Consider the following 72089-nt stretch of genomic DNA (forward strand, 5'->3'; position numbering starts at 1 on the left):
TTGTTTACGAGATGCTCCCACAACCCAGAGACGGGTGGATGTCGAGCAAGCGCTGCCCTGCAGGGATCGAAATTTATTCAAGCCAGGTTACACCCATTGGCAACAAACAACTAGACTCCTCTCTCCTTCGTTCTCACACGCAGACACACACACACGCATGTCTGGTGCTTCAACGCATACCTACAGCAGTGTTGCGACATATGTATGCGCGCGCCAGGTGTGGCGGGTCGCTGTTGTGTCTCTTTAACGTTCCCGTATCATGATCACCATCTTTAATCTCCTGCTGTGTGAGGGCCTGCGCGCTAACACGCTGCTGGATTACTACCTTTACTGATCACACATGCCAGCACGGCACACAGCAGCCAGCCCTTTTCTCTGTTGTCTGCCTGGATTGCGTTGCAATTATGTGTACACTACCGTTCAACAGTTTGGGGTCACTTAGAAATTTCCTTATTTTTCAAAGAAAATCACTGAAGATAACATTGAATGAACGGGGCACTAGAGGGGTCTCTGGAGGGGAACGGGGTACTAGAGGGGAACGGGACACTAGAGGGGAACCTGTAGGGGATGGGGACAGCTGCCGGGCGGCAGCGGGGGCTCTTGATGGCTGCAGGGCGGCAGCGGGGGCTCTTGATGGCTGCAGGGCGGCAGCCGGGGGCTCTTGACGGCTGCAGGGCGGCAGCCGGGGGCTCTTGACGGCTGCAGGGCGGCAGCCGGGGGCTCTTGACGGCTGCAGGGCGGCAGCCGGGGGCTCTTGTCTCTGGGACGCCGGGGGCTCTTGTCTCTGGGACGCCGGGAACGGGTCGGGGCACCAACAGGACCCGGGGGGCCAGAATAGGCCAAGGGCCGGCAGGACCCGGGGGGCCAGAATAGGCAGGACCCGGGCGGCCGGCACAGGCAGGATCCAGGGCGCCAGCACAGGCAGGATCCGTGGGGCCGGCACAGGCAGGATCCGGGGGGCCGGCACAGGCAGGATCCGGGGCGCCGGCACGATCCGGGGGTCCGGCAGGACCCGGGCTGGCAGCGGCGCACTGGAGGCAGGTTTGAATGAGAAAAATCCAGAACGTGCTTTACTTAGCAAAAACTCCAAAACAAAGTACTTGCTCAGGGTGGCACATGTCATGAACCACACAGGCACAACGGAACAAAGACAATCTGACAAAGGGACTTAAGACAAACAGGGTTTAAATACAAGAGGAGGGTAACGAGGAACAGCTGGAAACACTGAGGGCAGCACAGGTGAAAGGAATGCACAATCAGGGAACAGGGCAGACAAACAATCACGGACAATCACAAGGGAGGAAGTGCAGGAACACAGAGGACACACAAGACAAGGACTTCACAATAAGACAGGACACCAGACAAACCAACATCGTGACACGAATGGTACATTGTGTTTGCTCATCGCATAGAAGACTAATGGATGATTAGAAAACCCTTGTGCAATTGTGTTAGCACAACTTAAAACAGTTATTCTAGTGAGAGAAGCTATAAAACTGGCCTTCCTTTGAGCTAGTTGAGTATCTGGAGCATCACATTTGTAGGTTCGATTATACCGTAAAAGTCGGGTTATACGCCGCTACTACCTTCGGTCATTGTCCCCATTTGCACCCCGCTGTAGCCAGCTGGCGCTCATGCTAGTTCCACGCTAACTTCCTCTAGCTCTCAGCTAACTTCCGCTAGCTCTCCACTAGCTCCCCGACAACCACCAACGGTAGGGACCAGCCCCGGCTCTACACCCGACTTGGGCAGAGGGGACTCGGACAGTAGCAGCAGCAGCGGGGAGCTAGTAGCAGCGCTAGCTAGCGCTGCTCCTAGCTTGCTACAGCGGGACACTAACTGGAGGTAGTAGCGGCGTACAACCCGACTTTTACGGTACTCTCAAAATGGCCAGAAAAAGAGAACTTTCATGTGAAACTCGGCAGGCTATTTCATGCGAGAAATTGCGAAAAAACTGAAAATGTTTCTGGGTGACCCCAAACTTTTTGTAACGTCCATGTATGTAGTAGTACATAGAAGTGTGTCATTTGCTCACTTTTCCTTTATGTTTTGCCGCATTCTCAGACAACTAAATACACCATCACCGCAAACAACCTGGACATAACGTCTTGAAACTGCACAAATACACTGTGTTCACATGCGTGCATGCAAACGCATACAAGCCTAGCGTTTCTTTTCATCTTTCGCCTCCTTGTCGCTCGCTGCGCTGCATAAAAGAGCATGGCGAGACACAGAGGGATCAGACGCCGGAGTGCTTCACAACGCGCCCGACTAAATCTATTCCCGCTGGTACAACAGGAGGGCCGGTGGCTGTGTAATTTACACTGCTGTCCAGGATAAGTCAGCGCTCTCCGCCAGGGTGTCGTCATCCTGCCCCTGTTCTCCCACTGCGTGTAATGAATCCAGTGTGTCTGAGCTCTGGCATGCACAAATGATTAACTGGTGGCAAAGAGAACTGATTAAGGAGATAAAGCTTGGCACACAATGGCCTCGGTGCTACACGTGTACCTGCACAACCAGAGCTTCCTCACGCAAGGGAATTATTCATGTCTGCTGATCATTCTGTTCATTCTGACACCCGCTGTGCACACGTTTTTTTGGATGCACGAGACAAGGGAAGGTGTATCAATCCGTTATGGGTTTTCAGATTTGCGTGTGGAGTCCTTTCCGCATGCGATTGTTTATCCCAGAATCTGATGAGAGCGTTAAACAGCGGGACTACTGTCGGTTGCAATTTAGGGGAAGAGTTTGGGTCACGTTGATGGGAAAACAAAACCATTGAAAGCGACTGAAGGGTGCAGGAAGATAAGTGGAATTCTTAGCAAAATAAAACCAGCAAAAAGCGATGATAGTTCTGCGCTGTGATACACAACACATGCACAAGTATGATAGACCTAGCAGGAAGTAGCTATAGAAATGTGCAATAAGGTGCAATGTGTAGATGGAGGACGTGGCAGCGCACTTTTAGGAGGTTTGCGGCTGGAGATGGATGGGACACCCACTGGCCAAATGGAAGCGAGGTGGGCCGAGAAAGAATCCATTATCATCATTATCAGTTGCTGGTAATAATCACTGATATTCACATGGTGCCCTTAAACAGCAGCGCTCTATCCACCGTGAAACAGTGGCTTTTTTGGTTCCAGAGGGGCCGTATTTTTTCAGACCAGCCGAGGAAATCTTTTTCTTTCATTATCATCGTGAGGAGTCCCGAGCGTGTCGATATGCGGCAGCACAAACACAACGGTGGTTATTACAGCTCGCTGGTGGTGGAGCAAGATTTAATGAAGGTAACCACAGTGGATCTTGCATGCATGATTGCACTTTGCACATGATCAAGTAAACTGAAATGGGAAGCCATTGTATACATGCAAACTGGCGGGTACTGCTTACTGGTATCATTTCCACAAACGGAATAGAACTATTCTTTTGCTGTGCATTTAAAAAATTGTCACCAAATTAAACCGTCTCTCATGAAAGTAAAACAGACAAACAGAATATAGATGAAGGGGGTTCATTGGATTTTGGAAAAGTATGTGTTGGTGTGGCTCTAACAAAATGACAAAATAGAGCACAAACGAATAAACGACACACAAAAGTACAGATATTTCACGTCAAATCTATTCATACCGGCAGAGATGCGAATAGTTGCAACACTTTTTGAATTTATAGGTTGGAATAGATCCTATTGGTAAAACTGTTGTGTAGCCAAATATACGGTCAGCTGTTTTATTGAGTTTCCTTTCAGCGAGATGCACTGACTGAATTTGGGGTTCCCTCTGGAAAACGGTCGTGTATGTCTTGGGCTTTTATTGTGAAAGGTAAGACAGAAGAGCGTCTGCTCTGCGTTGGCCTTTGTCAAGGTTGAAAAAAGCAATAAAGTTAGTAGATCCCTTCTGGTCCCAGCTAATGCCTTTATAACGTTTTGAATATGTCCGTTCGGCACAATGCGATTGGTTGCTGAGTTAAAATTGCGAAATTTAAAAAAAACTTGAACTCGCTCCTAAAAAAAAAGTATGACTGTACGTTTTTTTTTTACCACATTCTGTGAGAACGTACTCGTGACAAACATGTGTCTTGTGAGGCCACAGTGACCTTTGACGACCTTGAGGAGGTGTACCATCCGAACGTACAGACAGACGGACAACCCCAAAAACACCATGCCTCCGGCCACGAATGTTCCCGGCGCTGATGCATAAATATCAGCTATAGATATGAGCCGCTTCTCCCATTTCGGCACAAAGCAAGACACCTGAAAAGCATTGGCGGGAACAACCTTTTCGGGGGTGTTGCTCCTCGTACATCCCCGCTGGTCTCCTGGGAGAGAGGGGGGCGTTCCAATATCTCGGTCCAACCAGACATTTGAGGCGTCATCATCTTTTTGCTGCACATGGAGAGGAGCAAGGAAGAGGGAACAGCTTTGCCTCCACGGTGGGCTCTTCCGTTTTATTCTCATTCAGCAGAGCGACAGGAGTCAGTTAAGACTTCTTCAACACGAGCGGACGTCCCGGGAGGAAGATATTCACTAAAAGTTTTCATTTCAGCAGCGTCTTCTCTTCCTTATTAAAGAACATTTTGGCAACAGTTTTGTTGGCCCAATATCAACAGCCGTTATATCAACAGCCGTTATATCCACGCTCACGGCAGCATCCCACCCAATACTGTACACTGTACATGATTTGAACCCGATCCAGGTTTTTTGATCATATGCATCAGCGCACGCAGCTTTTTTGTTTTCTTTTTCGCGTGCAGCCAGTCAGTCGTTTCTGTTCCCTTGGACGGTTGAGGGTTGAGGAGAAAGTGTGTTTTCTGGCCTCCTGAATACTGTATTCACCACAACTGCTATATTTGGCTTCACCTGATTACATGTTTAGTTTTTTTCCCTCCTAACTGCTGCTGCAGTAATTAGGCCGGAGGACACGTAGATAGCAGACAGTGATCACAAACCTGGATAAGCACGCTTCCTGATTGCTCCACAGGGGAAACCCCAGTGTTCTGTGGTTTGGGGTTTTTGTGTAAAGGTATAAAAAAAAAATGACAGCATCAGCACTTTAAACACTTAATATTAAAAAAAAAAAGCTGCAGATGGATGAACTCTGTGTTTGACTTTGATGAGGGACACTAGGGGTTTGTGTCCTCTCTCACTACCAACAGTCAACGTTAGTTTGCTTACCTGTTTCCACCACTAACCGATCAGAGCGGTGACAAACTTATTCTGTCCTGTGAGGAGCTGAAGCGTGTAGAGAGGCTTCCACTTGTTCCCTACAATGTGTTTTAATAGTGTTTCCTGTATACCCAGGAAAAGTACATGCATTGGGAGTCCCAACTGTTTCCCTCGCGGGTATACCAGCCTGCAAATGCGCAGTTGGCCTGCGCAAGCATAACTGCACACTCTTTTTTTTTTTGGTCTTTCTTTTTTTTTTTTACACACACAACTTAGCGTGCTGTCTAAAAAAACGGTCGATGATTGTTTTGATAGAAAAGGGTGAGCGATACCTCCCTCAGCTCTTTCTGTACACAACCTCCCGACCCTTGGCTCTGTCCGAGCAAACACAGTCTGCACGCAATGCGCAATGATTAACCCGCAGATCGTCTATTGGGGGAGGACTCACTCTGTAAGCGCATGATAACAAATAAAGAAAATGGCCGAGTATTTCCGTTTACAAGTCTTGTTTGTTTTTCTTTTTTTCTTGTTGTTGTCTCTACTAAAGGAAAACACTTTCCAACCAGAAAAGTACCCTTTTAAAGTTCTGGGTACCATGGATGTTTCCTTGTAAAAAATAAAATAAAAAGCCTAAAAATACAGTTAAAATGTGACATTAACACAAGTCAGTGCAGCCAATGTTAAATACATACTTTTATCACCAAGCTACCTATACAGCCTAATAATGAGAAATAAAACACGTTTATTAAATTAAACAGGTTTCACAGTGTTAATGCACACCAATTGTGTGTTATCTACAACTACTGGTTATTCTAATTTAAATTCCCCTATTGATGCTGCAAGCTGCACACCAGGGCGCATTCCTTATGGGCGCCAGAAAAAGGGTCTGAGTGAGACCTCTTTACTGGCATCATTCTGTGTGGATTACCCGGCAGATGACAGGCTGGTTGACGGCCCCTTTGGTTTGCAGAGAGAAGGTTTAAGTGCACGTGCGTGCGCGCGTGCGTGTGTGTGTGTGTGTGTAGGGGGCAGAAGAGGTTAATTTGTATCATGCATGACTTGTTTTGCGTGACAAGCTTATCCATATCTTATTTCCCTATAGAAAAAAAAGGGATTGGCTTCCAGAACAAATGCCACAGAGAAACTAGACTCAGCCACCATATAGATAGAGGCTAAGTGGGCAAGTAATGACCAGTATATTGAATTGACCATATCATGAGATCAGAAGTGAAATCATTTGCATACGGTGGTAATATTCACCAAGATAAAAATTACAAGGTTATATTTCAGATGCAAATAGCCCGTTGTCAGCAGAAGGGAACTTGAAATTATTGCCAATTTTCAAGTTTTTGTTTTGATTGCATTCTCTTTTTTTGCACTTCAAATCAGCTGTTTAAAAGCTACAACACACATTGGGCCACAGCTGACACAGTCTGATAAATTATCGCTTCTTTAGCTGTGGGACTTTTATCACCATCTAACTTAAGTTGCACACTTTTTGTTTTGTTTAAAAACAGCTGATGGTGAAGAGAATCAAGACACAAACCCCAAAAAGATCATCTTAACAATGTGTGTTTCTTTCAGCCTTCCGATCGCACACAGCCATCATTCAACGTTAAAACATATTGATTGATGGAGATTTAAATACTTTCCTGGGACATATTGTCTTCAACATTGTTTTACTACCGTGGCGCCAGCATGATGCCGTCATGGCCAGACAGTTAATTAGGGTCATGACCTCGATTCACTCATTTACTCTGGATGGTGTGTGACGCTGCCTGCAGTCAGGATACACACACCAGAGACCATGTTTTTAATATCGGATAAGGAACTGTTTTTCCTCCTTTTGGAAAAAAAGGAAAAAAAGAAAAGAAATATTTAAAATATTTTAGGAATAATCCAAAATTCCTGTTTTAAGAAGATTAGTAACTTCTAATTTGGTTTTGTGGTTCTTTAAACATTGTATACAGGTATTTTATGGGCTTTTCAATATACTTTCAAAATGTTTTTCCTTATTTTAATGATAAATGTCAAACTCTATTCTCTATGTGACCGCCAGTGATGGAAATTGTATTCTTGATCATTTTATTGGATTATGCAGACATGAACACTATTTGTGTTTGGGAATGAAAGAATGTTGTGAAAACCGCGGCATGAACAAACATGCACAAAATCTGTTGTATGACATATTCTTCTTACTTTAGTTTGACTTAAGTTATGCTGATGTGCTCCATGCTCTGGTTATTGTAAGTAACAACATTCTTTGATGACTCAAAGTGAATCTTAATTCCATTTAGTTTTGTTATTCTTAAAAACATAAAATAACTAATTAATCTTAATAATGCTTCGTAATGTATCACTTCCGATCAGATAACAAATCCCATTGTAAAACCAAGCGGTGATGTAATTAAGCTGTGATCCATTCTGCTGCCTTCCACTGGAGATTCAACCAAATATCCTCACACGCACAGTTCGCTGCGCGGGTCATGACTCTCCTCAGACACGCAACTTAACGGGGCTTCCCATTATGGCCTCGCCTTCCTTTTGCCCTGCGTATCACGATCGGTTATGACACCTTCGTGCTCCGCGCGAGAGGGAGAGGTGACAGAAAGATGGATGACCGAGATATTCCCGCACGCAACTATTGTTATTGCCGCGGAGCGCAAATACCGGCTTGCATGAGGACGGAGGGCTGCGAGAGGGGGGGGAACATTTAGCTCAGTTACTAATCTGGTATCCACGCCTGGTCAGGAAGGGAAGGTGATCCAGTGCCCGCACGCACGCACGCACGCACGCACGCACGCAATAAGTGAAAAAGTATGTCCCTCTCAGGGACGCTTCATCGTGTTGGTGCTGAGTTCAGGGTTGCCCGTGAAAAAGCACATCAGCATCAGGCGGATTTTTTTGTGGTTATTTGTGTGTTATTTGTGTGTGTTGCAACTCCCCGACCCTTGTTATCTATCATTGCTTCTGTTTTGAACCTGAGCCATCTACTCTGTCCTCTAAACAGTGCGGCCACTGCTGCACCAGCAGCCATTGGGCTTTAAAAATATATATAGACCACTTTCTTATCGCGGCTCATTAATCCTGAGATAAATCGGGAAGTGAACATCATGGGTGGGGGCTTAAAGGTCACATATCTGCTCATTTCCAGTATCATACTTGTGTTTTGGGTTTCTACCAGAACATGCTTACCTGCTTTTTCATTATGAATCAAGTTCATGTGCGATGTGAATGCTGGGACAGTATCAAGACCCTCGATCCATTAGAAATTCACACAGTTTTCAGAAACTGTGCCTTTAAAGAAGCCATCAGGAATAAATAATAATTAATAATGCAACTTTACCACATTTAGACCATGTCACAGTTTTGAACATAGATATTCTAAATGTGTCCCAGTTTATTTCCGTGTGTGTAAATTACCTCAGCGGACAGGAAGTAAAAACGGAGAATGATATTTCAGATATTTCACCGGACAACATGAGAAAAATACAGAGTTTCTTTTTAACGTTAAAGCCTGAACTTGGAAATGAGGACGACTTCTACATTAGCTTGATTCTGATTATAGCTTTAATAAAGCCTCATGTTGGGTTCCCTTTAGTGTCATCTCAACTTGAAGCTATGAGAGAATAAAGGACAAATTCACAACATCAAGTTTTTCAAGCATCAGCGGCTCAACATCTTGATATCGAGGCAGCACGAAATGTGGTGTGTCACGCTCAGGTGAAAAAAACAACAAAGGTGTATTGTGTGCGTGTGTGCGTGCGTGTGCGCGGGCGTGTGTGTGTGTGTGTTAATATTCAATAGATTCTGCAGTGAGTCGAAACTGGAAGGTGGTTTCCCTTTTCCTCCGGTGATAAAAAGTAACACTGTCGTTTCGTGCCTTATTACAGGAAAACTATTTTCCAGGTCGTGAGCGTCCCACCAGTTCCACACTGAGCGGTGGAAATGAGCTGACTTGTCTGTGACGGCCTGCTGACTGAACTTGACAACAGTCCATTCCAACGGTGGACAGCATAACTATCACTCTTGTACTTTCCTTTCTATGTGTTAGTTTACATTTTGAACAGCTATAGTTACGTTCAGATTAATATGCAATACACGTCTACGTCTTTTATATTAAAGTACACGATGATATAAGCACGTACAACGTGGACGTTTTGAGTCAATATTATAATGACATGACACTCTTAGGGACCATTCTGGGGCAAAAACTAAAAGTACATGTTGTTGCCAACACTTTACTTTACTTGTAAATTCACATGTTTTATGGACAATCACACGGGAACGTCTTTACAGGAATGGCACGGTAAAACTAAAAAGGGACAGATTTTGAGAAAATGAACCATATCAATACAGCGAATAAACCATGTACAATCAACAGTACTGTGTACTGTACATGTGTGTATCACTCAACAGACGGTCAGCGCTGGCGAGTCGGAGTGACGCGCTATAAGTTGTGACCACAGCCCAGCGAAACAGAAACTCACTGTTTCGCTGTCAGATCGAGCACTTTGACCCCATAACATGCACTGGAAGTGGAAAACATTGAATAACGTGTACTGGAAAATGTCGAATGCAGTTTAGTGAAACTCGAGGCAGATGTGTAAAAAACGTTTTGAGCATCAGACGTGATCGCGCCCAGTATTTTTGAGCTCTCCTTATTAATTTCTTGCTGTGAACGGGATCCGCTGTGAGTGCGCATTAGGTCATAGACGGCGTCATGACCTGCAGTCCAAAATAATCCTATTACGGTTTGCCCGACCGGGCACACGCACACACGCAGGAGCCCGTTCGCTAACGTCCTCCTGGTCAGCCATTGTTCTCTTTGATAGCGGAGCAGCGGTAGCGGGTTAGCATTAAGTATTAAAGGGGCACTGCACCAACTTTATGCATGAAGTTCAGTTTCCTGCTCATGCTCATAGCATGTCCTCTGTGGTTGTGGCGGGAGCTTTGCAAAGTTTTTGAGGAAGTAGCCCTGGTGGTGAGGCAGGGAGGGCCTCGTGAGAGACGCTTCTGAGAGGAATTATGGGAAATGTAGGCCCCAAAAGCTTTACATTTTGACAATTATTTTTGATCTGTCCTCTCGAGAGCAATGGCGGGCGGTAATGGGATTACAAATGGAAAAGAGCTGATGTCAGTTTGTTAGCTCTGCGTTGGAGGGGACGTTGTGTGTCCTTAGCTGGTTTGCTAATATTAGCTATATGGCGCCTAAACGTGCAGAGTCACCTCGTCCTGTTCACAGTTTGAGGGTGCACGAGTTTGTCGGTTTCTGTTTCGGAATGCGTGAAACATAAAAGACGCCCCCCAATGTTATGGAAATATGATACTGATTTGCAGAGCAACCCTTTTACGTCATCAAAGTTGCAGGTTACAAACAGTAATGACCGATAAAGCCTCAGTGTTCTGCCCATATTTGATATTTGGTAAAATAAAAATAATAAAAAAAGTTAAATATGAAAGAGAATTATTAGACATGTATACATGTGTAACTTTGCGAAAGACGCCTGTTGTTGTTATTATTTAAGAACCCCTCCACCGCCATTGATTTTAAAGCAGGGGTATTCCATTTTGAGATGCAGGTTTCAGGAGTACATGCTGTCTCATTTGCTATACAAAAGCCAAATAAACCGGTGTTATTAGGTGCACTGGTAAAAATGCTAGAAAATGCAATATTTGCATGATCATTACTTGTGTCTCTACGTGTCTTGAAAGGGTCCAGTGGCTTCGTGATAGTTAGAGAGCGCAACACAAGGAAAGAAAAAAAACAACCAGCGGCGGTATGCAAAGACACTGACACGATGAAACGGAGGCACACACCTGCTCTGGTGGTGTGTGCGTGACAGCCTCTGCGTGAGGAGAAACTAACAACCTTCACATGTCATTACACCTGCTTTTATGTCCAAGAATTTAGGAGATATGGCTGAGGGCAAAACTTTTTGTTTTGTTTTTTTCTTCCTCCCCACGAACAGAGGAAACTAACACCGCACACCTCCAGCTCTGCATTCCAGCTCATCCTGACATGACCCGCCGCTGCTCTGGCATGTGGTCAACTCGGCACACAGTAGTGTGCGGCTCCTCATAGTAGCCCGTAATCTCTTTAATCTCTCGTCTCTTTAGTCTCCCCACTGACTCACCTCCTTCCACCTCTGCTCTTTTCTCTCCCACACTCACTTCGGCTGCAGATATCAAAAGCCAGAGGGCCATAAAATGTGAATTTGAACGGGGGAGGGGGGAGTGCAAGTGTTTTTGTTTTTTTAGCACCTTTGTGTGACATTTACAGTCGCCCAATTTCCAGCTATGGATGCTGCTTCACCTGCTGGGATCTGACACACACTCCTGCAGCCTGAGCGCCCGTTGAGAATGCAGCCGGCCCTCACCTGCAGGCGGTCCGCCGTGGTGGTGCACGTTCATCTTTAATTAGGTTCACTTTCATCCCCCTCCGTGCAACGCAATCGCACTCCGGCGTCGCTCTCGGCTTCAAGTGCATTGAGGTTGTAGTTCACCCCTGTTCTGATCAATGTGCACTGCTGGCTTTCTGTAGATAACATGCACACGCATTGTGTCCGTTAGAGGCCCACAGACAGCACTGTGTTGGTGTTTAGGCCGTGTGGCATATTGCTGCTTTAGGGGGTGCAGAGAAGAGTAGAGAGTAACTACTAGTAGTGTGTATTATAAAGGCCTACATAGCATGTGGTTTATTTGGAAAACATGCTGGGGTTTCTCTCTAATTGCATTGTTCTCAAACTGTTCATATCAAGTTCCCTTACTTTTTTATCAATGTGTATATTTACTTATTTATTTGTTTATTTTTGGATGTATTATTATGATTCATTCTTATTTTGTATAACTGCTTCTGTAAAAGCTGTGAGAATTAAATCACTGCTCAAAATAAACGTCTCCTTCATTGTAATGTTCTCACTGCGCCCTGACTTACAAGTTCAACATCCAGCCATACGGCTCCTGCGTGGGACCCGCTGCGTGTGAGAGAGGGTGACTAACAGTTCACCGTGTTTTAGAAGTTACTTCACTCGTTTGGCCGTCTGGCCCTCGCCGTGTGCGGCTGCTCAGGCCGGCCCCACGCACCGCGTTGCATGACTGCAGCCAATGAAGCCTGAGTGGCAGATTGCATGACTCCAAAGCCCCAAGATCCTCGCATTTACAGAAGCTATAGCGCGCAAATATGTGCACCTTCGTGCCCGAGCAGAGAGAGAGAGAGAGAGAGAGAGAGAGAGAGAGAGAGAGAGAGAGAGAGTCTCGCGTCCTGCGCTCTTTGTTCTGCGGGTTTAAGACCCTTGTGTCTTTTCCAGAGGCTGCCGCCTTCGCGTGACTTGACCGAGCAGATTTAGGATTGTCCAGAAGACCGGGACCCTCCCCTCTGGACGGCAGCTCCGCTTCTCACGCAACCTGCAGCACCAGAGGCGCAGTCCCGCGGCGCACGGCGGAGAGTCCCCGGAGAGTTTACACACACACACATACACGCGCGCGCGGGCGCGCAAACACACCACACACGCACACGCACACACACACACACACACACACGGGAGGATTAGGACAATGCTGAGCCGCGCGGATTGCGCTAAATACGCAAACCAAACTTTTACCTGCCGGACTTTTCCCTGAATCCAAATTCTTCCCCGGATTTCATAGCTCTACTTTTTTGGAGGGGTCGCAGTGTTCTGCGATGGTTTGACATGAGATGTGTGTGCACTGCAGGGCTATTTCTAAACACAAACAAGTCACTCCGAGTTCAAATACACTGCGGTCTCGTCTGCGCCTCATAATAACCCATAATGTGCCAACAGTGGAATTGTTTTTAAAGCTATACCACGCTGTCGTTACTTTATCATTAAACAATTCCTCCTCTGAAGGTGAAGACATGTTGGACACGCTTATGATAACCAGAATAGGGAACTGGATGCCCACAGACACACTTTAATGGATACACTTAGGCTGTGAAGCAGCTTTTTCTTTCCTTTTTTATATGTATATATTTTTTTATTGTATGTCTGATTTCAGGGGACAACAGGATGTTTATTCCAATGCCATTCGGAATAATTAGAACATGATTTAAGACAGCAAACAATCATAAAATACCTCCAAATTATAACATGTTTTTTTTTACATCATCATAGATTATGTAGCATATCAAATAAAAGAAACACGTGTGTTTGGGGAGTTTTGTTCCAAAAAATGTGAGTCTTTGTGTAGCAGTCACTGATGATGGTCTCAGTTCCCTTTTAAATATATTAGAGTGTGAGTGGTTTAGTCCCTTATCCATCCATTGATTCCTCCATACAATGTGTTATTGGTGATAAAGTAGATTATGTTGAAAATCCTGTAAATGAATGAGTTTGTATTCGCTCTACTAAACTGTAAGCACAGAGACAAAGCAGATCAATAAGCCTTACACTCTGATAGCTGTTGAGGGCCAGCTTTAAATCTGTCTCCATCACGGACTGGCACAGGTCACAGGTGTTCCTTTCACACCTGTTGCGCAATGAGGCGGGCAGAGTGACCACGTGACCGCGGTGGGGATAGCCGCAGATGCACTTAGCCGAACATATTGAACGTCGAAAACAAATTAGTAAGGGTTTATAAATCTCGTTTCCCAGCTCATCTAGAATGAAGTCATCAGATAGTCTTTTCTTTTCCTTTTCTTTTTAATACCCCAAAAGGACCAGAGCCTCTTGGAAAAAGCTCTAACAGGTTTGCAAAGGAGACAGAGGAATGGTATTGCACTCATCTACCCTTGCACTCCAGCTGCCTCCCCTAACCTCTCCCCTCCCATCCTCCTCCTCCTCCTCCTCCTCCTCAAAGGGGAGGTGAGGGTTTGATCACTGCGCTCTCACGCAACTGGTCAATCTTTAACTCCAGCGGAGAACTAACAGGTACAAGCACGATATGGCATGTGGCTGTTGTATCAGGACTTAGAGCCGCCTGGGTGGTATAGCTGCGTGTGCAAGTTGTCGCAAAACTCCTATTTCTCACGCACCAAAACCTTGATGGTGTCACTGCGGGGCAAACAGCTGACTTTAGGAGTCACAAAAGCCAACTCACTGAAACATAATTATAATAAAATAGAAGATCCTGACATTTATTTACTATATAATTGCCTTTAATGTATGTGTGATAGACCTGTTTTTCTTGCATAAGACAAATTATTCGTCTGTCCCCTGATTCAAGTCAAGTTAAACATCCCAATACACGCGTCACCTGGTCGAAGCGGCAATATATTTATGCATCGACCTGCCATCATAACTCACCTGTGTGAGATATTGATAGCCGAGGAGATTTTATTAAAAAAATAATTAGGATTACAAGTTAGATGAATAAGGTTTATGCATCAGCTGGCTGGCACAGATGAGATCAAAGCGCAGGTATTTTATTGGCATTCAAATTATAACGTATATTATAGTCAATATATTGAGAGAAAAAAAGGATTATAATAATTGATTGAATCTTTCAAAATAAATAAATAAAAGCTTTCTTTCAACAACTGTCAAATGTGCAACTTCTTCAATGACATAAAGTCTCGCACGCACACATACAAACACACACACACACACACCCCTTTTCTCGGTACTAAACTTCATTCATGACAAACAGAGAGCGCGAGGGAGGAGGGGGGGGGGGGGGGTGATTACGTCATGAAGAGCAGCCAATGAAGCTGTGGAGCGCACTATAAGAGCAAGAGCCCATTCTCTGCTTTGGAGACATTAAGAGAGTAAACTCGAGCATTACCTCTACCAAACAATATATATATACATATATATATACATATATATATATGTATATATATATATACATATACATATATTCTATTTTTTTTCTCCTCCCTATCTCTCACAGCTGCTGCGTTGCTGCTCCACCAAGGTAAGACTTTTACTCACATGAGGACACATTGGTTTCCAACTGAGCAGACAGTGTCAGATTGATAAGAGCAAAGTGTTGAGTGCATATTATTTTTTTGCCAGCATTGTTGTTAATAAGTGTGCGTGTGTCTTTGCAGTTGCACCTTTTTAAAGTGCACTCTTTCTTTTGAATCACTGTGTTGTATTATTGGGCTCACTGCTGTGAGTCATAATATGGCGGTAGTAAACTTGCATATTAAAACATGTTGTTTTTGTGCAGAAAGTGAACTTATACAGTCTAATTAATAACAACCACATGCTACTGCAGTTACTGCATTTACTCCACACTTTATGGCGCATGCAGTCAACATGTTGCACAACACTTCTCCTCCTCCCTGCCCTCACTACTCTAATGCTCCTCCTATTTAATTCCCAGGTTGTGCAGGAGCCAGTTTTAAAAAGAAAAGAAAAAAAGAAGAAGTCGTCATCATGGTGCTCATGATACTACCGTTCATCGGCGCGATCTCTGTCTCCGAGAGTCTGGTTGCCATGACAACGCTGTGCGTGGTCTACCTGATCTACAAGTTTTTCCACACCGAGATCCCAGAGGGCCTCCGGCGGCTGCCCGGGCCGAAGCCCCTGCCCATCATCGGGAACGTGCTGGAGGTCGGCAGCAGGCCCTACCTGAGCCTCACCGCCATGAGCAAGCGCTACGGAGACGTCTTCCAGATCCAGATCGGCATGCGGCCCGTGGTCGTGCTGAGTGGCAGCGACACGCTGCGCCAGGCCCTCGTCAAGCAAGGGGACGACTTCGCCGGCCGGCCCGACCTGTACAGCTTCCGGCTCGTCAACGACGGCAAGAGCCTGGCCTTCAGCTCGGACCGGGCTGGCGTGTGGCGCACCCGCAGGAAGCTGGCCTACAGCGCGCTGCGCTCCTTCTCCACCCTGCAGGGCACGACCCCGGAGTACTCGTGCATGCTGGAGGAGCACGTGTGCAAGGAGGGCGACTACCTGATCAAGCAGTTCAACGCCGTCATGGCGGCCGACGGCAGCTTCGACCCCTTCCGCCACATCGTGGTCTCCGTCGCCAACGTGATCTGCGGCATGTGCTTCGGCCGCCGCTACAGCCACGACGACCAGGAGCTGCTGAACCTGGTGAACCTCAGCGACGAGTTCAGCCAGGTGGTGGGGAGCGGCAACCCCGCGGACTTCATCCCGGCCCTACGGTTCCTGCCCAACACCATAATGAAGAAGTTCAAGATCATCAACGAGCGCTTCAGCGCGTTCGTGCAGAAGATCGTCAGCGAGCACTACACCACATATGACAAGGTATGGGTCTCTTCCAAGCTTTTCTTTTTCATTTTCATTTTCTCCAATCGCTGTATATGAACGTGCGATCATCTTCTTTCAGGACCACATTCGTGACATCACAGACTCCCTCATCGATCACTGCGAGGACCGGAAGCTGGATGAGAACTCAAACGTCCAGGTGTCCGACGAGAAGATTGTGGGAATTGTCAATGACCTGTTTGGAGCTGGTAGGTCGAATGTCTTCACGTGTTGAACGATCTGATCATGAAGTGACCGTGAATCATTCAAAATGAATAAGTGTCCTTACAAAGGTTGTGTTTCTCTTCCAGGTTTTGACACCATCTCCACTACCATGTCTTGGGCAGTGATGTACTTGGTGGCTTACCCAGAGATACAGGAGAGGCTTCATCAAGAGCTGAGTAAGTACAGCCATTTTCTTTGAGACACTTCCTCGAATATTCCATTCATATCACAAAATGGGTACCATAACCAGTGATGCAGGAAAGCTCATTTTGATCCCTTTTCTTTTTTCCAGAGGACAACGTGGGTCTGGATCGCACTCCTCGTCTCTCCGACAAACCCAACTTGCCCTTTCTGGAGGCCTTCATCCTGGAGCTCCTTCGGCATTCTTCGTTCCTGCCCTTCACCATCCCTCACTGGTGAGGTTCATTCCCATATTTTAAGATGCATGAGAGTGCCACCCGTGCCGGTAGAAATTGGTGCGTTGACGACGTGCTGAACTCTCACGGGACCAGGACGGCACGCAAACCTCTAAATACACAGCGGACTAACACTCTGTCCTTTCTTTTTTTTACAGCACCACAAAAGACACGTCTCTGAATGGCTACTTCATTCCCAAAGACACCTGCATCTTCATCAATCAGTGGCAGGTCAACCAAGATCCGTAAGTTTCTTCATTTTAACACGACTGACGCGGCTGCCCCAGCGCAAACCAGTTTTTCTATTGTGCAGCGCATCTTCATCATTCCTCATCCTCATCCTCTGCACTTTTCAGCGAGTTGTGGAAAGACCCGTCCACCTTCAACCCGGACCGCTTCCTGAGCGCCGACGGCACCGAGGTCAACAAGATGGAGGGGGAGCGGGTGATGGCCTTCGGCATGGGGAAGCGGCGCTGCATCGGCGAGGTCATCGCGCGGAATGAGGTCTACCTCTTTCTGGCGATCATCGTCCAAAAGCTGCTCTTCCTTGCGATGCCCGGAGAGCCGCTGGACATGACCCCAGAGTACGGCCTCACGATGAAGCACAAGCGCTGCCACCTGAGAGCGACGATGCGAGCGAGGAGTGAGCAGTGAAGGCATTTACAATGTGTGTGTGACTCTGTATGACACTGTATGGGGTTCGCTGTTATCTTTCTCAGAATGTAAGGCTTTGGATGCTGAATTTGATCTACAGAGCTGCGGGCATTGAATCAGATGAGTGATATGTGCTTATTGCAGATTGTCAGAGATGTCTGTGTTTGTGTGAACATATCTTTCTCTATGAGATAGTCCTGCACATGGTTGGTGCTTCTCAGTGAAGTATAAGGAGATTCCTGCTTCTCCTGTGTGTGTTTTAACTAAAACTGCTCCCGTTAAGAAGTTGTAAAACACTCTTTGGGACACACGGTTTGTTTTACCGGATGGGCATTACTGTTGCAGTTGTTTTCGTCTGTGACATGGGACTGGTGTCACTCTGAATTGAGCAGATATTGCATGATCATGAAACAATTTACACATGTAAGCAATTTTTTTTGTATTCCATTATAACGTGGATGTAAGACACTGAAGCTATATTTGTATCCCAAAATGTGATTTTGTTTGTATATCAAGCTATTTTGTATTTTATAAAGTCGTTTCTTTATGTGCCTGAGTAATTGTTTTGAGGTGAAATAGTTTTGCTGTGCATCTATTTGAAATATAGGCGATACAATTTTGTATTTTGTATCTCTAATGTATTGATGATTGTATAGCATGTAAGGACATGTGATCCTTTAATCAGCCACACAATAAACTGTTATGATCATCTTGTTCCTATTGCTTGCTTGGTTTGAAAAAAAATTAAATTCTCTCAGATAGTAATGGTCATCACATAAGGATGGATATAGTCACTGTGAAACCATCTCAGATTATATCAGAGCTCTCGAGTGAGCAGATTGAAACCCTAAAGAGAACACAACAAAATCACAACAAACCCACGTGGGAGATAACGGAAGTGACGTCGCGCATCGAACCGGAAACCGGGACAAACAACAGCTGGAGCTTTGGCTTTCCTTGTCACCTCGCTACAGATTTATCGACAAGGTATATCTGTTTGTTCCAGACTGAATAGACGCGGGTTGAGTATTCAAGAGAAGTAAAACACTCGTCAAGTTTACAGCAGTCGGCTTGGATAAAAAGCCAACAGCGGAGCGAAGCTAATGTTAGCCGTCCAGCTAGTTAGCACAGTTTACCGCTTCAATATAGTTAGTGTCGGGATTTCTCGTATATTTATCTAAACACTGCCCTCGAATGGGTGTTATTTTTAATTATTTCCCCTGTCCCAAGTTGTTTAATAGTCAATTCTACCTCAGACACACGCGGGAAACCTTTTTTAATGAACTCTAACGTCAAGCTAGCTTTCGCGAAAAGCTCGCTAACGGCTCGTAAATGAACTCCCTTAAACACGCCGAGCATCCCGCTACACTACGCTGCCTATCAGCTGTCAGCTATGCCGGGTAAAGTCCCATTTAACTGTCGTTTAATTATCATTTGGTCCTCTCTTCGCCGGTGGAAGTAACATTACCTCACAAATGAGCGTGGACCTAATTATGACCAGAGGCGCTGCAACGTTAGTGGTCCGAGTTTACGAGCAAATATGACGTCTTTGTTTACAGCCAGATGATCAAGCCTCAAATAAATGGCATATAGCTGTGATTTAGGAAATACTGTGGTGCATTAAGTCCAAGTTCCCCCCCCCCAAAAAAAACCCTAATGTATAAAGAACATGTCTAAAATGCCTAAATCAGCCTGTAAAATGTCTTTGTGTGTTTTAAAACTGCCAAATATGAGTCGTTTAATATCGTTTAATATCCTCATTGCAACAAAGGGCCGGGCTGAACTAGACATGGTTGCTATTGGTTGATTTTCTCTCGTTTATGTCTCTAGAATCACAGCGAGCAGAATGGCCACAGACTGGTTGGGCAGTGTTGTGTCTATTAACTGCGGGCTGACGTTGGGCGTTTATCAGGGAGAGGTGTCGTCTGTCGATCACGGCAGCCAGACCGTCTCGCTGAGACAGCCCTATCACAACGGGGTCAGATGCCCGCTTCCCGAGGTCACGTTCAGGTAAGAAAAGAAGAAGGATGCGCACATTTTTGTCTTGATTCGTGCGTCAACAGGACACACACAGATTCAATCAATCCACCTTCGTTGAAGGCTTCACTCACAAACCTCTAATGTTTGCGTTCAGTCTTGAGTCGGATTTATAAATATTACCGCCACCAAGGAGATTATATTTTAGTATCAAATGTCGTTAAAAGGTCTAAATGACACTTGGAATAAAGGGCCGATGAACAAATGATCCTTTTTAATGCACGTTCGATATAGTAAAACAACTTATTATCATTACAAGACTGCTTTTTTGACCATTTCCTTTTTTTACTTAGAATTCTTCTTGGATGAAAACAGATCTCCCACTTCTATTTCACTATTTGTACTTTTTGATTCATGTCCAGCTCTAGATGTTGATTTAGATACCAATTTATTTTTGCCAAACTTTCAGGATTGTGCAGCTTTGGTGGAGGTATCTTCAATGAAATCCTTTTTTCTATGCGAGTGCCCTTTTCCACCCAATGAGCTCCACGAGCCGTGTCTGATTGTTGTATGCTGACTGAAAATTGAATTGCAGTTTGAGCTCGGAGTGATCTCACAGTCATGTTGTCTTCTTTAGTGCCATTGATATCAAGGAGTTGAAGTTCCTAGATGTCCAGAATACTGTCAACAAGCCCAGCACCGGCCAGGGAGCTGCAACAGAATCCAGCGCCATACCTTCAGCACGCCATGGTCAGAGTAACAGAGTCCCTCATGTGACGAGCAGCGGCTCCCACTCCAGCACTGCACCCATCACCATCCTCCGTAGAGGTAGGCAGATGGGTGAGCCTGGCTTCCATCACCCTTCATGGTCTTTGATAGAAAATACTGCCATTTAGAGTTTTATAGTGCTGAATGATTAGTGGCAGTGTAGAATGCTACATGCAGAAAAACCTCGTTCATCGGTAATCACTTTAATTTCAACCAAGACAATTTAATTGTTTGACATCTCGCATGTAATGTTTTGTCGTTCTAATGAGTAATGGACACACAAAGTTGGCTAACAGCATCATCGGGAGGTAACAGAATCAGGTGTTGTCCCGAAGCCCGCAACACGGCAGGTGCTAATCAAGCTAGAACAAGTATGCACTGTCATAGTAGAGCATGATTGTGCAGTGGAATACGAGATGGAAAGCTATTTTTAGAAACTGTTCCAAAATATTAAGACAGTTTGACACACCTAGGTAAGGAAAACCCCGTTTATTTAAAGATTTTACTTATTCACCGTGTAGCTGCATTTTCTAGTTCTTAAATCACAGTTCTATTGTTGCAAAGTTCTTAATAGGGAGTTGTGTGTTGTGTGCAGGAATTTACCGCAGGGATGGCCAAACGGAACATAGATATTGTTCATTGACAGAAGGAAATGTGACGCACAGCAGTGTCACAATTTACACAACTCCTTTTAGAAATTTCAGAACGTTGCAAGCGAAGACGGGCTGAAAATGCAAAGTCACTCCACGTCGATCTTTTTGATTATCCAACAGACGTGCGTGGTGTTTTCTAGTCCCCAATGGGAAGGAAGTAAATTTTCCCAGACAGATCGGATGATTTTTGAGACGTCAGATGATTACGCTGAAAGGTTATAAACAACTCTCACGATTCATACTCCAGTGCCACTAAAACAGGGATGATTGTAAATCTCAGAAAACGATTAAAACCAACAGGACAGCGGTTTGATTCTACGTACTTTTTGACTTCCCCAGCGACTATAAATGTGGCGGCCAGCTGCCCAAGATCCTGAGTTGCTTCTGAAGAAATGCATCTTTAAAAATGGATCACAAATATGTGATTTCATCACATTACTTTTCGGTTATTTTCTAAAATAAGTAGGAACTGTAGATTTTTAAAAAGAGTTCTGAAAACAAGGGTAAATTATGATCTGTATGGGGATATTTTCCCGCCTCCGATTCTGTGCGATAGTACAAAATTATATTCCGTGTTCATGTTAATAAAGGAACATGTCACACAGTGCAACATTGTGGCTCATTGATGTGTTAAAAACTATTTTTCGGGAAGTGTTACAGAATGAATGGTTGAATTATAATTGTTGCACATAGGAAACATTGATATTGAACAGTTTAATTAATATTGCACATACTTGAATTGTCAGTTTTTGGTAATTGCGAGTGATGGTAGCAGGAAGGAAGGACCTCCCGCCACACAGTGCGAGTGAAGCATCCTGTCCCTGAAGGAGCTGTTTATATAACCTGCATGAAAGTAAAATCACAACGAGATGAGTTATTGGTCAACTAATATATTTCCTCGTTTTTGACAAAACGGCTTTAATGTCAAAATGAAAATCAATGGTTGATGAATAAATCAGATGCGTAATATAATCTCTGCTTTCATGTGTTTTTATGTTCTTTATCTTTAATCCTTAATGTTTATGAGTAAATGTAATTTGCCAGGCTTGAACACCCATGTGCCGTCCACTTTGTTTGCTTCCACTGGTAACCCCGTCTTTAACGTCATGTTTCTATGAATTGTGGGTAATTCCCTTTTACGGAAAGGGCTCATAAAGTGCTCAAAATGTCTGTGCCCTCAAACACTTAACGAGTTGACAGTGGGACAGAGCTAAACCCTCACGGACTTTGCGGGCATGTGCTTCAAAGTCTGTGAGTGTGGAGATTGGGTCATAGTTGTTTTTGTTTTTTTACTTTTCAACCGCAGCCAAGCAATGTCGTGCAACACAGCGGCCCTAGCCAAAACATTTTGCCATTGTGAAGCTTATATTATTGTTGATATTGGAGCTTGGACTGTCGCAAAGGGGTTGATTCTTCTCCGTAGTAATGGTTGTGGTTTGTCGTGTTGACAAGCTGGTTTCTTGTCTTTAGTCATTAGTGGTGATGAGGGTCATGTGACCGCTGTTCCTCCTCTGGTTGAGTCATTTGAGAATGTAAAACGATCTGTAGCTGTCTTTGTCATAATGACTCTTTAATTTCTAAATTAAGAGGCTGTATCCTGTCATGCTTTTTGATATTTTGTTGCCAGATATTTTTGTTGTATTCCAACTGTGAGAAAAAAGTTGTTATATCTTCAATTTAACATAGTTTTGCTATTATTATGGCAGCGATTTGTTTTGGTTAAGTTGATAGAAATCCACCTCTAAATAACCTTTAAGATAAACGGCGTGGACCGCTCTGCCGTCACAAAGTGATACAGAAAATGCTCATCTGCATTGTCCCCGTCCACACAGTTGTACATGTGCGCTGTAAACATCAGAATGTGTTGCTGAACCTCCCTGATTTAGATAAAGCCTAAAAACAGCATTTTCTTCTCGTCAGCAGGAAGTCTGTTTGTACAGCGCCGTGGCCTCTGCCAGAATCCGTTAAAGCCAGTTCGCTTTCCCACTCGGGATCACCAAACAATGGAGGGGTCAGAGGTCAATAGCATTGGCTATAATAGACGCTGCGTAATGTTCTTTAGCCGGGTTGTAAAAATGACCTCTGCCTCGTTTCCTGTGCATGGAAGACAGAGCTAGCACAAAAGAAAGAGCTTTTTTTCTTTTTCTTTTTATTTGTTTGTTTTCTATGAAAATAAATATTGCACTATTGTTTGTTTGACTTGTTTGTTTGATAGCTATTGACTCTCTGCGTGCCACTCGTTGCAATACAGAAGCTTGAGCATGGGACCAAACGCCCCCCCCTCTCCTCCTCCTCAGATTCCCATAGCGTGCTAACGGCTCGTACCAAAGTTCCTCTTTACAATATGTGTGTGACTAAGATCAATAAACATTCCCCCTCCCGACCCGTGTCTGCGCCTAAAGAGGAGGTTATGCAAAAGTCAGGGCTTCGTGCCTCGGCTCTCTCTCTCTCTCTCTCTCTCTCTCTCTCTCTTTCTCTCTCCCTCTCCCTCTCTCTCTCTATCCCTCTCTCTCTCGCTCTCCACCGGAAACCCCCCCCTCTCCCTGACAGGAAGCCATGTTGTCCCAGTGATTTTGGAAGGCAAAGAAAAGCGATACCAATTGTGGAAGAAATGTTTACCTTTTTTGTGTGTTATTTTAATCTCCAGCTCTCAGGCTGGTGGCAGGGGAGCTAATGCCCAAATTGCATGGGGCCAAAGGGCTGAGTGGCCTGGGCAGGGCCGGTCCTTTCACACGCAATGCCATGCTCCTAAGAAGCCCCCCGGCCAGCCACATAAAAGGGAAAGCAGGGAGGGAGCGTTGCTTATCCAAGATCGCGGATTCCAGAAATGGTTCTCTGAATATCTGCCGTTTATCTTTCTGGGAGAGTGGGATGGGAATTTAGAAACCGCTTTTGTGAATGAGGTGGAGTGGAATTCCAATCAGACCCAAGCAGATCTCATTTAAAAAAGGGCATTTTGGAAGAGGACCATAACCAGTATTCTACCTCCTATATATGGAGTGAAATTCTGTGCAGATTAGTGTTTTTTTTTCCTATAAATCACTGCTTCAGATTTCTTATAAACCATTATGGTATATATATATATATGTGTGTTTGTTAGAAAGTTTTGGTCTGCAACCATTTTTTATTCAGCTTCACACTCATGCGACTACACACTCCACACTAAGAGCTTCCCAGTATGCGAACAGACCTCCACCATTAAGCTCAGAGCAACTCTCCTCCCACTGCCATCTCTGACTGGATGGTAATCAGACGCATAGTTGTTATCCCCAGAAGCCCCTTTGGTCTGGCATTTGCATGCATTTACCCTCCTTTAGCCTGTAGCTGTGACTCACTCGGCAGTCTCATTGGTCTTTCATATGCAAACCCGTATTGGCTGATTTTCTCTTTTCTTGATGGTTACTTCAAATCCACAGTGACATCACAGGACTGAGTGGTGCGTTTTCTAGTCCTGGAGCTGCTGTGAATAAGGACTGTAATCGAAATTTAAATGTCAAATGTCGAGTGACCAGTTGGGAGATGGCTTTGAGACGGCCCCTAAGTTGAGTCCTGTGTTTTCAAAGTGTATGTATTTAACGGTTCAGTGTCACCAAAGCCCACCGTCTGAAATATTCCTGGCTGTGTGGACCTGTGTACTAATTTGTGGTGGCAAGTTTGTCGAAAACGGAAATCCGCGAACTTCACTTTCCGTCTCCCCGCTTGTTATTCATTAGCCTGTTTGACTTGGAGCTCTGCCCGGTTCATTCAGATTTTCAGATTTGTAGCCTGACAAAACACTTCCTTGTAAATAAAGACATTGTTAGCGTGTGCTAATAAAGCCGCTGGCTTTCATCCCTGTTCACACAGGTGAACGCACCAACCCACCACCCTTCTTCTCTCGCTCAGTAAATCACTTCTGAATACCAGTGCACTTGTATTTAGAGGGGAGTGAAACGCTTTAATTACTGTTTTTGGAAGGAAAAACAAATCAGTGCTGTCTGCATTGGTGGTTGGAAGGCCTCATGATATTGAGTCGGTTAGTGGCTTAGTGTCGATACCAGTGTACTGTGACTGAGCCTCCCAGTAGCTTGCGTGAGAGAGTCCAAAGTACCTTAGCTGTCACAGTGACAGTAGCGTGAGACTGTGCCTCTTTGTCTCCCGGTTAGCGTGAGAGCTCGGCGTGGTTGGGGTTGAAGGCCAGGTTTTTCCAGTTTTTCTTTTCATTTTTTTTTTTTTTTGTTCTCTGTTCATTTAAGATTTTTTTTTGTTGTTTTTGTTTGCGCATACATGTATGTAAACTTTATTGTATGTTTTGTGCGCCTGCTGTGTTTTTTGTTCTCGGCTGGTTAAAGAAACCAACCGAGAGAAGATAAGAAAGTTACCAGACCGAGCTACGTAAAAACAAAAGGCGCGGCGAGCAATCGAGCCGGAGTTTGATAGCGCTGAGCGTTGGAACGTATTGTGTGTGTGTGTGTGTGTGTGTGTGTGTGGATCAGGACGTGTGCACCACGCTGATGTACAGCGTATAGCTCCTTTCAGAAGCGACTAGAATATGAGCAGAGCTGATATATAGAGCAGAGATATGGGAGGATGTCTGGGTTATCTGTGTATTTGGGGTTTGAGATTAAATCCAAACTGGGCCCTTGTTAGCCTGGAGCAACGCCTCCAGCTGGAGTGTTCTTACCATGTCTCTTTTTTTCTAAGGTGTCTGTTTTCTGACAAATGCATCTTAAACTCAGGGATATATTGAAAATGCTACTTTTCTTTTAAATTATACAAGCATTTTATAAAGGGTTTACAACATACATTTATGTAGCTTTACTAACTAATAACTTCTCCAATAAAGACACATTTTATATAATGTGTTTTACTATATTGTCTATAATTAAGTTTATACACTAGCCTCCATTTATGGGTGCCCACAGGGAGTTATAGTAATTGACAAACGCATTACTCCGCTATATTGCTACCATATTCCTATGTTTATATGCTAAATAGGGGGACTTTAAGTAAGGTGTTGCCAAAATGTCTCCTTACATTTTTGGGCATCAATTCAACCCGTCTCTTTGTATAATAGCAAACCGTAAACTTCAGTTACTGCTGGTTATCGTAGATAACTTGTAGGTTAACATTTCATCCAGTAATTATAAGCAACATTTTATTAATTGGAATTAAATGCAATAATGTTCATGTAAAAAAAGTAATACATTTTTCTAAAAAGTTGAATTAAGCAGACTTATTCAATAAACATTCAGCATTCAAATTAAGCAGACCATAAGGGTTTTTGCTGACACCAGAGGTTCTCCATTTATTAATTTATTTAAGCGCGTCAGTGCAATGTCAAATCATTGCACATCGAGTCGGATGTGAGTATTTGTTCACTTGGATCCCGTCCAGTACCCCGGGACGGGATCCAAGTGAATCTATTATTTTTGTTTTCTTTGTTTGCAAAGCATGACAAAACACAGGTGATTTGATAGAGGTGAGCAAAACAAACATCGAGACGAATATTACATTACAAAGTGTAAAGCGGGTTGATGACTGACTCGTGTCTCTTCGCTTCCATCTTCACATGTCCAGCCCCCGCAGGTTCCTCTAACAGCAGAGGGGCGGCGCAGGCCGCACAGAAGAAGAACAGCGTGAGGAACGGAGGCCCGGCGAGGACGAGGGACGACGAGTGCTTCGGAGGCGGGACCGACGACAACATGGACGCGGACTTCGACTTTGAGGGAAACCTGGCTCTGTTCGACAAAGCCGCCGTCTTCTCCCAGATCGACGGGACCGGCGGCCACAGCAACCGGGCGCCGCATCACAACGCGCAGGGCGACCAGAAGCCTCTGTCCTACCGGCATGACGAGAATATCCTGGAGGCGAAGCCCGTCATATACCGGCAGATAACGGTGCCCCAGCAAGGGGGCAAAGAGTACTGCACCGGTGAGAACAAAGCGCATGTGCACACACGGACACACAGTTTATGTACTCGAGGCTCTTCATTCCTTTAGTTCAGTCAATATGGCAGCAACAGATATTGAACCTGTTCCACAGACAGATGTTGAATCAGGTTTTAGGGCTGCAGGCTTTCAGCTCAAACGGCCATGTTCACTTTGCCTCACCAGTTCTGTGGTTGTTCCTGATATGACCCATGACAGATAAGGGTGTGCAAAACATTGTTAGATAAACAAAAAGAAAGAACTCAAGTGATATTTTACATATTTCTTATTATAAGCACGAGTTGATTTAACCGTCTTCCAGTGTTAAATACTCACTGGGGCACCAACAAATGCATCTTTTACCCCTGTTTGCATAACGTTTGCATAACCTTTGCAATTAAATACAGTGCCAGTCTGTTTAAAAAAAACTTTTTCTTTTTTGCAGAATTACATTTTTTTTTTACCCTTTTTTCCTTATTAGATGTTTGTTTTTTATGATGGGTTTGCGATTGAATGTAACAGACGGGGTAGGGAACAGAAAGCACTGAGAGGCGGACCAACACACTTTTAGTTAATATTAAAAACGGAAACAACAACCTGCTGTTATTGACTTAATGGCCGATTATTTTATTTTTTTATCAGTAACAATGCTAGTGTCTAAAAACAAGGTGTGTGCCGAGAAGTGTTTGTCCTTTTGTGGTTTTGTATATATGATATGAAGAAAGAGACAGAATAAAAGTTGGCTGTTGTTCAGAGCGGGTCTTAAGGTTTTTATGGAGCCACGGACATTGTATCAGGGAGCATGCCAGCTTTGTGAACACTGTGTTTGTTTTGGAAGGACTGTTTTATTTTCCCCCTGTGTTTAATCTTTGACCAAACACCGTTTGGAAGCACAGTTGCCGCTTTTGCCAAAAGTAGACTTAACATTTTTACAGACAATACTGTAAAGCGCTTACTGAGGAATGTGCCGTAGCTTCTCATTCTGCTGAACACAATGAGGAAAAACAACACGCACGATGAAGGGGGCGGGGGTCTCCGTGGCCAGAGAAAGGTCACCTTGGGGCAGGATGACTGGAATCACAACCTCCTGACTTCTGACTCCACCCCGGTCCCCCTGTAATAGGCCGGCAGAGACGATGAACCCGTCCTTTATTACACTTCTGCTCACTCTAGGAACTTTGAGCGTTGCATAACTGGTTCACACACGCATAAGATAAGTTAATGGCATGCTAACACAGGCCCCGGCCGTAGGAACAGTGGAGGGTGGTGTCGGGAAGAAAAGGGCTGAGTCGTACAGTGTGTGAGTGAGTGTCGTACAACGGCTAGAGGGATCCAACTCCACCGGTGTCTGGTCTCTAGATAAGGAAGGGTGCATGGCCACGGTGGAGTGACTTAGGGAAGTTATTTCTCCGGTGAAATCTCTCTCAAAAGTTCTATGTGCAGTATCTCTCTCTCTTTCCCCCGAACAATAATAGAAGGATGACGGGAAACGAGTGTCGCCAGGCTGTCCGTCCGCCCGCGTGACACCGACCCGAGCTGCTGTCCGCCATTCTGCAGACGGCCTCCTCTTCTTACCGAGCAGGCAGATCTGCTTCCCAGGGCTGTCATCATAATCCCCGTCCTCTGCACTCTGTAATTAGCGTGCCGCCGCACATCCTTACATAAACAGCACCTCTGAAGCAGGAAGAAACCGCAGCGCTCTTGACCCGGGAATCTTTGCCAGTAAACAGATAAGTCAACCGTATGAGAACAGAGAAAGAACAACAAAGTGCCCGTCTGTGTGCGAGGGTTGCCATAGCGCGCTGGCATGGGTGTTTGACAGGCCTGTTTCTGTAGACTATTGTTAATTGTGTCAAGAATCTTTGCAGCCTGTGTAAGTTTAGTTCCGCTATTGTCTTGCTGTGTGATTGACTCCAGCTGTGCGGTGAAACCTCGCCTGAGCAAAACAAGCCAGGCACAAACTGCAATCAAGCCTGTCATCTGGTTTTTCCTCGTTTTCTGTTATTTATTTATTTATATATGTCGTATCGCTTTGGAGAAAGCAGGATGCAAAAGAATTGCGTGTCATCACGACCCAGTGACCTTGGGCTGGATGTGAGCGTTGATCTTCTCCTGAAACCTGCATGCTGTCGGGGAAAGAGAAGGCGAGCGTTGGGACGTGATGCGTTTTAACTTTCAAGCTGCAGTTTAGACGTTCTGACACGCAGACCTTCATATTCATTTTGACCCCAAGTCGGGCCTCGCTCGCTACAAATTTCTTAAAATCCAGAGATCGACAGTGTGCAGGATTTTCAAACGATGACGGCCTAAAACGTCATTTAATAAAGTAAGTCATGATTTGCATTATATTTAGCTGACGCTTTCCACCATGTGGTTGCAACCTCTGATCTGCAAGAATGATGCAAGTACATCCACTCCAAACAGTATTTTCTTTATTTTTTTGATCAACATGCAGATGCAGCGTGTTGCACGGTGTAATTGATAAGTGCTTTGAGCAAACCCACCCCCAACAGTGAGCACTGATATGACCAAAATGGGGAAGAAAATGAAAAGGAATCTCACAGATTACCACATTAAGCTGCTTTTCTGTGACCTTCATCTCGCGACGTCCTCCTCAGAGTGCAGGTCAACATAGTTCAACTCTGAGAGGAATGGAACGGCCTCGTCTAACCCGCCCTCACCCAGCGCGGGCCTCAGTCACACATGGCCCGCATCCAGCCGGCGTGTATTGCTTTCAGTGCCGTCAGTTCCTTTGTCATGCTTGAAGGATTGCTTCCAGCTCAGTTTATTTCAGTGCTGCCGCATACTCGCGGCTACCCGGTTCAGCTAGTTGACTGGTGAGTTTTTGTTTTTGCACCACATCGAGAGTGGGTGTGTGTGTGTGTGTGTGAGAGGGAGGAGGAGGAGGAGATGGCGTGCGTATGCTGAAGGCTTTTGGTAGCTGCAACTTCAGCGAGAGAGTTATTACCTGGCGGGACGGTTGAAAAGCAATCGGTGCGTACGAGTGCAACTCCCACTTCCTCGGAGCGCTGCACTCGAGGCAGCGGTTTGCATGACAAGAAGCTGTTGAGTGTTCCTTATCGCTCGCGTGAGGATCGGCATTTCTGTCATGTATTAGCAGTCTTTGTGCGGTATCAATAAAAGAATAGTGGGAGGGGAGCCGGGCCGACCTGAAGATATGCAAGAATGAACGGCAGGCACGACATGGGTCTCTGTATTTCTAAGTAATTATTGTGTGTGTGTGTGTGTGTGTGTGTGTGTGTGTGTGTGTGTGTGTGTGTGTGTGTGTGTCACTCGCTGCATGCCGGGGTGAAACGTTGCCTCGTTCGGTAAACATTCGTGCACGCCGACGAGGCCACCGCGTTCTCAGCTACCAGGCCAGAGATCCGTAGGAGGCCAATAAGGACTTAACTGCCTCCCAGCCGCTTCATTTATCAAAGGGATCCTGAGCCCTGCAGCCCCCCGCAGCTTGACTTTCATTACCCTTCTGATCTGCCACGGGCAATAGGCAGCCAGGGATTAGCAAAAAGGCTCTTTTTAAAGGTTTCCGCACACTTCAGTTTGTACAGTGATAAAAGGCGGAGTCGTGGTTCTCTAGTACAGTAGTTTAAAAAATAATAATAACAATAAATAAATAAAAGTGCACAGGTGAGTTAGGTTAAGTTTTTTTTCCGCAAAAGAAAGATGGTTGCTATAAGAGCCAGGTGAAAAACGAGCTTAAGGTGGCCAATCGTTCCTCTGTCACTGTCATTTCGCCAGTGAGCACTCATGAGCCACCACCGCCCTGCGGCCAATAGCAAGGCTTACGTTGCACGTGTACAACTAAAGAGTAGTTTTCTCAGTGTTTTTAAAGTGGCGTGTGTTTGTGTGTTGTCATGTTTGTCGGGCATGGATAACTCTGAAACGAACGTGATCGCCGTAGTGGAAGCCTTGCTCCCCCATTGCCAAATGGACTCCATCAAACTCTCCAAACCATCCATATGTGCTCTTACCAGGTATTCTGAAGGATGAACCCACTTGATCATATGTTGGAGGCCGTTTATCTGCATAGGTTACGCTCCCTAAATGCAGTATAAGAACAGTTGGACTTAGGGCTGGGCGGTATGGCCAAAAATTCATATCACGGTATTTTGTAAGATGCTGGTGGTTTCACGGTACATCACGGTATTTTTTTTTCCAAATAAACACATTAATTTATTGACACCGAAAAGGACCGCCACCGCCATCGTTATTCACCACTCGCTCGCAACTGGCCAGCAGCTGTTTTGATTGGTACATAGGGAGCTAAACTGGAGGGAATTAGGACCCAGGGGAATCCCTTAATACTAGTGGCGCATGCGCGGCCGTAACGACTATTGTCATTCTTCGGCCGGCAGCAACATTTAATGTTTACAGTCACAGATACGTGTGCAGCGGTCTGAGCTACTTACGTCTCACGGAGAGAAGTTGACTCATGGTGTGCAAGAAATGACATCGCCAAAAGGCATGATGTTTACCCATCTTTGCTGCACAGGAAAAGACTTCTTCCTGCACAAGAAAAGTCTTCCTGTGTGGGCGGTGTCATTTACCCATCATGCATTTTGGCGATGTAATTTCTTGCACACCATGAGTCAGGTGAGTTGACATGAGACATAAGTAGCTCGGTCCGCTGCTCCTTCAGCTTCAAGCTGTGAACATTAAATGTTGTTGCCTGCCAAAGAGCGGGGACCGGTATGTGAAAAATTCATACCGTACGGAAAACTGAAACCGGTATACCGGTTCAACCAAAAAAAAAAAGAAATCCCTGTTGGAAGAAGAGCCTCTGCAGCACTGCCATTGAGGTTCTGTTAAAGTAAAGATGAGATTTTCTAAAGGGTCAGTGCCGGTGTTACAGGGAAATCAAAAAGCATGAGCGAGCAGTATATAAGCTCTTCAGAAGCCGAACAAAGGCCTTATTATCCAAGGGTTTGTGTCTTAATTGTACCAATAGAATTATTATTACAAAAAATGGGTATGTTTTAAATTAATAATGTCCTTGAGTTGGACATACAATTTCTCGACCACCATTCAATTTTGCGAGGAAAAGCAAAAATATACAAAATCATGTTACCGCCATATGTTTAGTCCCCATCTCTCACCACGAGCTGTTGGGATACAGGTGCAGGTGTTCACACACACACACACACACACACACGATGTGTGTCCCCTTTGCTGTCACGCCAACATGCCGCATGTTTTGACTGCAGCTGACGTGGGGGGTCCATCCCAGAGCTCAGGGCTCAGGTCCGGTCCGACACCGGTGGGACGGTGCGTGTGAACTCGGGACCCCGCGGGGAAAGGGCGTCTCACTCCGGCTGCCTCGCGTTTGTCATGTTTTGTAAAGGCTGCCAATCGACCCTTTGTTGCAGCGACAAACGGGAAAGGAAATGGAGAATCTTCCGTGATGGGAGCAAGATGTGGTCATGATGAGGAGGAGGAGGAAGAATTCTCCCTCCTGTGTGTTTATCCGTAGGCCAGCGCTTGTCGTTATCTTCAAGGTTCGGTTTCTGGGTTTCACCACTTTCAAGGAGATACTTTTTCTAATTAAATAGTACTCATGAAGATGTAGGACAGTGCAGCTCTAATTTAGAAATCCGATACACGTCAGACCATTCCAATGGAATGTAAGAGCACAAACAAGCGCATGAATATTCTTCATCTTTGTTCTGTAATTTTAATTTTGTACGTCAAATATACCCGGTGTCATTTTTTTCCGGCATTGACGTGCTCTCCATCCCACCTGTGTCGCCTCTCTGCAGATTCGGGCCTGGTGGTTCCCAGCATCCCCTATGAGCTCCACAAGCGTCTGCTGGCGGCCGCGGAGAGCTGGGGCCTTTGTCTGGAGCGCCGGCTGGAGACGACCGGCGTCTGCTCCAGTCAGATGGCTCTCACTCTGCTGGGCGGGCCGAACAGGTGAGAAATGGCACTGCGGGCCCTGGAGAGAGCCGCTGTCAGCCAAACGGCCTCCTCCGAGTAGTTATGCAATCATCGCAGCGGGTCCGTCCAACCTTTGTTTGTTCTCATGTCATGTTTTTCCCGTTTCCCTGGCAATCATCTTTACTACCATGCCCCTATATATGTTAACCTTGACAGTCCCTCCTTCAGGGTTTATTTTCTTAGAAAGGCGAGCGGTCACACGGCAGGTCGAGAACAACCTAACACAGTGACTTTCAACCTTTTTTGAGCCGCGGCACATTTTCTACAATGAAAAAAAATCCTGCGGCACACCAACAACCCCAAAACGTTACAAAATGTCACATTGTAGCATAATACAGCATATATGTCGGTAATTATTGCTCTACCTACTGGCATGGAAGAGTATTTAATTACTAGACCAGCCACTACATTGCAAGCGCAGACGCTCAACAATGGAATATTATTTGCGGCAACTAAATAATATCTTTTGGGACCGATTGACTGAAATTGGACATTTTCCCACGGCACACCTGACTATCAGTGGTTAGAAATCACTGCCCTAACAGACTGAAGCAGCCATGTTCGGTGTTGTTTACCTTCGCGAGCGGTGTAGTCTTATTTAAGATCAAAGAGCGGCTGCACAGAAGCTCGTATAACAAGCGGGTTTGTTGTCTCCGATTCTTTCATCAGTTTAGCAGCGCTCTACTATTTGTGTGTGTCTCAAGTTTACACTGGAGCCACTGCTCAGATCAAGTGTAATTGTGCATTGTGTTACCAGAACCTTTGGCGCTACAATGGTGTTCCACCGTTTCCCCATCGGTCATACGAGTCTTCAAGTCCTACTCAAAAAGTGTTGAGTAATAAAATAAACTAATGGAACATTAGAAACCATCGTAAAAAAACTTCGGTGGGCTGAAGTTCTTGTTTTGTAGAAACTGATTCATTTTCAATGTGTTTTGCAACAAAATGAAGCAGATACTTAATAACCAGATGAAGTTAGAAAGCTAACCAAATACTTTTCTATTGCTTTGCGTCTTGTTTTATTCCAAACCTGTTTAACTGCTAATTCAGGACAGCTTTTTATTATTATAAAAATACACGTCTTCCGACACTGTTTAGTTGACATTTTCTTTTTTTTTACATTCGTGGGAGCAATAATTACAAAACATGCCACTCAATTCACAATAGGCCATGTACATTATGAGAAGAGGGAATCTGTGCATAAATGAGTGTTCTGGCCATTTTTACTGCCATTTCCGAATCACGTCACATTATCTTGAATAGACATTTCAGAGATATAGGTTTGTAAATCGCAGCTTTGTTCCATGCATGTTATTGCAAACATACACATGTTAACTACTTTATAAATAATAATAATAATACTTTAATTTTATATAGCGCTTTTCAAAATGCTCAAAAACGCTTTACATAGGACAGAGACAAACGGAACAAAACAAAAAATAGAAAGACAATGGAGCAAACAAAACAAACAAACAGAAACATTTTGATAAAAAAAGAACTGGAGAAGCTGCAACGGAATGAGTCCTACAGTGGAAGGTAGTAGGGAGCAGGAGTTAGCAGGTGAAGGCGAGTAAATGACACCAAATACATGCATATTGGCAGTCTACTTTTTATTACCACTAGCTTTGTTATTGATCTTAAGGTTTTCAAAAAATGTGTTCGTTGTATGTTTTTGAAGCAAATGTGTATGTAGTCTTTTAACCTACCTGTCGTTACCTCTTATTGTTCCATGTATGTTGTGGTGTCTTCAAACTAACATGTCTTATGTTGTCCTTTGTCGGATATCGGCACGTTGGATACGATGCAGTTTGTTTGATCACATATTGTTCAACCTATGAATACTGCATCTGTTGTCTTTCTTCCTGCAGTAATATCGTGATCTCTTGAATGTCCTCAGACTCACCCCCAAAAACGTCCACCAGCGGCCCACTGTGGTCCTCCTGTGTGGGCCGCACATCCAGGGAGCCCAGGGCGTCAGCTGTGGCCGACACTTGGCCAACCACGGCGTGGAGGTCATCCTGTTCCTGCCTAATTTCGTCAAGATGCAGGAGGCGGTCACCGGCGAGGTTCACCTCTACACCAGGACCGGCAGCAAGCAGGTGGCCAGCGTCAAAGGTAGAACACACAGAGAGCAGGTGGATTGTGAAATCAGCTGCGGAGATAGTGACACTGATGGAAAGGGCCGTGATTCAGAGCGTCTCTGAGAGGACCGGCTCATGTTGTCCTGTTGGGACAGACCAGCGCAGATAAATGTCGCCCTCTAGTGGAGCAGCGGCATTACAAGCACGTTGCATCATTATTGACGATCATTTGTGACATACATAGCTATGAGTGTCTCCTGGTTTCAGTTATTAGCCGGATCCCAAGTATCTTTGTACCATTTGAAACACTACGCTCATCAACATCTCGTTCTCCTCTTTCCCAGACCTGCCGGCAAGCCCAGTCGACCTGGTCATCAACTGCCTGGACTGCCATGAGAACCCACTGCTGAGGGAGCAGTCCTGGTACCAATCGGCCGCCGACTGGGCCAACCAGAACCGGGCTCCCGTCCTGAGTATCGACCCCGCGATCGGCGGTCCGCACCAGACTGTCGAGGCCAAGTGGAGCCTCTCTTTGGGCCTTCCTTTACCGTTGGCCGAGACGGAGAGCAGGGTCTACCTCTGCGACATTGGCATCCCGAAATTGGTTTTCCAGGAAGTTGGAATCCGCTACCGCTCGCCGTTTGGATGTAAATTTGTCATTCCCCTGCACACGCCGTAACGGAGAAGCCACTGGCGTTGAACTTAGTTATAATAGGTCTGCTCCTCTCAGTGGGTAATGGCACCATTGTGTATGTGGGAATACGACAGAAAGGATATTTTGTCCGAAAGTTTACACAACTTCAGCGTACGGTGTAGGTCTTTCCTTGCTGCCCCTCTGGAAACTCCCGGAGGGCGGGTGGGCGGCGCGCCTTGCGTGCGACACCTCTTGTTTTTGAGAGGGAAAGGTTTCCTGTTCTTTGCCGTGTTTTGATAAGGGCTCTGGATGACGATGTGAATGTGTTTACAAAACGCTGACCGCTGTGAGTCCGGGACCTCTGATCCTGTGACCAGTCAGAGGAGCAGAGACACAGTTCCTGTTTCCTCCTCCAGATTGCATGTGGAGGCCGGTCCCGACCCCGTGACCCAAAGCCGCCTGCCAACCCAAACCTGACATTCATTTGGCCAACGCGTCCATTGTCTTTCAATTTAATGCAATTTTGGACCCACTTAAATGTGTTTTGTCAAGTAATGGTCGTAGCATGTTTCACTGAAAATGGGTTGTTACACAGAATTTATATTTGTATTATTTTTATTTATTTTTGGATTACTTCTCAGGAACAATGTATGAATACGTGTAAAAAAAAATATTTATATTTGCATTTACACTACATCCAATAGCCCTCTCTCTGACCTGTCGGGTGAGTTCTTAACTACTGATACTGAACATGAAAAGCAGTAGCTGGCACTCCTGAGGATTACTTTTCTTTTTCAGGATTTCGAAGCACACATTCCAAGGACCAAAAACATCTTGGACCAGGTTAATCTCTAGGGATTACAGCTCGTTTGGTTGGGTGAAACCTAATTATTATTTTCTATTTTGACACCTCAGATTCAGCCACCTTCAGCGAAGAAACCATTCCTCTCGTTTGGGCACCGTAGAAATTTTCCGTTTAAAACTCAGATCAGCAAACCTGATTTTTCGACTGGCAGCTACACACTTTTGAAATTAAGATGGTGTATTTCTTTTTTTTTTTAAGAGCGCTTACGTTCTTGTGTTATGAACTGCTTTTCCAACTGCAAAAGAAATCGAGTACTTTGAGTTCAAACCTGAATCAAAAAACTAGCCAGAAGTAATAAATTACCTTTTTGCGGACTGCTTTGGAACTGATGAATTATTTTTTGCACTTCAGCCGTCTCTGAACCAAATGTGTGATGGAGGGGTGATGCATTTTAATTAAAGCTGGAGCTGCTCTGCCAAAAAAACAAAAACGGCAAGAAAGAATCAAGTAATTTGTGCTAAACAAGTTTATTTCAATTGACAGCTCCTCAGCAGTAAAATAATATGAATAAATCAAAACCTCCACTCAGGGAAACACAAGCAGTTTTAGACACTGCAGTTCTTTCTCTGCTTTTTCAGAGCCTCGTTTGTTTCTTCTGCATTACAGCAAAGACTAAATGAAACACTTAAAATGTGATCATGATTGTAATAAAGCAATCAAGTAAAAAACAAAAAACATTCCTTGTGAATTTGATTTGGGGGGATCTTGAGATTTAAGTATTGTGAGTGGGGGAAGGAAAACATCGCAATACAAGCTAATGTGAATTTTGATGGGTTTGTACCTCACCTTTTTTTTTCAGAAGTGTAGTCAACTGTGGAAACTGTTGAAGATATTTTGTACCTGAGTTTTTGACTGATTTGTTGCCGGCCCGTTTGGTTATTTGTTACAGCATATGGAGAGCGTCCTCTAAAAACATGTTGTATATATTGTGAACCCTGATCTTCTGACACGCTGCAGACGCACAGGGTGGGCGCTCCTTTCATATGCAACTGAAAAATAAAAAACCTTTGCAAACGCTGTGTTTATAATTATTGTTGTGTTTTTGGTCATTGTGGAAATACAACACTTTAATAACACCCACTATGCTGCTATATACTTTAACTATATTTAAGAGGGAAATACTGTACTTTTACTTCACTATATTTGTTTGACAGCTATAGTAACTGCTTTGGACATTGGTATTTAAAATACAAAATGTATGATCGTTTTACATGATTTCAACCACCCGGTAAAGAAGGTAGTTTTAGCTTTTTGACCTGCTGCTACATTCAAATGCTACTAACACATTAATGCATCAAGGACAGTTATCAAGTAATATACCACTCATTTCTGAAAGTTAGACTGTTTTACTAAATAGGAATACTTGAATAGGAATACTTATATTGATGCAATTAAGTTATACACCGCAGAGGTTTACACTTGACATAGCAGTAAACAGGATGCTTCTAGCATTAGCTATCGCTCTGCTCTGTTCAAGTGTCACAGTAAGTTAGGACACTGCTAAATGGAATTTGGCTGCCACTAATTCACCATTTGCGCCTGTGCTTTTTCCTGCTCTGACACGTCAAAATGTGTTGGTGTGTGTCAGTGGCCCAAATACAGATCAGCTTGAGTTATTATGGGGCTTTTTTTTTTTTTTAACAGCGTACATTTAAATACACCATAGCATGATAAACACAGGTGTAAGCAATAACATTAATTACGGCTGCATTTTATTTGGGTGTTCTACTTCCAGGACTCTGGTTTGGTGCATATTTGCTCCCTGAGCTAACTAATTAGGATTTGGACGCTGAGTGGAGTCGTCGTTAATGTTATTAGTTACACCTGTGATTTACCAACAAAGAAGGCCACTATTGGACCCTTGTTTATAATTACTGTGGTATTTATGGTAATCGGTCAAACGTGTTCATTTAGGAAAGCGTGTACATTTTTGCCACTGGGCCCCGAACAGGCAGACACGGTGCTTAGTAATGCAGTGTAACTATCCCAAACAAATACGCTTTTATTAAAATTCCTGCAAAACCAAAGTAACATGCGATGAATAAGGGGAATTTATTTGTATATTTGTATCATATCTAATGTGTGATTGAACAGAAACGGTGGATTTTGTAACGGCTGTTTTAACCAATAGAAAACCAACCTATCTTTAGGCCTCTGCTCGAAAATTGCATACCCAAACTAAAAAGGGTGTATCTCTGCAACCACTAGGGCTATTTGAATCATTTGGGTGTTATAATGAAAGGCTACACATGTGAGATTTTGTTCAGATGTGTAAATATCAGTCTATATGTTCCTGGTAAAGAGTAAATGAAGATGACACACAGAAAAAAATGATGCAAATTTGCATTTGGGCACATTTGCGCACATCTGTGACGTTAGAAATGTACCAAACCATATATTTCACTTGTATATTACTTATGGTGTTCAAAACATCCAAATACAGCAGTTTTGGCTTTTTTTTCTTAAAACAAGCTATGATTTACAGTTTTAAATAACAGTCGCTCAGTCTGCCCCCCGAGGGGGGGATTACTTTTTTAAAGTTAAATGCACAATTATCGATTACCCTCAGGGAAGGTGTGGAGGACCCGGATGCAGCAGTACCTGTACTCTCCCCACACCATGGGAGAAATCTCTCTCAGTAACAAGTCCGCCATCAGTTGCCAGTATCACCTGTTGGCCACGCGGCTGTGCTCGCGGACCACTTGCGCGCCCCCGTGGCTGCCTCCATCCCTCTGCGCATGCGTGCTCCCCTGACGGAGCGGAGACCATTTCCTCCAGCAGCAAGGGCCTCGCAGAGCTCCGCCACACACACACACGCACACGCATACACACACGCGCAAAGACATACACACATATGCAGGCAGAGGACGGAAAAACGTCAACGCAAAGCCACGTCTGGGATTGTCTCACCTCAACGCCGCTAAACCTGGATGCGGGTTGCAGTCATCCTAATGGGCCTTCATCGCTAATTTACAGTAACATCTGGTCGACACCACAGCGGTATCTTTTTGGGGTGAGTTGCCCACAGCGCAGTCACTGTTTTTGTCTCGTTGTGTTGCCGTTGTTGCTGCAACGGCTTTAGCTCGAGACGCTTCGGTAGAAACGTTATCAGACAAGAGGTCGTTGTTGTGGTTGAGGCTGTGTAACGGTAGGTTTAACGTTAGAGCTAACGTTAAAGCCGCTAGCTTAGCTGCTAGTTTACGTCCAATGTAACGGCGCGAGACCCATTATCGGACACTGTTTATGCTAGGTCCAAACTAGATGTCTGTGTCCGTTCGGGTCCTCTCCTCCTACCGGTGTTTTCGTTTGGGGTTGACAGCAGAGCAACACACAACATACAACACGCTAATAGTTTTAAAGACGTTTGTGTTGTCGTTTACGTTGACTACCAATGTGTTTTTGTTGTGGGGGGGTTGCGGCTTCAACCTTCGAGTCACCCACCACCCTCCTCTCCTCTGGTTCCATAGTCGGACGCCCAGGTCGCGGCTTACGTTTTGTGGTTTTGACCTTTTTTTTATTTTTTATTTGACCTTTCCCTCTTTTCCCTCTCTGTGCTGGCTCGGGGCGGTCCGGTGCTGTGGGGAAGCCCACATGTGCAGCCGAGGGTCGGTTAAACGAGGACCGTTGCAGCGGTATGCTACAGGCGGGTGCGCCGTCGAAATAATAATAATAATTTAAAAAAATGTATGTTAAACTTGTACCAATACATAGGTATGGACCTTTTGCTATTGTTTTGTATTATGCTGGGAGCGAGGAGTGTTTTTAGCCAGCTACACGCAGCTCGAGAACAAGGTGAGGTTCAACCCCCTTGCGTTGAGGAAACACTGATGTTCTCTATTGTTTAATATAATGTGTTATTCTTAAGCATTTCTCTTTGTTTGAAGTACATGTCACTGTTTATATAAAACAATTGGGGTGGAAGTACTTCAACAGACTTTATGACAGCTGATAGTTGGTAAACAACAACAACACTGTTATGATCATACTGTTTATCCCACAAGATGTAGTTTTTCTCTTGCACCCCCCTCCACAGGGAGGTCAAAGGTCAGGGTTAGGCTACTGAACACCATCATAAGAGATGGAAGACCTCTTGCTCAACGACACTTCAGTGCGGATGGCTAATACTCAGATTAACGAACATTAAATGCATAACAAATGTAATTGTGCTCTTGTTAAATGCTTTTTTTTTTCTTTTTTACTAATCCGACCAGTCTGCCATCCCAGCAGCTTTGGCCTTGTTTGTCAGTTCCCAGTGGGGACTGACATGTACACATACCTTTGCAAGCTGTGGCATGACTGACAAAAGCGATGCAGTGTCTAGTCGGCCTGCATTGTTACTCTGCCCGGTGTCCCCGTGGTCTCTGGGTGAGGAATGCCCGACTGCTCTGCTTAATGCACTCACAATCGTACTCCCGGGTTGTTTTCAGGGAACAAATCTAATCGCAGCGTATTATCTCAGTGCAGTCTCCTGTTATCTGACCTGTCACTGCTCAAAATCTCAAATAGCATCCCTCCAGACCTTGTTGCTTTTTTTGATAACTGGTTTTTAGTCAGTTTGTGGCTGACCAGCAATTTACGATATAATCTGAATAAAGACACTAAGTGGACGATCTGCTTTTTATTATTATGCACAATTGAATTGGTTTTCAGTTTTTTTCTTCTTCTTTTCTTAACACGAATATGTCTTAAGAATTGCAATTATTCTGTGTGTAATTGTCTAAAAGTTGTGATTAAGGGACAGTTGGTCCGAGCAGGTGTCCGTTGTCTGTTTCTCAGAGACGGTTATTATCTCATTATGATGCCACCTGTCTTAACTGTTGCTGTGATTACAGTGAGTGCAGAGTGCTGATGAAGCAGCCTGATAGCTTTGGGGTTTCTGCTGGAGAAATCTTGTTACAGAGATTGGTCGGTGGGGAGGGCTCGGCGTTCGTTAGCCCACCTCAGGGGAATCTGGTGAACCGGACCGCAACGTGTCAGGGATCCGTTTGCTGCGTTCGTCCGGGCTAACCGGCTGCCGGTGTGTCCGACCGAGCGCCGCAAGGGGCAGCAGTTGGAGCGGTGACGACGAATGCTTCAGTGCGAGAATTAATAAGCCATCTTAAGCCCACGTGGTTTAATTTCAGCGTTGCTGTGTAGCGTACCGGTCCTCTAAATACAGCATGACTCGGTAGTCTCAGCAATGAGACTGTGCAGCCCTCTGCTAAGTCGGGGCTCATCTAGTAAGGTGGCTTTGCCCATACTGAGTGCCTCTCTTTCTCAATGTGTCTCTCCCCATCTCTGCGCCCGACTGATGGCTAGATCGGAGTAGACTAATCAAGGTGCAGCTTGACGAGGACTAGAGGTGACAGGACATTTCCACCGGATACGTCTGCAGGCCCGGCTTCATGTCAGCTCTGTCCTTTTTAGCGACGAGTGGGGGGGTCAATAAACCCTCACTGTCTGGTCAATCCTAAAAGCAGCGAGGGGGCTGAGCTGCGTTGCTGTCTTGCGTTAAGCCCGTCTCATGCGCTCTCAGCAGGGAGGTAATGGCTCCTCTGTCTGTACACTGACCATCTCATTGCCCATTTGAAGCCCGTCCAAGTGCCCCTGCTGACCTCGACACAATGGCCGCATTTAGTCCCGTCCCTTCCCCTCCGGCCCCTTCTCCCCGATGTCCGCTGTCTCTTTAATCAGCAAGTGCAATAACAGAGAGGGGGATTTATCGCGGAGATGCCGGTGCAGAGCTTAACAGTATACTGACACTCCGAGCAACAGGACATCACAGATGGTGCTCTGCACGGCAGGCTGTGTCACTCTGCGGAGATGCGCTCAACGTCACAAACTCGCCGGCAGCCTGGTATAGTGAGCTAGCGGCGCATGCGTCTTTATACTCAGATTCACAGCGTGATGGGTTTTTATTGTGAATACGGAATATGAAACTGGCAGCAGAACTGCTCTTCACTTGCAGTGCTTCCTCTATTTAAACGTGCGGAGAGACCGAAGAGGTGCATTATCATATCACGATTACTGACATGACTGCCTTTCTTTTAGCCGATTCCTATTAAAGCTGTTTAAAACATACTGTTTATTTAGTTACATATGAGTTTTTGTTAGGGTTGCAATTACTGGTTATTTGAATAATCAGTAATTGTGCAGATTATTATCCCGAATAATCAATTAGTTGTTTGGTATTTGTTCAACAGTCCAAAAACCAAAGATATTCAATGTACCGTCAGCGACAGCTGATTATAATATTCACATTTAAGACATTTTAGTTCAGTAATTTTGCATCCAAAATGAATCCATTATTGAAACGGTTGCAAATACATTTTTGTATTTATTTTGAGTCTGCAGGTAATTCATTGTTGCCATGATAATCTTTTTAGTCTCTTACTGTGTGATACACGTGTTGCCTTGTGAAGCATCATAGATTTGGTCAGTTCTGATGATATTATTTCCCAAACACCACGGCTTTGAGTCCTCGTTTTTTCTTTCTCGTGAACTGCATTGAGTAGCAGTACACCGTCGTATTTAATGGTAATGGAGGATTGACTAAAAGTGCTTTATAGATCTAAATCAGTACTTGACAAACAAAAACCTTCATTGGGGATAAATATGTTCACCACTGCTGTTGTGACTCTTCTTTTCTGTCCTGCGATAGAAGCAAACCCCATCTCCCCCTAATATCCTCCTTCCCACTGATCACGACGACGACGCCCAGTAGAATAGCGGCATTGTGGCTGCCATCTTGCGTGTTAACTCAGCGAGGCCTCTCCATCTGGGCAGCGGCCGTGCGGTCAGGGAGCTCCTTGAAGGGCCGGGAGGCTTCTTCCGCAACGCCTGCTGGCGAACTGCACAATGTAGGCAATGAGTAGAGCCGCGGGCCTGACGCATGCCCAGTCTCTCACTGTGGACGCCCACCACAGGCAGAGATTTCCCACCGGGAATGGTTTCTCACACGGATAAATGATAATGCAATATTGTAGCTTTTTCCTTTTTTATAAAAGAGTATACCATTTTAGAAAAAGTCATATCTCATTGTTTGTTTCCTCTTTGCACTGTTCATGTGTTGTTACTGGACCTATGATGGGACTCCATCCATTCATCAGAGGAAAACAGCATCACTAAAAACAAAAAAAGTGTATTTCTCTAAAAAAAAAAAAAAATTGCCCTTGCCAGAGATATCCTCTAAATAGCCTCATCAGTGTTCCCGTTCAATTCTCCCCACAGTATCCATCCATCCATCTATTATCAGCCGCTTATCCAGGGTCGGGTCGCGGTGGCAGCAGGTTCAGCAGGCCGACCCAGGCTTCCCTCTCACCCGCAACACTTTCTAGCTCATTCTGGGGGATCCCGAGGCGTTCCAAGGCCAGCTGGGAGATATAATCCCTCCAGCGTGTCCTCGGTCTTCCCCGGGGTCTCCAACCAGTTGGGCGCGCCTGGAAAACCTCTAATGGGAGGCGTCCAGGAGGCATCCTGACTAGACACGAAGGAGCAGCGGCTCGACTCCAAGGTCCCCCCTGATGTCCGAACTCCTTACCCTATCTCTAAGGCTGAGCCCGGCCACCCCACGGAGGAAGCTCATTTCGGCCGCTTGTATCCGAGATCTCGTTCTTTCGGTCACGACCCAGAGTTCGTGACCATAGGTGAGGGTTGGAACATAGACCGACTAGTAAATGGAGAGCTTTGCTTTCCGGCTCAGCTCCCTCTTCACCAAGAGGAGTTCGGGGAGGCCATGGAGAAGGACTTTCGGTTGGCCTCAAGGAAGTTCTGGCAAACCATCCGACGGCTCAGGAAGGGAAAGCAGGGGCTACCGCAGTCTGTTCTCAGCAGGGGGGGAGACTGCTGACCCGGACTGGGGACATTGTTGGGTGGTGGATAGAGCACTTTGAGGAACTCCTAAACCCGGCCAACATGTCCCCCGGAGAGGGGGCAGCGCCGGAAGACTTTGGGGTGGTTTCACCCATATCCCTGGCAAAGGTCGCTAAGGTAGTCAAAAAGCTCCTGGTGCCAAGGCGCCAGGGGTGGATGAGATCCGCCCTGAGATGCTGAAAGCGCTGGACATTGTTGGGCTGTCTTGGTTGACACGCCTTTTCAGTGTCGCATGGGGGTCGGGAACAGTGCCCATGGACTGGCAAACCGGGGTGGTGGTTCCCATCTTCAAGAAGGGGGACCGGAGAGTGTGCTCGAACTATCGTGGCATCACACTGCTCAGCCTCCCGGGAAAAGCTTATGCCAGGGTGCTGGAAAGGAGGCTCTGACCGCTTGTCGAACCTCAGATTCAAGACGAGCAGTGCGGATTCCGTCCCGGTCGTGGAACGGTGGACCAGCTCTTTACCCTCGCAAGACTACTGGAGGGGTCCTGGGAGTTTGCCCAACCAGTCTACATGTGACTTGGAGAAGGCTTTCGACCGGGTCCCTCAGGGGTTTTTGTGGGGGGTGCTGCGGGAGTATGGGATGCCGGACCCGTCCTGTTTGCCTCCTCGGACCGTGACCTCCAGCATTCACTGGGGCGTTTTGCAGCCGAGTGTGAAGCGGCAGGGATGAGAGTTAGCACCTCCAAATCTGAGGCCATGGTGCTCTGCCGGAAACCGGTGGATTGCTCCCTCCAGGTGGGGACAAACTGCCTACCCCAAGCGAAGGAGTTCAAGTATCTTGGGATCTTGTTCACGAGTCAGGGTAAGGTGGAGCGGGAGATCGACAGACGGATCAGTGCGGCTGCAGCTGTAAAACAGGCGCTTTACCCACAGTATCTTCCTTACAAAAATTATATTATTTAGCTTTCACAGTCATAAAGAGGCAGGGATAAACAAGCAGTTCCTGTTGCTTGTTTAACAATCTGCCTGCATAGTTTCCAGAACTAGCGTAGGATTGTAATCTAATAAGAAAAGTGACGGTGCGTTGTTGTACAGCGAGTTGGCGGCTCATTGTGATGTGATAAGGCATTCCAGCCACATTGTGTTTTTGAAAGGAAAATACTTGAGCTCCTGTAAAGCAAACTAACGATTTGATAAAGTAACTTGAGATATCAGCACAGAACAAAGTTCAAATGATGAATAACTATAACTTCCCTCAGATTCTTTGCATGGCAGGTCATGTCTAACTTAAAAATGGCGTTTGATCAGCCATCTCACACAAGCCTGGAATCATACCTTTCACGTTTTCAGCCAACGTTGACTGAATCAGCCGCTTGTCTCCAAGTTTTCCACTTTTTGTCCCCAAAGACATGTGATTTTACTAGTCTAATAATCTGTCCTTTTTAGTTCCTCACCTTTTGAGAGAAGTTCAGTTGCTACTCGATGTAGTCGCCTTACTCATCGGGGCCTTCGTCACTTTGCTGTGTGAAACAATGCCGATGACTAAGACTTATTGTTTCGCCTCCCTCATCTTGAAAACAGAACATGTCCAAAATGTGTATTTAAGAGTCATAGCAAAATAAAAGGTTGACATTAAAACACCATATTATTAAGCATTTGTGCGACATGATTATGTACACTGTAGCTGGAGATGATCGAGACAAGCGTAGATAAAGCGTCAAACAGATCTCTGAGCTCAGGACACGAGTTCTCAAGTCGAACAGGAAGTGGACCGGGCCACAGACCGGGCCACAGACCGGGCCACAGACCGGGCCACAGACCGGGCCCTTCCCTTGCTCACCCCCAGTGTCTGGTCTCTTGTCTCCCTGCACACCGCGACACCGCTGGTTTCCTGGTTCACTGTGGTCCATCGTATGTAGGCCAATATGTGGAGATGAAGAGGAAGTAGTGCAGTTGGTATAAAGTTGATGGGGGTTCCTCCCTCGTAGACGTAGTAAACTCCGCTGCCATTGTTGCGACTGTCCTGAAAAGATCACAGGATGAATCGGTGACAAAGTGGATGACGATGAATCCCATCTCAGCGGGGGAGGTTTCCTCGCTTCTTCCTCTTTTAGCTGCTGAGTCGTGTCTTGAAAGGTACACGTAAATGCTTCTGCTTTAATGATGTCACGGAGAGCGTGAAGTGACCTGAATTATGTCTCCACTCTAACACAGCTTTTTCTTTGAAAGGAAGATTATTTTACGTGATGTAAAATGCAGGCTATCTTATTTATTTATTTTTATATATATATATTTTATTAAAGCAAATGTTCTTTTCCTGATGTTTTCAATTGAGAGATTAAAAACCTGCACAGCGTAGAGATGCTTATTGTTGACCACGGCCTACATCTGGGCCTGTTCCTGATACGGCAGCTGATGAGCCCCATGACCTACTGAGAGGAAGGGAGCATCACGGGTGCATCAATAGATACAGAACGATGGATTTAGCGATACAAGGCAGATGGATGATTCTTTAGGACTTATCTTCTCCCATTTCATCATACACGCAAATCCTGGGAGCGACAGAATGTCATCATCGTGACCCATCGTGGTCCATGACCTCAATCGCAGCATGAAATGTTGAATATTCAGGCAAACGATCCATATCTGAAGACGTGTTTTTAGCTAAATCCTGTCAAATTCTGTCACATCCGAAGCTGCCACCATATTCTCCAGTATTTGATAAATAAAACGGTAGAACATATACCTGCAGATTGATGTTCTGCTGGCGTTACCTCCCTTACTTGTGAGGGTGTTATTGCTTTTGTGTCGTCAGTTATCAGCATCTGCTGCTATTTTCCACAGAGATCTCACTCCATAACTTCTAAAGTACAGAAAACAAGAACCGTTAACCTTAGACTTTATCAATAATCTGTGTTTTACTCATTTAGAACCAGGTTTCGGGGGCATCCCTAGTCGTCTGCTTAGTCCACCTGATTCATGGTCTCTCACCGGAAGTTGTTCCGCCAAGGGGGTTACCCTCCCAGAACCAATACATCTTATTCCATCATTTTATTGCGGTGAGATTCACGCTCTCTGCTGTGTCGGTCAATTGAAGAAACGGGATTACTGCAGTTGACGTATTCATGGTCGATGCGACCCGTTGCCTCGTCCGCAATTGCATCAACACTTCCGCACCTACACCGGACTTGTGCGCTCTCGTATGTATATTATTACAGGGTCGCTCTCCGTCTGCTGTTCTGTGCCGATCTCCAAGCCCCCGGGTCAACCAAGGGGTCCGGGCCGTAAGCAAAACAAAGCCGCCGGTCTCGGGTTTCCGCACGGTTCTGCCTCGAGACTCCGGGGAGCACAAGAATGTCTCCAGCCATTTAGGATACGCAGACACCCCCCCCAACACACACATTCTTCAGCTTGTTTCAGTGTCAACCTCATTGTGTCAAGCCAGCGCTGTAGATGCATGTTGGGTTGCAGATTATTTTTCATGCTTGTTGCCAAACATGCTTCCTGTATTTAGCTCAGGAGGCACTTTATGTTGTCGCCGTGATGTTATTGCAGCAGTGAAGTCCTCGCATGAGGCTGTTTTCCTGCAGCAGTCCTGACCAATTTACATGGAAATGTATTGAGCGGTGTGTTGTCGCTGAAGCCGGCACACGGCTGGAGTCTCAGTCGACTCCATCCTTAAGAGCCTGCGTCATGCCGCTTAACTGTAAAAATGCAACACAAGGCCAGGATGTTTGCTCAGGAGTCGACGGGGAGTCCTGTGCTGTTCCTTCCTGCAGTCTCCCCTGTCACCACTTAACAGAACATTATTATTATATTAAATTATTTCTTGTTTGTGCCAAAATAACAACTTCTCAAATGTGGAGTTTTTCTCTTTGTGTAATTGTAAATTGAATAAAAGTATTTAACTGGTTTGTTTGGGGCTATTCTAGGACATTTAACAGACTAAAAACATAATCTGAGACAAATACATATTGAGAATGATGATAATTCTCTGTTGGTTATTTTTCTCGTGTGTTGAATTCACCATAGAAATCCCTGAGCCCTGCTCTCCGCGGGCAAGATTTGCAGTTGCTGCCTCTGCAAACATTGGCTCTGCATTAGCAGAATTTCTCCTCCGTGATCCCTAGTGTGTGTGTTTCACTGTCTACTTTTCCCCCTCACCCATATCAATTACCGTCACCCAGTGTCCCCTCTTCTACAGGTGAAAACACACTGAATGTGCTGCATACACACACACACACACACACACACACACACACACACACACGTGCATTCGAATGGTGATAGCTTGCTAGAATCTGTCTTCTAGGCGAGGTACTCCTTGCAACAGGTGTGTGTGTGTGTGTGTGTGTGTGTGTGTGTGTGTGTGTGTGTGTGTGTGTGTGTGGTTAGTCAAATATGCATATGGGGAGATGTAACATCACACAAGAGTGTTTCATCGCTGACTCCCACGCTCACTGAGACAGACACACGCCCAGACCTTCCCCCACGACGCACGGTGTGCTATCAAAGCGCCGTTGCGCTGATCTTCATCCGCCAGGCACTTCTCCTGTCAGATAATTAGGCTACAATTCTTAACTGAGCCTATGAAAAGAAGCTAATGACCTAGTTAACATGGTCTCGAGGGTCGCGCTATTGTAGCTGAAACGGTGGGGATTATTATCTGGTTATTTTGCTGGAATTGCTCAGACATTTTCTTTTCTTTATTTGTTTTCTATCCCTTTCATCTAAAAAATCTGGGGAACTAAATACTACTTGTATTAGTGTTTTGACATTTTCGGCAACAGACATACTGTCAAGTTGATCAATTAGTGTTGATCGAACGCCCATAATTCCACGATTATTAATCTGTGACCCTGAAAATGGTGATGTGACAGCAATGTCTATTCAGTACCAGCAGTGGGAGGTTTCTAAAGGAACAAAACAACAACCTGCGAGTAGGGATGGGTATCGTTTGGGTTCTGCTCTGCATGCAGGCGGACAGAGAGCAGAGCAGCGAGTGTGCTCTGATCCGCTATTTTAATTATCGTTTTTAGCGTGCGGGCACCGCGCTACCTTTTTAGTATCTATATACCGTGCAACTTTACAGAGTAGTGTAAAAAAAAAAGTATTTAAATCGGCTCAGGCACCGGAAGGAAGCACCGAAATCTGCGTTGCTTTTCGGTCCGGTAGGTACCGGACGTGTTGGAACCGGTTCCAACACGTACAGACTGCGCACGTACAGACTGTGGCCCGGTCTGTGGCCCGGTACCCAACCCTACCTGCGAGACGCTTCAGAGTACAAACGTCCTATCGGTGTGTGAATGTGCATGCAGGAGTGTGTCGACTCTGCACACGCGTTCGTGCGGTTGGGGCTAAGCAGGCCGGCGTGCCCGTTCCCCGCTGCGGAGAGCGCCCCCACACTGTGCGCTAATGCAAGTCTGTGGTCGCGAATTAATAATTCAGAGCGCTGGCATAGCTGGGTGGAGCCTCTATTATTCATGGTTGGCATTGGAACCGACAGACTGCTGTTAATATTAAGCAGCGGCAGACGCAGAAAGCAGGCCGTCTTCAGCGCTTCCACGTCCGTCTCTCTCCTCTCTCCGGCAGCCCCTGTCCTCCACTCCCCTTTACTCCTCCATTGCCACTCGCCGTGGATCTCTGAATTCCAATTCAAACATGCTTCCTCGGGAAAACAAAACGTTTTTCTTGAAATTCAGAGAGCTCAAATGGTTTAAAAGTTTAATTTCAGATCAGAAAACATTGCGTAACCAAAAATGTTCAGCTGGGCCTGAAATGCAGCTCAAATTCCTACATTTTTGAACAAAACATCATCAGGGCAGCTTCACTCAACTGACTTTCACCACGCTTACTGACAAATCATATATTCCAAAGTCACTTCGGGGAGGAAACGGAGCGTCTACTCCTTCGTGTTTCATAAAGAAAGTACGGCTCTTGTTCCTATCTGTCCTTGTGTCTACCTTCTTAGAGGCTGCACCCACCCAATGTGCACAGTCAATTTCTCAATGTGGGATTACTGTGTGCTCAGGTTCTCTGTATAATCTCTTTTTTTATTTAGCATTTTATTTGGAGACGAATACTATTCCAGTGTGATTTTTGCCTTTTTAGCTTCTCCCTAAATTCCTCCCTCTCTCTCCCCCTCCTTTTTATTTATTTTTAGTCCACTAAGTCTGCTTTCTCCTCCATGGTGTCAGTGTTGCTGCCCCTGAATGCTTCTTTTTATTTGAAGAGATTTGGAGCTCCAGTCACCGCTAATGCCGCTGCCATATTGTACCAGCACCCCGCTGTGGCTGCTGCTAATGACATTCTTTGTGTTTCCATCCTCGTGCTTCGCAGCCTCGTCTCCTCCTCCTCCTCCTCTGGTCTGAATGGAGGGCTTGTCATGTGTTGCCATCAAAGGAGGAGGAGAGGCAATGAAAGCAGCGGCAAGCAACCACCCCCCCTCCCTCGTCTTCCTCGCTCATTCTCTCTCACCTCCTGGGATGTTTGATGCCACTTCTGTATGTGTGCGTGTGTTTGAGAGACGGCATATATTAAACCATGGTTGAAGAATGCGTTTTGCATACGAGTGCAAGGAGCAGCATATATTAGGCCAGAGGATGAGGGCATTTTGTGGGTACTTTAGTGGATGTGTGTGCGTGCACTGTATATTCATTGTCCGTCAGAGGATAAGCTAAGGTTGTTGTGTGTGTGTGTGTGTGTGTGTGTGTGTGTGTGTGTGTGTGTGTGTGTGTGTACCTGCCAAGCAGATGTCTTGTCAGGAGAGCACAGAGCCTCTCTGAATCCCCCACAAGCCTCGCACCCCCTCCCCTCCTCCTCCCAACTCTCCACCATCGCTACCCCTATCTGCCTCCACGTATCATTTTGCACTCCAGAGTAGTCCTCAGTCACTCCGTCCTCCTGGTCCACTCTTTTTTTTTTTTTTTTTTTAACCTTTTAACACAGGCACATGCGTACCTCCGCCGGCAATATTGCCTCTTCATCTCACTCATATCGGCTAATGCATGGTTGGTGCCAAGTCTGCACAGCTGCAGAAAACACATACAGTGCTGTTACTGTACTTTTGATTCCTCACCACTACACTGCTTAACATAACACTGCTGCATGTGAGGAGAGGACTATGATATATTTTACTCTGGTCAGCAGTGCTGCAACTTTTTTTTGTCTATAAAATATGAAAAGGGGGAAAAATGAAGTGGATCATTGTTTCCTTTGCTTAAAAGTTTCATTCTGATATTCATTGTTTGGCAAAAATAATTGCAAATAATATAATGCTTGTGTCGTTCTTTAAGATGTAGCTTCCTGAAGTCTGAGAAAAATAAAACCCTGATGATATTATCATGAGATATCGTGACGGATGCTTTTGAGTTGCATTATGGGAAATGTAGGGGTCCAGCTTTTCTGGAGCTACTAGGAAATAACGAAATAATTTCTCGAACAAGTCCCCCAATTTCATGGTAGGTTATTTGGTTAATATAGTTTGTCCTTTTAATGTTTTTTTTAGCTGATTAAACAACGCTTATTTTTTGTACGTGTTACTTCTCTAAAACAGCGCACAATCCAGGATGCAGCAGCCAACGTGGTCCAAACATTAGTGGGGGAAATCCTGAAAAAGAAGTCTCTCTCTGTAACCTATGCGATGATGAGAAAGCGGCTGCAGCCTGCCTCCGCCTGCATGGATATTGAGAGGATATAAATAGCCGGGCCTGACACTGGAACCGCAGCGCAGGGAGCTCAAACAATAAGCCGCCGCCGCTATCCTTCCTCCCCTCCGCTTTCTCCAGTCCAGCGGCCTCCCACTCGTTGCGTCAGAGAGGCGGGCAGAAGGGTCGCCGCCAGTCTTACCCACCTGTCTGCCTGCGCCGGGAGAGGTCTCTCCGTCACGCTGCTCTATTTTTCATTCAGTTAGATACAGATGGGTGTGGATTAGACACGCATGACTCCGTTGCTGCTGCAAAGAAAAAGGATGTGATTCATTTTTACCCCCTTCTTGCTTACTTCAGAATTCCAGAAGGCCACCTCTTGTGTTCTTTTGTGTGTGTGTGTGTGTGTGTGTGTGTGTGTGTGTGTGCGTGTCGTGTCTTATCACCGTCTGTGGAAGTCAGTAAAGCGATCTGGTGTAAAGTCGGCACTAGAGGTTGTTAGTTCAAACTTCCGAGCCATCTGGTGAATCTGTACAGAGGACGAGTCTTTAATCTTGCTTTCCCTCTCCTCCCCAGAGCGATTAACAGTGAGATACCCTTGAGCAAGGCACTAATCCCTCCAGTGCAGCCGCTGGTTGACCGCTAGAAGCCTATGGTTGTGTTGGGCAGCAGTTATTCTTTTATTGTTTTGTTAAAAAAAGTTGAATAAACGGTCCAAAGACCACAGCAACCTCGACCCTTTCCTTTCATGGCGGCTTAGCCAAAGAGAAAAGAAGAGAAGAGAAAACAGAGTTTCTGTGGACAGCAAAAAACGGCACCACAGCAATACAAATTTAAAAAAAAGATGGTCAAGATGGCTAGAAATGCTTCATGTGGCAGATGGCAGAGGCGTGCACACGGCCGTAATGATTGAGTAAGACACAGTCTCTCTCAACTTGTTTTTTGCTCCGCGATCGGCTCCCTTTTTATTATTTACCGTCCCTCCGTCTGCTACTTGAGTTTTCAGTGTCTCTTCCATCATCTGTCGGTACCGGACCCCCCTCCCCACCACCCGGGAGAATCTCAGCCGTCTCTTTCAGGTGCAGGAATCGACCTGCCTCTCAAAAGTATCTGAGCCTTTTTTTTAAGTTTATGTTTAGTCGTATGTTTCTCGTCTTCGCTGGTATGAAGCGGTCGATTAGTTGTTTTATTAGTTGATTTATGTTGTCGATGTGGACTTTGATTTCTCTTCAGCGAGGAGAGGGGACATGCTCTGAAGTTGCATATCTGCTCTTAATCTGCTCGGCAACAAAACTGTTATACATTGTCAGATCAAATCAAATCTTCATCATGCAGCAGATGAAATACCTGACCAATGACGGTACTTAATCATCACTACCGTATGAAAAAACACTGCCTCAAAGCGTCCTGCTTAGTGATGTGCAATGTGGCCTTCAATGGGCAGATAATAAGGGAATGGCTTGAAGTGCTGGTTGACCCATTTCTATATCAGCATATCTACTTAATATAGAATGAAGTACCTGATGTAATTTAGTTCGACCTGTCTATATTGTATGATGCTTTTACTGCCAACTGAAAGTCCACATCCCAGTCTTCAGCATCTTTCAGCTTCAGGCGTCTTCAGCTCATTCACTCCGGTCGGTATGTCTGAGCCGACTGCCCGCTGTCCTTCACATGCCCAGCGGCCACTGACGGCGAGAGCAAGTAAAAAGGTTGTCTGAAAGAGAGTTGAACAGCTGACGAGCCACAGACCTAGATATAGTTCCTACTGGTCAGAACCGGGTCTAAGATGTGAAACCGTGACGGGTAAACACTAAAGTCTATTGCCTTGCTTTTGTCCACTTGTCTTGTATTTACATATTTCCCAATCGTATTTGTTCACTGTCTGGTACCTCGCCTCACATTTGTTCATCGTTTGCTGTTGCAAACAGGCCTGCTGTCAAGTGCTTTACATACGAGGAAATGTGATGCAGCCACGAGTCATTTGTTGTTGACAGTTCCATGCTGTCTACTCTGCAGAGCCTCCAGCACCGTGAGTGTTTTTTGTCAGTTTATGCTGTGTATTTGCATACCTAGTAGGTCACATTTCCATATTTCACCCATTTCATTTGCTCAGGGTACAGTCGACCATATACACTCTGTACTGTCTTTGCTGAGCCTGAGTCTAGGTGTGATAGGTGTGATAGCCATAGCTGCCCTATACTTGAGATGCTGCCTTGAAAAGCCCTTCTTTTTTTTTTTTAAGCGATAAGACAATGTTGATGGGATTATGACGGTCTCCGTAAATGTGGTTATACAATACTTAAAATAAACCTTTAAACACAGGTTGACACCAACTTGGATAATACAATACAGTTCGACAGTTCATGAAATTGAATGTTTTTTTTGTGTCGCTCAGCACGAATTTTAAACGGTAGAAAAAACATTCAGTTAGGTTTAGGAAAACCATCATGGTAGGGTTTCAAATATGGACGTAAACTTGGATTTAGGCAACAAAACAAACTTTAGGTTTAGGCAACACAACCATTAAGTTAGGTTTAGGAAAAACATGTTTGAGCTTCGAACAAATACATAAACTTAGATTTTAGGCAACAAAACCACTTGGGTTTAGGAAAAACGTCATAAATGTGTCACTTCACAACACCGGTCTCATACTACGTCTTGTTTGTCTGGCTGTAGCCAAGTTTTCTATCAGACAGGACGGCGTCAGTCACAGACATAAACCGATGTTGAGCTCTGGCTGCACCTGAAGTTGTCTTCACATACTATGGTTTAAAAAACCCTGCCATGACAGGACGTTGGTCAGATCGAATGCTCGTGGATAGCGCTCTCTCTGCAGCATACAGAGCGCCTCTGTGGCAAAGCCAGACTTGGAATTTGATGGGAATGTTGTTTACAGCTTGATTTTATATAACGCCGTCCTTTGTTGAGTGTGATGGGAGCTGTTGTTAAACGGTGGCTCAGTAAATGTAATTTCCCTCGACACAATTAATGACATCCTGATTTTAAAGGTAGACTTTTATAAGCTCCGATAAACGCTATGCTAGCAGGACCGTAATCTGCAGATGGCCTTGGACCTGCTTGGGCCAGACTTCCTGTTTACATAACCCGCGGACCATTGCCACCATAGTTTCAGGAATCTGACAACGACATTCTCAGTTAAACACCAGCCCTCTGTGGTGATTTCCGTCTAAGCTTTTATTCATGCGGAGAGAGCTGACATTCACATTCCAGCACAAACGGCGCTGTGCTTCTTTTGGATGAGCGTCAGCTATTAGGAGCTGGAATAGAGTGTAAGATAAATGCTTAAATGGTAGCCTGCTTCTATGTAGCAGAAATTATGAGACAGAACGCTCATAACTATCAAGAGACGGATCTTCTCCGTTGACATGGAACCGGAGACGGATTTGTTGGGAGCTTTTTTTCTTCTTTTTCCTGTGGCGTACTTTTGGTGTTTCTTTTTTTATTTCGGTAAATTGACGTCCCAACATAATAACATCCATGGAGAGCGAAGAGAAGCACATTGTATAATAGGTTGTTGTGATCAAACTCTGCTGCAAAAGAAACAATATTAGTAGCCGTAGTAGCACTTAGATGGCACTTTGTAGTAACTTTATTGAAATTGTACTTTCTTGATTCTTGTTGTTCTGAGTTTGTACTCATGGTGGAATCGCACTTATTGTAAGTCACTTTGGGGAAAAGCATCAGCTAAATGAAATGTAATATGACAAGCAGAGACCCGGATTAACTACAGCATACCTTTCAAAGGGATCACATTTGTAAATTTTCAGATTTACTGTTTTATTATCTGACATCTGAGTGTAGCAGGAATCTTTTCTTCACGGCTATCTCAGTGGGGTGGAAGAAACAGAGCTGATTTGTTTTCCAACACCTTTGAGAAGACCATAACAAGACCCGGGTGGCGTGGAGCAAAGATGCAGACTTGCCACAGGTTGCTTTTTTTGTGAGTGTTTTTTTTTTTTGCAGTTCTGTTTTGTGTTGGAACCGAGCGGCATGTAGCTCCAGGAGTCTGGATGCTGGCGGAGAACGGAAACAAAACATTGCTTTATTCGCCCAAGTATAATGAATATGCAGGGATTTGTCTTCGAGGCACAGCGCAGTGAAATATTAATGCGGTGTAACGAGATGATTAGTAGATGAGCAACAAGACCCCACAGTCACTCTTATCACTTTCATCTACATTCATCAAAGCGGCGCCAGAGCCGCAGCAGAAGCGGAGCACAAAGAATCAGACAGTTTAAGGAGAACACGACGTAGTTCCAATGAAAATGGCACGCAGGACGCAAGCAGTAATAATATTACTGTCATCCGGCCTGGCAGAAGAAAAGGCAAGCGCAACCAAAGGCTGCGGTTACATCACCGCGCGCTGCCAACAGTAGCTCCTGGTGCACAGTGAGAGACAATTTAGGAGGACTGGAGAAGGAAGTGATGCATCTGGTAGGCTGGTGTCAAGCGCTCGACTCGTCCTCCATCATGTGCGAAGACCAACTGTAGAAACAAATATAACGCACCGGCCACCGGGGCAACATTAGCCAGAAGCGCTTCAATCAAAGGGGGTTCAAATAAGTATGTGACCTTAGGGTTTAGGCAACAAAACCACTTAGTTGGGTTGAATAAAAACCTCATGGTAGGTTTTAAAGGAATATGTAAACTTAGGTTTGGGCAACAGCATGGTGGGTTTTCAAATAAGTACGTCAACTAAGGTTTCGGCAACAAAACTACTTAGTTATGTTTAGGAACAACTTCATGGTTAGGCTTAGAATAAGTACGCAAACTTAGATTTAGTCAAACAAAAAAATGCGTCACTCTGCAGGGCAACGTCGATGGGAAACGTTTTGTATTCAATCCAATCGATGCAAAACACACACGCACACACGCACACACACACACACACACGCGCACGCACCAGGTAAAATACCTTGCACCATTGCTAGTTCTACTATTGGCAGGCATCAATACCTGCCTTGTCTTTGCTGTGGTAATAACTTTCCAGAGATGTAAAATCCTGTTTAAAGGGCTATAAACTGTTGTGGATTGTCTTGGCGTCCGATAAGCCTGGACTTCCTGGTTTTGTATTTTATCTTCTGACCGGTAACTGTAGCAACACGCCCAAATGCACGTAGCACCTTGCTTTCTTTTTTTGGCGCAGCGCCATTGTTGATCTTAACACATATGCTCCATAGATATGCAGCAAGGGTGACCTTTCACGATACGGTAGCAAAACACCTGGCGGTGGAGGACGCCTTCTTTCTGAGCGCCAAACATGGACGCTATCGCAAAGCATTTGTTTTCAGCATGGGTGTTTTTATTCCAACCACATTCCTCTCTGTGAGGACGTGTCCACAGTGGCGTCGTCCCTACAGTCCGCCAAAGACGATTGAATTGAATCAGCAACCAGTTTCACTCGCGGCCTTTACTGAGCACCACTTGAGCAGTGTGATGCCAAAGCTCATGAATAGCTTGCAGGCATTCCTCGCTCGCTGGAGAGAGATAAGAATAGCGCTCACCCTCTCTTTCTTTCTCTCTCTCTATTGGCGTGGCTGCGGGCAGGCGAGCCACGCCGCTCCGTTCCAGCAGTGCTGCTCTAAAAACGTAAAACTAAAGGGGGCTGGGGGGAGAAGTAGATGCCCTCTGGGCGCAGCAGAGCAGCTTGGTCTCGGATATATTTGGCTCCATCAGTGTGCGTATACAGATCTGCAGTGGTCTGCAATTAGGCCGCTTCCTGTTTTGAACGCGGGACACGGCGGCGCTGTGAAGCGCTCTCGGGGAGCGAGGCCGTCTGAAGGAGGCGCATCATTTTCACGGCTCCTAAATGACACGTTGGAAAGACTACCGGCTCACTCAATGAACAAAATGTTTCCATTAAACTGGACTTCAAAGTCAAAGATATGGGCACATAGTCATTGTATCCCCTTCAGAAGTCCAGGGGAAATAATCAAAGAGAAGGGAGATGTTAAAGAACACATTTTCATCATTGAGGTATGAATTATACTTGAGTTGTTGTCAAGGTGGCCAGAGTGCCCACACTCGCCCTAGACAACTAAAGGCTCCACCCTACCTCGTACAAAGCACTGGAAAATATGTGTCGGCCACTTCCTCCCTCTCACTCACCTCCCTCCCCATGTTTCCACTTCCTGTTCTCTTGGCTGGTCGGATGTGAGAAGCTTTGAATGGAAGCGGTCTCCTGTGGGAGGCCATATTCAGTTAATGTTGCACCTTTTTAAACGGCTGATTTACCATCTTTTTAAAGGTCTGTGTAGCGGTTAAGAGATCTTTGGAATCACCGATTTTGAGCATTATATACTGAAATCGGTCTTGCATGTCTCAGAAAAGTGTTTTTTGTTCAGTGAGTTATGCATACTGCTCTTTGTATGAGTGTAGAAACTATTGACTTGTTGTGCTATAACATTATTATATTCTTATTGAACTAAAATCATAACAATTTGTGTGCAGAGGTGTTTTTTTTCTTTTTTTTCTGTAATATAAATCCATATTTATCATTGTTGCACACATCTCTTCCAACATTTTGCATGTGTTTTTAAAATCCACATTTAAAACTTGTTTAATGCATTTGCACCACCGGCTTTCCTAAGCAGAATGACAGTAACTTTTTTATGTTGCCGGTTCTTCTACTTGACTGGGAAGCCGGCTGTGGTTGTTTAGTTTTGCCTCAGGTTTGACTGTGTGTGGGAATGTCCGAACACACACACACACACACATTACAATACGGACCATTGTCAGCGGAGGTCTTATGAGTCTGAAACAATGTCCGCAAGTCGGAACGCATCTTTTCCTGTGAAATAAACTGATTGTTGGTGTTATTTCTAATTCTTTTTCTTTTTCTTTTGTCACAGCTCTGATGGTACTAGCTGAACACTGACCGCTACCTGCCCGAGGATACCTGCTGCCCAATTCCCTTTATCATGTCTGGGATGCACGTAAGTGAACGCGCACACACACACACACACACACACACACACACACACACACACACACACACACACACACACACACACACACACACACACACACACACACACACACACCTACCCAGTGTACAGGTTTACAGGACGGCAAACACTTTCTAAACACGACCTGCTCTACATTTTAAACAAGCGGTAGCTGAACGTCCATGTTAACAAGGAAGTGAGACATTAAAGGGTAAACCACGGACGTAGCTGCAACTAATGATCATTGCAATGACGAAATTATCAGCGAATTATTTTTGGGATAAATCACTGGGTGTATAAGATGACACGGGAAGAAAAGAAAACCTTTTTCAAGGTGACTTAAATGACTTGTTTTGTAGAACCAACAGTTCAAAATCAGCAGGTTTTCAGTTTGTAATGATGAAGAACAGAACAAAGCAGCAAACCCTCCCATTGGAGAAGCTGAACCAGAGCATTATTGGTGTTTTGGCTCAAACAATTATCAAATTGTTGGTGATTTTAGATTTCTCTCATTTGATTAGTTAACCTGTTGCTTCAGCAGTATGTGGAAGGACTTCTACATTTTTACATCATTAGAATTTCAGAAAACACCAAATAAAAGATGCACCTAGTTATGTATTTTTAATTTTCAAAATATAAACTTTTTGGTCGTACTGCCGGTCCTCGATTCCTTCCTGTCATGTACGTCACTTAACCCGAGACGACTTGACTCAATAAAGATGAACTAACGGGCACAAACACACGGCAACGTGAGCAGGAGGTGCTGACAGAAACCCGGATCTGCAGCGAGGCGTGAATGCACACCGCTGGTGAGCACGCATCCGTCAATGTGTCCGGCTCGGTTTACTCATGTTTCAGTTCTGGCTTCTGATCACTTTCCCTCCCACTTCCTGCCTTCAGATGTCTTTCTTGATCCCGGTCGCTTTTTGATCTAACACACTCCGCTACAGGCAAAACCAGATGGAGGCTGGATTCCTTTTTATTACTGGAATTATGATGATTTCATCATGTTTGTTTGTTTGTTTGTTTGTTAGTAAATCCTCATTATAACTAATAATATTGTTGCCACAATCAATAATTCATGTGAGAACATTCGGCCTACTTGTGCCTCGCGACCCTGACAGAAAACTCTGTGGTTTATAACACCATTGATGCATTATGGATTCAGTGGTAGCGGGTTTCTAGAACTAGATCAAGAGGTCACAGAAGACGTTTTTGGACCCATATGTGAATATGTCATTTTTTTATTTCCAGTCAAAACTGAAAATAAAGTGGAAGTAAAGGGGAAGCCTATGTTTTTGATTTATAATATGTGAATGCAACTTCAGGTGAGACGCGTGTGGTTTTCTTCCCTCAACGCCTTGTTTATTGCACACTAAAAATCCTCAAGGAAATATCCCCACGAACACATTCTGCCCAGTAAAACCAGTTGTAGTCCTTTTGTCGGAGGTTAATAACAGCCGAGACTTCAGCATCTACATAAGCTTTCAACTCATCGCGCGGTACCGACCGAGACCGCTTCGGTGTCGGGAGTAAAGCTTACGAGGACCTCACGGCTCCCTCACACCTGCTGCTTTGTGCTCTTGGCTTTCTCGTTTCATCTCATCCTCTCTATCGCGCTATGCTTTTGATCACGACCGCCGCGCCCGATCTAACGGGCTCCAACTGAATGCACAAAGCATCCTCATCCCAGCTGTCATTTCCTTTTGTATTTTAGGCACGCTGCTGCCACGTTTACATTATTCAGAGTGACTGACGATGAGCGCAGCTGGCCTTTCAAGACGCTCTCGGAAAAGCAAATTCTGAGGCAGCGACTGTGATATAATGACTTTGTTTAGGATGAGCCAGAGAACGGGAGATGTCCCTCACAAACGGCGCAGGTTATTTTCGTCTTCAGAAGTAAGACACTGCAAACCCACGCCGGGGTTTTGAGTTTGAGGAAATTACCTGAGCTCACAAAACTCAACACGCCAACGAGATGAATGAAGGTGGAAGTTTTCCCGCCTTTGAGCGTATCATTGGGAGATAATAATTAATAATTTCATTTTCACATTCATCTTTTGAGGGTTCACTGAAAACACTGCAGACTGTCCTAGTTGGGCGGTCATTGACTACGTTTACAAATATTCAGTTTTTTGCCCTTATTCCGAAAAAGACTAAATATTCCTCATACGCTGTTTACGTGGGTAATAAGAAGGAATATTCCTTACATACAGCCGTGCATATTCCGATTAAACGGAAAACCACTTTCTTGAAAAGGTCGGCGTTATTTGCACATATCCAAAATAAAAACCAGTCCTTCACGCTGCTTAAAAGTCATAGGAGTGTTTCTCCTTTTGACCAGAAATGTGGGCTTTCATGCATCTCTTACTTCAACTTTGCAAACTATTGGTCAATTGGTTTGTGTACAACGCGCTGAGCTGGTCGGAAAAAGTCAGTGGGTCGCAAAGATCCGTAAAATCCCGATTGAGACGGATACTCCGACTGCGCTGAATACATGTCCAAAGAATGCCCCTAAAACCTGAATAACATCGGCATGTCCCAGGGGTCTTAACCGGAAAATGCTCCATTGGGAATGAGGCCTAATTCAGAATGTCTAAATGGAATAAGACATCTACATGGGACATAGCACATTTGGAACTTTGCCATTTTCTGAATAATAGTGGACTATGGGAAGCTATGGGAGCAATGGGAATGAGTCCAACAGCACAACACATGCAACGGATGGTTTGTTGTAACAATTGAGTTTAGTGTATTTAGCCCACTGCAGTAACAAGATAGCAAGCTGGTGAGAAGCCCACAGTTGGCCGTATTGATAGCAGACTTAATTCCTGTAATTCCTGTAAACTGTGGACTGTAGATAATCAAAGGAAAGTGTATTTCCTTAAAGAAATGAGTTAAACTAGACCAGGAAGCTGAAACGCATGTCCCCTCTCATACCGAGAGATGACAATCAGGCAGAGTGCTGTATCTGGTATTATGCATGGACTGGATATAAGACGTGGACAAAGTTATCACGGCTCTGGCAGCGACCTGTCAATCACAAAGTAGCCCCGCCCTAAAGCATACTCTGCTTTATGGTCTGTTTGACTCTAAATGACCATCATTTACTCAATGAACATCATGCTGAATTGAAGAAGACTTGAAACTAGAGATTGAGACATATTAGCATTAGTTTCACTTAACCCTTCCGGCATGCTTGATGATGTTTACGTCTTTTAAATATTAATAGCTCTGCGAAGGAATTGCACAGAAATAAGAATGCACTGTTGTTAGTCTGTAGTTTCCGCCCCCTTGGTCAGTGTGTTCCTACGCGCCTCTCACAGGACACACAGCCAGTGGAGTCTGTGTGGAGCTCCGCCTTTCACCGGGATTTGTCAATTCAGGTGTCCGTCGACATTTTGTGTGAAACTACCCAATGAACACTCAGGAAATCCCTTATGACCGACCCACCCACCTACGCTGCAAAAGGACACTGGCTTTCAGTAAGATAGACAACAAACCACCCACCTGAAAACCTGTGTTCTCTCGCAGTGTACTGCAAGAAAACAGAGACAGCAGCTCAGCTCCCATCAGCTGTTCAGTTTTACAACACACGACCATGCGCTGGTAAAGAGTACATAGTACACACTGTACATGCATACAGAGTACATAGTACACACTGTACATACATACAGAGTACATAGTACACACTGTACATGCATACAGAGTACATAGTACACACTGTACATGCATACAGAGTACATAGTACACACTGTACATGCATACAGAGTACATAGTACACACTGTACATACATACAGAGTACATAGTACGTACGTACACACATACAGAATACATATGTTGTTCTTAAAAAAACTAAACTGAAACATGCACATTGTGTTAACATGGTAAATAGTTTGTTTTTCTATATAGTGCATATTTTGAGTCAAATATATAGTAAATATTTCGTTTGAAAACAAAAATTGTTGTAATGTTCATTTCTCATTTGCACACACTCCATAAAGCTTGGTCTGTAGTATGAAGTAATTTCTCAGTCACATTTTATCTCAGTCCCTCTCTCATTTTGGTGAAAGTAGTGACACTTCTACTCAAAAAACGATAATACAACATTTGGTATTAGACATTTATTTACATGCATCTACCATTTTATTCATATATTCCACTGCTTGTGTGAACCTAAGACCTTTGGTAAACCAATTCCCATCACCAAAACAGTTCACCCACATGAGTAAAGGTATGTTTTCACAAGAGATGTGAAGAATTTCAAAAATCGAGCTTCAATTTTTCAACTTTAGGGCCATATTATCACTTTACACTTGTGCCTTAGGACAATGGTGCCTCATTATATAGAGAGCTGAGATTGTGCTGCAATTTGTGATGTAACACATGGCTATATATCTCACATGCCTTTTTTTAAAAGGTGAATTTAAGAAATGATGTAAAATCGCGAAAAAGGCCTAAGACCCTGAAGGGTTAACGGACCCAGAGGTTGCCGCTTGGTGTTATGCAGCTTTCCTTTGGCAATGTGAAATAATCAGCCTAAAAACGCATATTATAACCGGTCTATTGGTTTCACAGTTTGGCGTGCAGCCTGAAAACCTTGTTTTGTGTCCTTCATTTCAACTTCACTGCCTCTAAGTTCCTGCTCTCCGCAGGGCAGTGTGTGGTGTTAGTGTTCATGTGCACAGAGACATGTTATCACCAGGGATCTGTGCATGCACTCAATGTGATTTTGAGATATCGTCACAGATGTTTTGTCTTTTTCTTCTTCTTACCAATTAATAATAAATGGTGGTGGTGCTGTGTGTGAACAATCACAAAACGTTGGTCTCTCTCTGTCTTGCGTGATGTAGGCACCATGGTCGACTGGCACAGAGTGTGTAGCCAAGTACAACTTCCAGACTGCCAACGAACAGGACCTGCCTTTCTGTAAAGGAGATTTACTGACCATCATCGGAGCCACCAGGGTGAGTGTGTGTATGCGTGTGTTATACATTTCAGAGAGAGTTCATTGTGTCAAGGATTTATTTTTAAATGTACTTCTTCATGAGGCTGTACACTTAATTATATGACACCGTTTCTGTTTCCCCAGATAATGATCATTTTATGAATACTTGAAACTTGCAATTGCAATTTTGGTGACGGATTACAATCATGTCATCTTAAATCTGCAGGACTGTCAGACAAGCAGTACCATTCTCAGCCCACTTAATCTAATTGAATTAAGGTCACGACCCCTCCCATACCGGGGAGGTGTCATGACTCCTCCTAGCTCGATGCGGCCAACGCAGCAGTTTCATGTACCTGACTTATTTCAGCAAACAATCTCTCACTGTCTTAACATTAAGTTTGCTGTTAATATTTTGTTTTTAGTTTCACGTTAAATTACGGACTAATACTAATAGTGTATAGTTAATGCTAATATCCTAAGACCATTAATATTTCAACTGGCATGCTGCTCACAGTCAGAGTGGCCAATGCAATTATCAAAATAAACTGTAATGTATGTCAACGAGCACGAAAACAAGAGCTACAGGATCCGGTATATCGGCTTGCAAAGAACCCGAGACCCCAGTGAACATAATTTCTGCAACAGCTTCTGCCAATAAGTGGATTTAAGTATCCATTCTCCACTGTGTGGAGAGCTATGTGAGCCCACTGCATCACTTCTGCTGCCACCTGCGTTTTGAGAGGGGCACGAGGGACTTTAATTGCTCCTCGCCCACAGGAAGTCTTCCGGTTAATATCCCCAGCACTAAGGCTGTGTTGTCGCCCGTTTTGGTTTGTTTTCAGGATCCCAACTGGTACAGAGCGAGGAACACAGTGGGCAGAGAGGGCACCATCCCGGCTAACTATGTCCAGAAAAGAGAAGGAGTCAAGTCGGGAGGGAAGCTTAGTCTTATGCCGTAAGTACCAGGGCGGTAATGGAGGAGGAAGCCCACACTAACCGTGTCTGTGTGTTTTAAATGTCTCCTGTATTTGACAGTTTCAGTTCCCTGCAGTGTGGGGAAATGTGGTGTTGATTTCAAAAGTGAGTTAAAGCATCAAAAGAGAGAAATTCCATCTTTTACAGTCTTTGGGCTCGTACGCGTGTCTTCTCTCTTGTCTGCGTCTGGCTGTCAACGAAGGCCGGGACACGCTGCCACTACATTTGAATCAGGCTCTTTGAAACGGCAGCTATTTAAAGACAAAAGAGGAAAACACAACGAAAGGCATATGCAAATGAAGGGAGACAGGAAGGCCGAGAGCACGCGGGCCTCAGCGATATCATCACATCGCTATGAGGTGCCGTCATCTTAAAAGCTGCCTGACTCAACTTTACAGATTAAGAGGAGCTTTTAATTGAAGTGTAGGATGATGAGAAGAGGATAGTCACTCTCTCAGAGAAGTGGTGCTCTGTGAGGCATGTTCCACCTTCAACTGCATTCATAATAATGATAATAAACTCGATTCATATGGAACCTTTCATACAAGAAATACAGCACAGGGTGGTAGAAGAAGAAGATGAACAAAAAAAGTTCATTTGAGACGTATTCAAATTTGACGTTCAGCACAATTAATATTCAGTACCAAAGTGTCTGAGGCCAACATGAAGACCGAGCAAACACAGAACCTCCCATTTTCCCACCGGACTCAAATCCACTACACCGAAATAATCGTGTAACTTCCCTGCAGGTCTCGTCTGTGTCGGGTACGGCCCTGTAAAACTTAAAAAGCTGCCCCAGACCAACCAGTGTGGCCCTCTGGGGGTCCTCGGCACACACACACACACACACACACACACACACACACACACCAGTGTTTTTTGCATCCAAATCTACCAACCACTGATAACAATAATACAAAATAAAGTCCGAAATATTTAAATCCCTTATACACACATATACATCAATACATAGGATGCATAAAGGAAATAGAAAAACATGTCAAATGATTTGCAGCTGTGAACATAAGATGAAATGTATATATCATTTGTCATGTCCTGGTCAGTTTTGAGATGTTGGTCTTCTTCTTCCAGACGAGTGGAAAGAAAACATCCAAAATACACATTTAGGTGTTTTGGTTCACTGCTTTATCATACATCTTCTCCAAAGTTCACTAAAAGTTAGCATTCGATTTCCTAAGACACCAAAATATTGTTTTAATATAAATAATCAACTGGGGAAGTGATGTAATATGTTTTCCCCCATTCCCCTGTATCGTTAATTTCAGCTTGTCAGGGTTTCTAGTTTTGTGTTTTATAGAGAATATAATCTCTATTATTATTATTATTATTATTATAATAATTGTAATAATAATATTGGCTTTGTAGTATTAGGGCCTCTTGTTGTTCCGCTGCGCTCAGAGGGCTGACCGCGTGCCACGCTAACATCCTGTTGGCAGGATAAGTCGACTTGACCCTCCTCGTCTCACTTCGTCAGCCGGCCGCTGAGAGCCGTAACCTCTCCCTGTTTGCCGCCACTCAGGCCGCCTGTCTGCACCGGTTTCAACGCGGTCCCGGGGGACACCCGGCTCTGGCTCGTCGCTGCATGTGTGGTCTGAAGAGCTAACTTTAGGTTAGCCTCGTGCAACCGGGAGGGCTTTGGAAACACAAACACAACAACAGCAGCATGAGCTGCTGAACTCCAATGCTAGCTCCTCCGTTGCTGCTCTGATCAGATTTCACTTCAGAGACTTTGAGTGATCATGGTATGATTCCTGCAAACGGACAAGTAGTCCGCTTTTTCCTCTTTTGTCCCCTATTTATTACACTCAAAGGAATGAAAAACTCAAACAGTTTGCATGGTTGATGACGTCATTCCTTTACAGCGGCCCTTTCAGAATTTGTTCTTCTGGAGCCGCCGTCCGTAACCCAAGGGGGACTCGTTCAGGGGATCTCTAACCGATGTGTCAGAGAAGACCTCTCCTCCTCCTCTGGCTTACTTAAGGGCTCAGCTGTGGTTCCTCCTCTCCCCAGTCGGGTCCTGACCGATTGATACCGGCCAGAGAATACACTCCTCTCCTCTCCCTGGCGTCCCAACAGCCCGTTCCCTCTGCTGACCCCGTGTGGCAGACATCCGCCACACATACTGTGCACCTCGCCACCAAAGAAAGCCGGGGTGTTCGGCCCGGTTGTTCACCACGTGTTTTGTGCCTTTTTTATTTCACCGCGATCATGATGTAACGGACGACGACGGTTAATTGCCGAGGACAGAGCGGTGTGTGTCCACCAAAGGGCTTCTTTGCACGAGCTCGGATTAGCGAGAGTCAAAAGAAGCCCGCTGTCCATGGGAGAAGTCGCCCGCGCTGATCTAATCAACTCAACCGGCTCTAAGCCGCTTTGCCAAAAGGGCCGCCGCTGGGCGAGGAGGACGAGGTGTGAAGAGGAGGAGAGACTGGCGGAGGCAGCTGCGGTAAAACCAGGCTGAATCAATTAGAGCCCTTGATTACCACTAGTTCACGATCCAAGACGGACAGAGAGTCGGCCTGAAGGCTGCTACCGTTTGCCTCCAACACAACCTTTTTCAGATCGCGAAAGGTGTTGGCGCTCTTGTTGTCCTTCACCGGTGGTCAGAGGGGAGAACCAGCAGATGGATGATTGCAGCAGAGTTCAGAAGGCCAGTCAACCAGGACACTGCACACAGACTACTGTGAAACCAGTACATTAAGATCATGTATAATATATATATATATATATATATATATATATATTGTGTGTGTTCCATGTACACAACCATCTTGCCAATATGATCCAAAGCAGCGTAACGCTCACAGCCAGGATACTACTGTGCACGTGAAGGCACTCCCCATGAAGCAGCTGTCTAATCTATCCATTAGAAGCCTGTCTGTCCTTACCAGGCCATGTGGTGACGGTGAAACAGGGTTACACAGCCAGCAAAGCAAGACCTTTTTTTTTTCAGAGAACAGCTTCTTTTTTTTATCATTTTTTTTTTAGTTCAAAACAAATCAAACTTCTTAGTCCATCTCTTGGTCTCTCTGATCTCAGCCAGGAACCGGTGACTTTGCTCTGCCCTGCCCTTTTTTGCATTTTCCTGTTATTGCAATGCGTGCGCGTCAGTTTTCCTACTCTGCCCCAGGCTCCTTTTGCGTGTGTGTGTGTGTGTGTGTGTGCGTGTTTGTGAGCACCGTGCTTCCTGTTGTTTTGGGGCCAGGCCCCCCGACCCCCCCTTCCTTTTTTGCTCTGCTCAAGCCAAACGGACCGGAAGTGCCACCCGCCGGCTTCCCATCCTTTTTCCCTCCTCATTTTCTGAGAAGGGCCTAGTAGCGCCAACGCAGAGCAGATGAGGATTGTGTGTGTGTGTGTGTGTGTGTGTGTGTGTGTGTGTGTGTGTGTGTGTGTGTGTGCACAAACATTACATGCCAGTTTTTTCATCTCAAACCAGTCCCTTTACTTTCCTCCACATTCTTAGTCCCTGTCTGTCATTTTAAAGTCTGACTCCCCGTCTCCTCCTCTTCAACTTTCTTCCTCATAATTTCTTACTCTCCTTCTTTTAAACACTTTCTCACCATAATTGTTCCTCTTGCCGTTAACGCTCTGCCCACCTTCCCCCCTCTCTCTCCACGCAGCTGGTTCCACGGGAAGATAACTCGGGAGCAGGCCGAGCGGCTCCTCTACCCTCCGGAGACGGGCTTGTTCCTGGTGAGGGAGAGCACCAACTACCCCGGCGACTACACCCTGTGCGTCAGCTGCGACGGCAAGGTGGAGCACTACCGCATCATCTACCACAACGGCAAGCTCACCATCGACGAGGAGGAGTACTTCGAGAACCTCATGCAGCTGGTTGAGGTGAGTGCACTCCTATCTTCTCCTCACGAAAAGGAGAATTGGCCTCAATATCAGAGCCAGTTAGCGGGAACCGAAAGTCAAGAGTGTTTCAGCCAAACCACAGAGAGAGCGGGGAAACGAAACCTCCGACCACTCACACATGTTGTCTTGTTTCATGTTGCCCCAGAAGATGCTTCCTCTCTCCCAAAACGCCGTCGAGATGTCGCGCTAACATGTTCAGGCTACCGGCAACTCGTTATGCCTCATCAGTTTCCTCAGGAAGACTGGAGCGTTGGAAGGATTCAGTTTGATCATTTATGAATCTTTTTTATTTATTTTTTACCCCCCAAAAAGACACAAATATTCCCTATTTTCTAATATTCTATAAACTAAATGACGAGAGAATAATCTGCAGAGTCATGCCTTAGTTAAAGCCCCAGGAGGCTGTATTGAATTTTCCTCAGCTCTTGTTTTTCAACCTGTTTTAAAAACCACTTTGCATTGGTTCTCACAAAGAATTATACTGAGTTAAACTGCAATCAAACATGCAGCAGTATGATTACGTAACTCTGTAAACACAAGAACACACACACACACACACACACTGAGTGTCTCCATGGAGTTCCCACCTTTTGTTCAAGTTCTTCAAAAAGCCGTCTGATCCTCTCACTCGCTGCCTGTTATCTGTGAGCCGGTTCAGAGGAAGGACAGAGTGTGGAGAGGGGAAGATGGGAGACATTGATGACGGAGGGGAGGAGAGAGGAGGGAGAGGGGCTTTCATCCTCTCAGATGAAGAGAGGAGCTGGATTGGCGCATATCACACTTTTAATTGGACCCCATCTCATCGCCTTCCGGGCCGTTTGGAAGTGGACGACAGGAATGTGCCAGCTGGCACCGAGACCATCTATTCTATGTCCCCGATGCATTCTCCATATCAGCCGCCTGCAATCTTATCTCTCTCTCTCTCTCTCTCTCTCTCTCTCTCTCTCTCTCTCTCTCTCTCTCTCTCTCTCTCTCTCTCTCTCTCTCTCTCGTTCACACCCCCCTGGTTTGCTTCTGCCTTCCTCTTCCTCCCCCGTGTGTATACCTGGCATATTGCTTCCTCTCCTCCTCTCTTTGTTATCCACATCCACCTCTTCCCTCGCCTCGCCCGCCCTCAGTTTCTCTCTCTCTCTCTATCTCACTCCATCTTTATCCTCCCCGTCGCCTGCATTCCCCTGTGCCTTCTCCTTTCTCTCCATAACAGGCTGTGTCAGGATGCCTCGCATTCTTGTGTGTTTATCCGACTCGCTCTCATTGGCCACAGCAGGCCTCGCATGAGTCTACACACACACACACAGCATATATATATATATATATATGTGTGTATATATATATATATATATATATATATATATATATATGTGTATGTATGTATGTATGTGTATGTATGTGTGTGTATATATATATATATATATATATATATATATATATATATATATATATATATATATATATATATACACAATCCTCATTTAGTATTTTTACTCTGTGATTACACCATTCTGCTTTAATTTAAACATGGGAGGATCTCGCTTTATCCACCACAAATGTGTACTAAAAACATATTTTCATGAATAAAATGTGTTAAGTGCTAATTCTGCAACATTGTGTAGTTGTGTTAAATCTACATTTGTGTAATTGAGTATATGGGTGTTGTTATTCCACACATGTGGTGTTGGTGCTGAACAATGTTCACCATGCTGCCCCCTGGTGGGCGCCACTGCAAACTACACTCTGTGGTCAATTCGGCACGCTGCAGTTGTATAACATTAACACACACCGTGTGTTTTGTTGTCAGTGTGGTGGCGTATTCTCTTGCTTTCACTGATTTGTCACACACAGTTTTATTTTCTTTCTTTTCCTGCACACATCTGCTGCTCACACACAAGGTCTGCCTTCACAAGGTCACAACGTCTAACCTGATTTTAGGACGCTGAGCAGATCTTGACGGCTCGTTTGGTTTGCTGGTTGGGGTGAAAGATCAGATGCATTGACTTCGCTGACACACACACACACACACACTTCTCCTCCCACAAAAAGCCGTCACAGCCCCTCTAAAGACGCCTCAGGTTCATTTATTTCCAGAGGCCGATCCCATGACCTCGAAGATGAAAATGACTGCGATGCGGTTGCACTGGGTTTCAGTGATCTGCATCGATTCCAGTTATGTTTGTGTATGAGACGAGTGTCAAACTGTAAGAAAGACCTTAACGACTGTCTTTCTGGCATCAAAACCTATTAATTCTCCTCGCTGCTGGAGCTGATTTGAACACCGTCGATATCCCGTACATGAGATCGACTCAGCTTCCGCACATCAACTCCGACCTGAGATCCACCGCTCCGATGCGATCTTTCAACATCGGCCCTTGATCGTTCAAAAGGTGGAAGACGGCAGAGTGAGAGGGAACGATGTAACCCTTTTATAAAAACGACAGCCTGGATCTTTATCTAGTAAAACCTTTACACACCGACGCTTGTCCTCGCGTGTTGGATAATAATTGCATGTATTTGTCTCCTGTCTGTCCGCAGCACTACACCAAAGACGCCGACGGCCTTTGCACCCGGCTGATCAAGCCCAAGTTGATGGAGGGAACGGTGGCCGCACAAGACGAGTTCTCCAGGAGTAAGGACACGCTGAGCTTATATATTAATATATGTCATTATTAATATATATATCAGGGTGCTTAAGGTCATGGAAAACCTGGAAAAGTCATGGAGTTTTAAAATGGTTATTTCCAGGCCTGGAAAAGTCCTTGAAAAAAATCCCAAAAGTTTTGTAAAAGTCATGAACATGTGTTATATTCATGTGTTCATGACGTTCGTTTACGCTGAGTTTGAGATAATGAATATGCTTTTAAAAGAAAGACGCTCAATATATAAGCAGGCATATATACAGGCATCTATATAAATGTTTATTCTTTTAATCAAACTATTGTCTCATTCATTTGAGTCATTTAAGGTTTTCTGTCTGCTTAGTATTCTCATTGTTAGTTTAAATACTACATTTACTCACTTCACTAAATGTTTGGTCATGGAAATCCATAGGTCAAAATGTGTATGAACCCTGACCACTGTAAAAAAAAAAAAAAAAAAGATTTTATATATGTTTTTTTTTTTTACAGTAATGTTGCTAGACTTGTATCCTGACTGTCTTCACTGTGAGGCCTGTTAAGCGGTGTTGTTCCTCTCTTGCAGGCGGCTGGGCCTTGAACAGAAAGGAGCTGAAACTCCATCAGATCATCGGCAAGGGGGAGTTTGGAGGTGAGGATGTCTGCATCATTCCTTTTCACGTCGTCAGTCGCCTCTCGTTTTGTACTAAAACGTCTTCCCCTGTGTGTGTCCTCGTCAGACGTGATATTAGGAGACTACAGAGGGAACAAGGTGGC

General features: G+C 45.0%; 3 protein-coding genes across 3 annotated transcripts in view; all 3 read left to right on the plus strand.

The window, feature by feature from the left end:
* The first annotated feature begins 15010 nt into the window (after positions 1-15010).
* On the plus strand, positions 15011-18348 carry cyp1a (cytochrome P450, family 1, subfamily A). Its single transcript, XM_079216393.1, has 7 exons — positions 15011-15037; positions 15452-16344; positions 16427-16553; positions 16656-16745; positions 16862-16985; positions 17144-17230; positions 17342-18348. Exons 2-7 carry the CDS (start codon positions 15505-15507, stop codon positions 17637-17639), a joined length of 1566 nt encoding a protein of 521 aa, XP_079072519.1. The 5' UTR covers positions 15011-15037; positions 15452-15504; the 3' UTR covers positions 17640-18348.
* Positions 18349-19485: 1137 nt separating this feature from the next.
* On the plus strand, positions 19486-35661 carry LOC306735602 (enhancer of mRNA-decapping protein 3-like; the record flags this gene model as incomplete). Its single annotated transcript, XM_079217087.1, has 6 exons — positions 19486-19649; positions 20254-20444; positions 26597-26950; positions 32724-32877; positions 34799-35016; positions 35327-35661. The coding sequence occupies 6 exons, from the start codon at positions 19486-19488 to the stop codon at positions 35659-35661; spliced, it is 1416 nt and encodes a 471-aa protein (XP_079073213.1).
* Positions 35662-58867: 23206 nt separating this feature from the next.
* The window catches only part of cskl (c-src tyrosine kinase-like), a gene marked incomplete at both ends in the record, with an annotated part of 15763 nt that continues 2541 nt past the window's right edge, over positions 58868-72089 (plus strand). Inside the window, 7 exons of the mRNA XM_079217066.1 lie at positions 58868-58882; positions 63749-63862; positions 64689-64801; positions 68463-68682; positions 71233-71326; positions 71899-71964; positions 72053-72089. The exon at positions 72053-72089 is cut by the window's right edge and continues 63 nt beyond it. Coding sequence (XP_079073192.1) covers positions 58868-58882; positions 63749-63862; positions 64689-64801; positions 68463-68682; positions 71233-71326; positions 71899-71964; positions 72053-72089 — 659 coding nt within the window. The remainder of the gene's footprint in view (positions 58883-63748; positions 63863-64688; positions 64802-68462; positions 68683-71232; positions 71327-71898; positions 71965-72052) is intronic.

Source organism: Taurulus bubalis (assembly GCF_910589615.1).
Source record: "Taurulus bubalis genome assembly, chromosome: 4".
Classification (NCBI taxonomy): Eukaryota; Metazoa; Chordata; class Actinopteri; order Perciformes; family Cottidae; genus Taurulus; species Taurulus bubalis.

What these genes read in the sequence shown, in the direction of transcription:
- cyp1a (XM_079216393.1), top strand. Translation starts at nt 15,505, where the DNA reads ATGGTGCTCATGATACTACCGTTCATCGGCGCGATCTCTGTCTCCGAG. An exon ending in GAGGCTTCATCAAGAGCTGA is followed by an intron (nt 16,746 to 16,861) that starts GTAAGTACAGCC and finishes TCTTTTTTCCAG; the next exon opens with AGGACAACGTGGGTCTGGAT. An exon ending in TGGCAGGTCAACCAAGATCC is followed by an intron (nt 17,231 to 17,341) that starts GTAAGTTTCTTC and finishes TGCACTTTTCAG; the next exon opens with CGAGTTGTGGAAAGACCCGT.